The 69579-nt window shown below is 44.1% G+C and overlaps 6 protein-coding genes across 7 annotated transcripts in view; all 6 read right to left on the bottom strand.

Annotated features, from left to right (window-relative positions):
- Positions 1-1827: 1827 nt before the first annotated feature.
- LOC142473079 (keratin, type I cytoskeletal 42-like) lies at positions 1828-6688 on the bottom strand. Its single transcript, XM_075580239.1, has 8 exons — positions 6243-6688; positions 6072-6154; positions 5752-5908; positions 5199-5360; positions 4716-4841; positions 4114-4334; positions 3591-3625; positions 1828-2568 (listed from the first exon to the last, which is right to left on the bottom strand). The coding sequence occupies exons 1-8, from the start codon at positions 6645-6647 to the stop codon at positions 2507-2509; spliced, it is 1251 nt and encodes a 416-aa protein (XP_075436354.1). The 5' UTR covers positions 6648-6688; the 3' UTR covers positions 1828-2506.
- Positions 6689-10392: 3704 nt separating this feature from the next.
- LOC142473078 (keratin, type I cytoskeletal 19-like) lies at positions 10393-14969 on the bottom strand. The gene is made up of 8 exons (XM_075580238.1): positions 14511-14969; positions 14341-14423; positions 14013-14169; positions 13460-13621; positions 13027-13152; positions 12249-12469; positions 11716-11750; positions 10393-11143 (listed from the first exon to the last, which is right to left on the bottom strand). The coding sequence occupies exons 1-8, from the start codon at positions 14922-14924 to the stop codon at positions 11085-11087; spliced, it is 1257 nt and encodes a 418-aa protein (XP_075436353.1). The 5' UTR covers positions 14925-14969; the 3' UTR covers positions 10393-11084.
- A 5349-nt stretch (positions 14970-20318) lies between these two features.
- On the bottom strand, positions 20319-25598 carry LOC142473076 (keratin, type I cytoskeletal 42-like). The gene is made up of 8 exons (XM_075580237.1): positions 25083-25598; positions 24298-24380; positions 23438-23594; positions 22489-22650; positions 22127-22252; positions 21329-21549; positions 20824-20855; positions 20319-20479 (listed from the first exon to the last, which is right to left on the bottom strand). The coding sequence occupies exons 1-8, from the start codon at positions 25575-25577 to the stop codon at positions 20382-20384; spliced, it is 1374 nt and encodes a 457-aa protein (XP_075436352.1). The 5' UTR covers positions 25578-25598; the 3' UTR covers positions 20319-20381.
- A 6728-nt stretch (positions 25599-32326) lies between these two features.
- On the bottom strand, positions 32327-39423 carry LOC142473075 (keratin, type I cytoskeletal 19-like). The gene is made up of 8 exons (XM_075580236.1): positions 38826-39423; positions 37369-37451; positions 36490-36646; positions 35505-35666; positions 35033-35158; positions 34217-34437; positions 33238-33266; positions 32327-32974 (listed from the first exon to the last, which is right to left on the bottom strand). Exons 1-8 carry the CDS (start codon positions 39342-39344, stop codon positions 32880-32882), a joined length of 1392 nt encoding a protein of 463 aa, XP_075436351.1. The 5' UTR covers positions 39345-39423; the 3' UTR covers positions 32327-32879.
- Positions 39424-42466: 3043 nt separating this feature from the next.
- On the bottom strand, positions 42467-50365 carry LOC142473074 (keratin, type I cytoskeletal 19-like). The gene is made up of 8 exons (XM_075580235.1): positions 49804-50365; positions 47593-47675; positions 47303-47459; positions 46904-47065; positions 46706-46831; positions 45629-45849; positions 45061-45089; positions 42467-43170 (listed from the first exon to the last, which is right to left on the bottom strand). Exons 1-8 carry the CDS (start codon positions 50275-50277, stop codon positions 43091-43093), a joined length of 1332 nt encoding a protein of 443 aa, XP_075436350.1. The 5' UTR covers positions 50278-50365; the 3' UTR covers positions 42467-43090.
- Positions 50366-59838: 9473 nt separating this feature from the next.
- Positions 59839-69579, bottom strand: part of LOC142473073 (keratin, type I cytoskeletal 19-like) — a 10105-nt gene continuing 364 nt past the window's right edge. The window contains exons 1-8 of one of the 2 annotated variants that reach the window (XM_075580234.1): positions 69401-69579; positions 64992-65074; positions 63304-63460; positions 62458-62619; positions 61799-61924; positions 61146-61385; positions 60383-60408; positions 59839-60107 (exon numbers count right to left, since the gene is read on the bottom strand). The exon at positions 69401-69579 is cut by the window's right edge and continues 364 nt beyond it. In XM_075580234.1, coding sequence (XP_075436349.1) covers positions 61161-61385; positions 61799-61924; positions 62458-62619; positions 63304-63460; positions 64992-65074; positions 69401-69579 — 932 coding nt within the window. In that variant the 3' untranslated portion in view covers positions 59839-60107; positions 60383-60408; positions 61146-61160. The remainder of the gene's footprint in view (positions 60108-60382; positions 60409-61145; positions 61386-61798; positions 61925-62457; positions 62620-63303; positions 63461-64991; positions 65075-69400) is intronic. The other variant, XM_075580233.1, reaches the window with a different exon arrangement.

Below are 69579 nucleotides of genomic sequence, written 5' to 3'. Positions count from 1 at the left end.
CTAGCCTTGCTAGGTGCAGGGGGCTGCTTCAAGAAGGCTTTCCCGGTCTGCTTCTCATCCAGGCTATCAGAGTGCTGATCACACAGCAGAGCCCATGACATGTATCTCCAGCAGGTCACTGTAAAGATCCAAACTCCTTTACAGAATCTCTCAGTCTCTCAGATGCTCCTCTGAAGGAATCTCCACACTACTTCACAGAGTGTCTCTCAGTCTCTCAGATGGTCCTCTGAGGGAATCTCCACACTCCTTCCCAGAGTGTCTCTCAGTCTATCAGCTGCTCTCTTAAAGTAGATCTGATTCTCTGATCAGCAGCACCCCTTATATAGCCCTCTGTGGCTATCCGTTACATGGGAGGGGCTGCTGGACAGTGAGAGCATGAATTAGGTTGGTACCACAACAGCCAGAGGGCATGCTAAGAGCCCTTCCCCATCCCTGATTGTTCACTCTTTCTCACTCACCAAATGTCTGTAACACCTCCACACTCCCAGCCTTTGTTTCAATCCACATTCTTTAAAGGAACCTCAGCTGATTAAATCACAGACAAACAATCCATACAAATGTACCCATGCAAATTATATTAATGTCTGCGATCTTTGAAATTAGCACATAATCCAATTTACACTTTACTGGGCTTCCTCCCAGTTTTGTGATGCCAGCTAGCCCTACCGTCACAGACGTCATCTCCTGTACATACTAGGAGTTACATGTGTGTGTTCGGAGCACAGAGTGGCATGTAATGAGACTACACACTGCACGGGTAAAAGGTGCTAAGGGCAGATATCCATTTGTCACTCAAATTTAGGCAGTCGTACTTAGTCTCGTTGCGTCCATAATGAGCATCTGAATCTATTGATGTGGCTCACATGTGTCAGAGTATTAGAGGAGGGAAGTTATGAGTGCGGTTATATACCGAGGCAAATTTAAACGTCATTTGGTAGAAGTTTTTTTACTCTGTCATAAAACTGTCAATCTCGCAGCTGATTTACGACAGGGGTGGGCTTATGTTGTTTCAATGGGGGAACAATAGTACATAAACCTTAGCAAGGGATTATGCAAATCAGATTTCAACAGAGGTGTGTTTTGGACTAAACACGTGATTTTTCATTCTTAGTATGCCAGTGACCTCTCTGGGAGAAAACCTATGACATATGGTAATGTACTGTATAGCGATTTCTGTTTTATGTTTTATCCTATTATGTTAAGAACTTGTCCTGCATTTACTGTGATTGTATGTCCTTGTAATCCTTTTTCTGTAATCTAAGCACTTTACTTTTATATATATTAAAACATTTCATAAGTGATGCTTTGGGCTCTGAATGAACTTCTGTATGCTCTGGAGAGAGTATTTACATTTTTGGACATATTTTGCTGCAGATTTTTGTGTGTTAAGTGTATAGGTTTTTCAATAATAAACAAGGACCTGAGACCCTGGAAGATCTATTAATTAAATATCTTTGCATTTCTTGGGTGGTGGAAGCATTTAGATAGGATTGAAATTCAGTAAGGGGTTAATATTAAATCATTGACATTACCTGTGCAGAGGAGAAAGATGTGTTGGCTAGAGTAACCGAGTGTATTAACCTGGGTTGCATATCTAAGTCACGTGCTCACTTGTGTGCTGTTAGTGACATGTTGTATATTGGGAAATTGAGTTGAGATATTGTTCATTTGACCGACCTTTGCAAAGGTGAAAAGTGGGACAGCTTGTGAGCTGTATATTAACCTTTGTCCTGTATGCAGGTCACGTGCTCACAGGTGTGCTGTACGTATGTGACAGTTAGCATAACACTAAGAAACACATTAGACCGTTTAGTATTTTGCAATGAGACAAACAAAAGTTTTATTGTAGGAATGAGTAAAAAGATGCATTAAATGCGAGGTGAAATATTGTATGTACCATGTCAGAAAATAGGAAAGGTGATAGCTTGTGGGCACAGCCCAACTGCATTGTAACCAATAGCAGTGGCATGTATCAGTAGTACGTGATATTTTAAGACTACGGTTATAGTAAATAACACCCATTCTTGGTGTTTATTTTGGAAGAATATATCCCCCAGTGGGTAACATTGTCACTATTCACCTCGTTCTCTCTGTGGCTTTATCCTAATGGCCCTACTCATATTAAGCATATTTCCTGTATTGGTTTGCTTATATCTGTAAGGTGTCACAATGTTGTAAGATTTCAATGTAATCCTTAAAAAGCACGAGGAGCATCATTACAGGAAATGCTGAAACCTTTGCAAGCTGGGAAACTGCAGACCAAAAGGTGAGATACACCTGAGCTTAAAACCCCAAACCATTCTCTGTGCCCCATATCACCTACAGGTCTACTTTCCTACAGAACATATGCTAAGGATCTGAAAGACAGGTTAGCTTGGACTTCTCAAACACAGACACTAATGAATCATTAACTTCTGGAGAGTTCGGCAAAGAATTCCCTTCTCCATCGCCGTTTCTTCTCTGTAGTTTTACACCTTGATTTCTCCCCCAGAAGTATCAGATTTGTCTAACAGCTGGCTTTCTGGCCATGTTCTGTGCTCTGATGAGCGGAGTTGCTGTGGTGAGATCCTGGAAAGGAAAGACATACTGCATTCAAATCACAATGTACTTTGTGTTAGCATGTGGAAAATATAGTATCTGCTCATTGTAGCAGAACATTTTTTCATGTTTTTTGAATCCATTTTTTTAGAATCCATTTCTGTGAAACCAGTTTTGGAGAATGTTTAAGAGCAAAAAGTTTCCTAATCACAATGTCTCCTCCAAAGACCTAGCATCAGTTCCCAAATCAATGCATTGTACATTCTTCAGATATTTAATAAGGCCCAAGACCTCATCCAATATGGGTGAAGTCTCTTACCCATGGCACAGAAGCCCCTGAGTTACATTCAAATGAATTGGGTTCAGAGACTTTCCTGCCACGGAAAAGCAAAATAGTCAAACTGTTGAAATCACAATTTGTAGATAGTTAATAATAAAAGGTTTATCATTCAAGAATAAAAACGTTATCTCCAGGGTGAGAATTGCCTATAACTCCAAAAGAAAAAAATTCTCAGGTACTTGATTCATATTTAGCCCAATGAAATGATCTTCTTTCTAACACAATAGGGAAGTGCTCAGCGTGAAATGATGCTACTCAGAGATCTTCCTAAGACACTAAAGGGTTCATGTATTTAAATAGCTATGGGACAAAACTAGTGCAATACTGGTGCAGAATAAAAAAGCTCAATCTGAAAGTATTGAGAATTTTTATTTGGTAAATGTGGTTCTTTGTTCATGGCAGTTCCATATTTCTTCTTACACATCTATATTTATATTGTAGCTCAATTCCTTTCCTTGTCACTCCTTTTTATTCAGTTGAGATTTATGTACAGAATAGATGTTTTTATCTTGTCTATGAATGCAAAAAAGCTCATCTGAATATGTTTCACTTAAATTATTGGGCAACTTTAACATACGACTGTTATTGCAATGTTCTCTTTTCCCTCTTTTTGTCCCGTTTGGAAGTATCTCATATAGTACAGTTTTGAGTTTCATATAGTGATTTGAACATTTATGTGATGGTTTTATAGCTAATATCTCTTTGCACTTACCATGGCTGCCTCCTGAGGAATGGCACTGGGGAATGCTGTATAGAAAAACACAAGTTTATATAGTCAAGGTTGGTTTTTAGCACATGAGCTTGAAAAATTAAGCAATTGCAATCATACTGTTATTAATATTAATAAGTTTTCCTCAGTGATTTAATACCTTCGAGTGGTTATTTATTACCAAAAGCAAAGCAAAACCTATATATACTTTTGTAGTAATAAGCTTGTGTTAATTATATTAGTTTAAAGAATAAGGCACTTGACAAGGTAATTTTAAAAACGTATTTCCTGATGTGAGTCATGCTTTCCGAGTGTGGCCCAAATGGCCTCATGTAATAACTGTAATACTCTCTGGGTTACATAGGTACTGATACTGGAATACACTATAACCCCAAGTGTGTATGTGTGTATGTGAGTGTGTTTTTATATATATACTTCCCCATGCACTTTCATGGTGAAATAAGCCCCGTCCACAAATGTCTAATTCACTCCATAATTAAGGTCTATGGGACACTGTGTTACATACTGCATGTCCTGTCCATCCAGCAGGCGTTTGTATGTGGCAATCTCCATCTCCAGGTGTGTCTTCTGGTCCATGAGAACTCTGTACTCATAGTTCTGGTTCTCCAGATCAGATCGGATCTGGCCCAGCTGCCCTTCCACGTTGTTGATCATGCCCTGTAACTGGCTGAGCTGGGAGCTATAACCGGCCTGTGTCTCTGCCAAGCTGCCTTCCAGGGCTGATTTCTGCAAGAGAGGAACATACTGGCAATAAGAGATTGTGCAATTGGTGGAAATCCTTATTTAACTCAGTAGCATAGTCCTGTACTGATTACTAAATACAGCAGTATAGGCAATGCTGAGAAAAGGGAAATAGTAGATGATAAATATATATAATTCAGGGAGAATAGGAGAGTCTGTGTGTTAAGCAGTAAATATGTGTATACCACTGAGAGTACATGTAGGCTTCAAGGGGATTTTATATAATGCAGTGTATATCTGTATGCCATAATAATACTGTATATGCTTCTTATTCCAAACCAATGTGTGTAGTTATCCAGTGTTCTTTGCATAGACCTAAACAGTGATACCACACAATAATGGAAGAATATGAGTGCTAACACATACCATGCTCAGCTGGCTCTGAAGCTCAATCTCCAGGCTCTGCGCACAGCGCTTCAACTCGGTGACTTCACTTTGGACTGACACCAGCTGCTCAGAACCGGACGCCACCTGACGATTCAGTTCCTCACTCTGCAAGAACATAGAAATAGAAAAGAGATTTATGGAATAATATCTGACATACAGTAGTTGCACTGTGAGTTAGGTCACTTATATATTTAGAAATGTGGCCACACAAATACCACACCTTTTATTTAATCTTAATTGTAAATGTCAGGTTTCCATAGAGTTGTTGATTCCAACTCTGCTTCTTATACCTGTACTCGTGTAGTAAACATACAGTAGATAAGTCACCATATCTTATTCTGCCTCAGGTACCACGTTAGATTGTAAGACATACGATGAATGATGAGTGTGACGGTTTTAGAGAACATTCATCGTTATCTGATATGAGCTGTTGAAATAGTAGAATGAAAGGGATGCGTTTACCCTTTGAAGGAACATGCTCTCAACCTCCCTCATGTTCCTCTCCATCATGTTTTCATATTGCTCTCGGATCTCAGACAAGGCTCCGTTCAAATCTGCAGATGGAGCAGCGTTCACTTCCACGTTGACTCTGGCGCCCAGCTGAGCGCGGAGAGAGTTCACCTCCTGCAAGGGCACAAGATGAAGATGAGAAACAGGAGGGGCAGCAATGTGCCATTATGGGGGCTATATATCAAGCTGCGCAGAAGAATATTTCTTTATTATGTAGGTGGAAGTAGTTTCAATTTCATGTTGTACGTCAATGTATTTTTTAAGTGAATAATTTGGGGAGTGATTACAGTATATGAGGATGTATTACAATTGATTTCTTCCAATTCAAAACGCCAGGCCTGCATTTGGGTTAACCACAGTATCACAGAGATATGCTTCAAATGTAGAATGAGACATTTTCTTTTACATCAGGCTGGCAAAAACTATTCTTGCCCCGTTCAAATACAGAAATATTAATGGTTTCATACCTAACCCCATCCTCTTGCGTTCCATTCTATTACATTACCTCTTCATGGTTACTCCTCATTTGCTGCAGTTCATCCTGGAGGCCTTGAACTTGCATCTCCAGGTCACACCTCTCCATGTTCAGCCCTTCCAGGACTCTGCGCAGACCATTCGCATCGGCCTCAACATTGTTCCTCATACTGACCTCCGTCTCATACCTTTTGAGTTAGCAGGAAAATGACATTAAAGGCTACACAGTCCAGGAAACACAAACCATTAAACGTGTCTACCTTGTACATCCTTGTGAAGATTTAGATGTACTCCTCTTATCTTATTCATCCATTCTTTCAATTATGTCTCCATAATATTCATGACACTTACTTATTTCTGAAGTCATCTATAGCCAGTCGGGCATTGTCTATCTGCAGAACAATCCCTGCATTCTCCACAGTGGCTGCAGCGATCTAAAAAACATACCAGGCACTGAATACATATTCGTCTTTTAGTCAGTGCAACATTGATTTAATTTCCAAAAAATGAACTTGAATATACCTGACACTGGAGCTCCTGAATAACACTGTAGTACTGACTGAAGTCAGGGGATGAGCTGGGGGCATTGTTTGCATACCACTCACAGATCTGTCTCTCCAGCTGGGCATTTTCCTGCTCCAGTGAGTTCACTCTCTCCAGGTAAGATGAAAGTCGGTCATTCAGAAGCTGCATGGTTTCCTTCTCATTGATGCCGAACAGGCCATCATTCTTAGAACCACCGTTACCCCCAAAGCTGCTAAAGTGGCTTCCAAGACTAGAGCCACCATGTACACTTCCATAGCCACATCCATGACCGAAAGAAGAGTGTTTGGAGCTGGAAATTCCTTTACCTCCATGATGGGATCCTCCATGATGGGACATGTGGGAGCCACCATGATGGGCTTTATGGGGTTTGCAGTGGCTCATAGTGATGCTAAAGTTGGATCCAAATGGAAGGACACTGCAGCTTGATCAGCAAGTGAAGTGTAAGTGCTCCCTATCCAAAGGTCTCCTTTTATAGAAAGTATGGGTGGGAGGGGTTGTTGAATTATTTCGACATTACACTTTTTCCAAGTCTAGACAATTTGGAAGATTCTTCAGAAATCAAAGACTATCTGGGCGGCTAAGGGACACAACTGTTTACCATTTTGTTACAATGATGCACAACAGAGGGGATAATTTACCTCATAATTGTACAAAAGTGCATGTCTACATCAAAGAAGAAGTAAAACGCGCTATGAATAAACACCTGCATAAAGCACTTAATTATTTAATTCAAAGGATGTTTATTAATGTGTTTGAAAGTAATGTGTTTCTGGAGAACGGAGGATTCTGATGACAACGTGGGTGGGAGACGGGGGATGCATGGTACAAAGCCAAATACCACTTGGATCCTGATTTAGTCGTTTGCTTTGTGGAAACTAGTTAAACCTATTTTGGAAAATATTGACAGTTACTTTTCTTAGACTAAACGAGAAAGAAACCCAATATGGGCACTCGACCACCGATATGAATGATTGGTGATAATGTTACAAACAATTTTAATTACAATATCGTATATTAAAATATTGGGTATTGAAACTAGAATTGACGCACGAAGATCATAGTGGGAGCACTGTGATAGGTGCTACTGATCTAGAAAAATACATAGGATAGACGGATATCAGTGTTTCCCACGTCTATCTATGCACAAAAATAAGATGATGAGACCCACTGTGTAGGGACTCAAACGTGGGGTAAATGGTGAACCATATAAGAAAATGTAGGTTGGGGCTTCCATAAATGGTACAGACAGCAAACTGTGGTGAGTAAACTGTGATGTAGCAGTACTAAGTGTACTATATCCTAGTAATCAAAGGGTTAAAAGCCCCTGATGAAACAATGGTGTATATATAGCACACTGTGCAGTGAAATTCCTGTGGAACCACCAGTAGAACACTACAGTATATCATCTCCATGGTTCAGAAGCCACAGGTAATACTTCTCACGGCGCTGTACCGGTCCCCAGTGATCGGCGCCTTGATATTCAGATAGGAACACAGAAGGTCTCAGCTCAATATGATTAATACAATTATCACCCCCCCACAAATACAATTCCCACCCACGCAAATACAAATTCCCACTCCCTCCACAAATACAATATCCCTTTCCACAAACTTCAATTACCCCCCAACACACACACAAATACAATTACAACCCACCTACACACACACACACACACACAATAACCCCCTCTTATGATAATATCATGAAATATTATGTTTTTTTTATCCTTCGGGTGCTTTAAAGGTTAACGAAGGTACGGTTTGGGTTTAATAATACAATATATTGGGTTTATGACAGGTGAAGACTTTTTCCGGGTCTGTGTAGGTCTTCAAAGAGTATTTCATTGGGGGGGGGGGCCTGTCACGCATGGCCCACTCAAGGTGACATATGTGGTGTGTAGAAGGTCATAAACGCTAACCAGAGATGATGCTGTCATGCTCAAAGAAATCTAAACATTTGTGAATAATTACTGGTGGATGCCAGAGAGAGGTGACACACAGGGTATGCTTTCATTGAAGGACTTTATTAAAAATGAGAATATCATGTGATTCACGGGAGACCAGTTTTTTTACCCCAAAATCACTGGGATCACTAGCACCAGACAGGACAAAGTTGTTGAATAAAATGGGGTTTATTCTGGCGCGCCAGCAGACAGAAAAAAGATATTCAAAACAAGATACAATACTAACTAGGGGCCTGGGGAGTAGACTAGCCTCGCTAGGTGCAGGGGCTGCTTGAAGAAGGCTTGCCCTGTCCTCTTCTCGTCCAGGATATCAGAGGGTTGATCACAAAGCAGAGCCCCTGACATGTATCTCCAGCTGGTCACTGTAAAAATCCAAACTCCTTTACAGAGTGTCTCTCTGTCTCTCAGATAGTCCTCTGAGGGAATCTCCACACTCCTTTCCTGAGTGTCTCTCAGTCTCTCAGATGGTCCTCTGAGGGAATATCCACACTCCTTCCCAGAGTGTCTCTCAGTCTCTTAGATGTTCCTCTGAGGGAATATCCACACTCCTTCCCAGAGTGTCTCTCAGTCTCTCAGATGGTCCTCTGAGGGAATATCCACACTCCTTCCCAGAGTGTCTCTCAGATGCTCTCTGAAGGTAGATTTGATTCTCTGATCAGCAGCACCCCTTACATAGCCCTCTGTGGCTATCCGTTACATGGGAGGGGCTGCTGGACAATCAGAGCATGGATTAGATTGGTATCACAACAGCCAGAGGACGTGCTAAGAGCCCTTCCCCATCCCTGATTGTTCACTTTCTCACTCACCAAATGTCTGTAACACCTCCACGCTCCCAGCCTTTGTTTCAATCCACATTCTTTGCAGGAAACTCGGCTGATTAAATCACAGACAAACAATCCATACAAATGTACCCATGCAAATCACATTAAAGTCTGCTATCTTAGAAATGAGCACATAATCCAATTTACACTTTACTGGGCTTCCTCCCAGTTTTGTGATGCCAGCTAGCCCTCTTGTCACAGACGTCATCTACTGTATATACTAGGAGTTACATGTGTGTGTTCGGAGCACAGAGTGGCATGTAATATGACTAAACACTGCATGGGTAAGAGGTGCTAAGGGCAGATATCCATTTGTCACTCAAATTTAGGAAGTCATACTTAGTCTCGTTGTGTCCATCATGAGCACCTTAATTTATTGATGTGGCTCACATGTGTCAGAGTATTAGAGGAGGGAAGTTATGAGTGCAGTTATATACCAAGGCAAATTTAAACGTCATTTGGTAGGAGTTTTTTTACTCTGTCATAAAACTGTCAATCTCGCAGCTGATTTGCGACAGGGGTGGGCTTATGTTGTTTCAACGGGGAACAATAGTACATAAACCCTAGCAAAAGGATTATGCAAATCAGATTTCAACAGAGATGTGTTTTGGACTAAACACGTGATTTTTCATTCTTAGTATGCCAGTGACCTCTCTGGGAGAAAACCTATGACATATGGTAATGTACTGTATAGCGATTTCTGTTTTATGTTTTATCCTATTATTTTAAGAACCTGTCCTGCATTTACTGTGATTGTATGTCCTTGTAATCCTTTTTCTGTAATCTAAGCACTTAACTTTTATATATATTAAAACATTTAATAAGTGATGCTTTGGGCTCTGAATGAACTTTTGCATGCTCTGGAGAGAGTATTTACATTTTTGGACATATTTTTCTGCAGATTTTTGTGTGTTAAGTGTATAGTTTTTTCAATAATAAACAAGGGCTTGAAACCCGGGAAGATCTATTAATTATATTTTTTTGCATTTCTTGGGTGGTGGAAGCATTTAGATATGATTGCAATTCAGTAAGGGGTTAATATTAAATCATTGATTGTATCTGTGCAGAGGAGAAAGGTGTGTTGGCTAGAGTAACCGAGTGTATTAACCCGGGTTGCATATCTAAGTCACGTGCTCACTTGTGTGCTGTTCGTGACAGGTGGTATATTGGGATGGATTGAGGAAAGATATTGTTTATTTGACGGACCTTTGCAAAGCTGAAAAGTGGGACAGCTTGCGACCTGTGTATTAACCCTTTTCCTGTATGCAGGTCACGTGCTCACAGGTGTGCTGTACGTATGTGACAGTTAGCATAACACTAAGAAACACATTAGACCGTATAGTATTTTGCAATGAGACAAACAAAAGTTTTATTGAAGGAATGAGTAAAAAGATGCATTACATGCGAGGTGAAATACTGTATGTACCACGTCACAAAATAGGAAAGGGGAAAGCTTGTGGGCACAGCCCATCCGCATTGTATCCAATAGCAGTGGCATGTATCAGTATTACGTGATATTTTAAGGCTTCTGTTATAGTTACAACACCCATTCTTGGTGTTTATTTTGGAAGAATATATCCCCCAGTGGGTAACATTGTCACTATTCACCTCGTTCTCTCTGTGGCTTTATCCTAATGGCCCTACTCATATTAAGCATATTTCCTGTATTGGTTTGCTTATATCTGTAAGGAGTCACAATGTTGTAAGATTTAAATGCAATCCTTAAAAAGCACGAGGAGCATCATTACAGGAAATGCTGAAACCTTTACAAGCTGGGAAACTGCAGACCAGAAGGTGAGATACACCTGACCTTAAAACCCCAAACCATTCTCTGTGCCCCATATCACCTACAGGTCTACTTTCCTACAGAACATATGCTAAGGATCAGAAAGACAGATTAGCTTGGACTTCTCAAACACAGACACTAATGAATCATTAACTTCTGGAGAGTTCGGCAAAGAATTCCGTTCTCCATCGCCGTTTCTTCTCTGTAGTTTTATGCCTTGATTTCTCCCCCCGAAGTATCAGATTTGTCTAACAACTGGCTTTCTGGCCATGTTCTGTGCTACGATGAACTAAATTGCTCTGGGCTTCTGGAAAGGAAAGACATACTGCATTCAATCACAATGTACTTTCTGTCAGCATGTGTGAAATATTGTATACTACATCATTCTTGGGAGTCCTTACAAAGTGTTCCCTGTGGATCAGTCCTGGTGCAATTAGCTTTGATAATTGCACAACCTAAATATTCACACACCAAAATAAATGCAATTACTTTCCTCCTGCTTAAATCCTGGTGTGCCTTGGCCTTTTCTCAGAGATAAATAAATATAAAATTTGTTCATTGAAGCAAAAAACTTTTTCACGTTTTTGTGACCAAAATCTATTTGTGGCAAACCAGTTTCCAGAACTTTTAAGAGCTTAAAGTTTCTCAGAAATTACGCATTTTCACCATAAGTTTGCAGTTTCACTAAAGTGATTGGCTCATCTGATTATGTTTCACATAACTCATTGGGCAACTTTAACATACGACTGTTATTGCATTGTTCTCTTTTCCCTCTTTTTGTTCCGTTTGGAAGTGTCTCATATAGAACAGTTTGGAGTTTCATGTAGTGATTTGAATATTTCTGTGATGGTTTTATAGCTAATCTCTCTTTGCACTTACCATGGCTGCCTCCTGAGGAATGGCATTGGGGAATGCTGTATAGAAAAACACAAGGTTATATAGTGAAGGTTGGTTTTTAGCACATAAACTTGAAAAATAAGCAATTGCAATCATACTGTTATTAATATTAATGAGTTTTCCTGAGTGATTTAATACCTTCAAGTGGTTATTTATTACCAAAAGCAAAGCAAAACCTATATATACTTTTTAGTAATAAGTTTGTGTTAATTATATTAGTTTAAAGAATTAGGCACTTAACAAGGTTATTTTAAAAGCGTATTTCATGATGTGAGTCATGCTTTCCGAGTGTGGCCCAAATGGCCTCATGTAATAACTGTAATACTCTCTGGGTTACATAGGTACTGATACTGGAATACACTCTAACCCTTAATGTATGTATGTTTGTGTGTGTGGTTTTGGAATATCCTTTCCTATACTGTACACTACCCCGTGCACTTTCATGGTGAAATAAGCCCAGTCCTCATGTCTCATTCATTCCATAATTAAGGTCTATGGGACACTGTGTTACATACTGCATGTCCTGTCCATCCAGCAGGCGTTTGTATGTGGCAATCTCCATCTCCAGATGTGTCTTCTGGTCCATGAGAACTCTGTACTCATAGTTCTGGTTCTCCAGATCAGATCGGATCTGGCCCAGCTGCCCTTCCACGTTGTTGATCATGCCCTGTAACTGGCTGAGCTGGGAGCTATAACCGGCCTGTGTCTCTGCCAAGCTGCCTTCCAGGGCTGATTTCTGCAAGAGAGGAACATACTGCAATAAGAGATTGTGCAATTGGGGGAAATGCTTATTTAACACAGTAGCACAGTCCTGTACTGATTACTAAATACAGCAGTATAGGCAATGCTGGAGAAAGGGAAATAGTAGATGATAAATATGTATGATTCATGGAGAGTAGCAGAGTCTGTGTGTTAAGCAGTAAATATGTGTATACCACTGAGAGTACATGTAGGCTTCAAGGGGGATTTTATATAATGCAGTGTACATTATATCTCTACCTACCACACTGTGAGTAGGCATTCTATATGAGCCAAGACACATATGTATGAGTCACAACCTTGTAAAGACACCTACAGTACATTTAGATGTTATATATTTTTTTCTTTCTCTTTTTGATACATCCCCCATGCTCCCCCTGGATTTTGAAGACCGTTACAGTATACCTGTATGCCATAATAACATTGCATCAGCTTCTTATTCCAAACCAATGTGTGTACTTATCCAGTGTTCTTTGCATAGACCTAAACAGTGATACCGCACACTAATGGAGGAATATGAGTGCTAACACATACCATGCTCAGCTGGCTCTGAAGCTCAATCTCCAGGCTCTGCGCACAGCGCTTCAACTCGGTGACCTCACTTTGGACTGACTGTAGCTGCTCAGAACCGGACGCCACCTGCTGATTCAGTTCCTCACTCTGCAAGAATATAGTAATAGAAAAGAGACCTTAAGGACTAATATCTTTATTATCTTTATTGGCCTAATACATTTCATTTAATCTTAATAGTAAATTTGGAATGTCCATAGAATTATGGGTTCCAACTTTGCTTCTTATACCTGAATTCATGTAGTACATAGATAAGTCACCATATCTTATTCTGCCTCAGGTACCACGTTCAATTGTAAGATACTGTATGCAAGCAACTTTGCGTTAGATTTTTTTTACACAGGATTAATTGACTGATATGAGCTGTTGAAATAGTAGAATGAAAGGGATGTGTTACCCTTTGAAGGAACATGCTCTCAACCTCCCTCATGTTCCTCTCCATCATGTTTTCATATTGCTCTCGGATCTCAGACAAGGCTCCGTTCAAATCCGCAGATGGAGCAGCGTTCACTTCCACGTTGACTCTGGCGCCCAGCTGAGCGCGCAGAGAGTTCACCTCCTGCAAGGGCACAAGATGAAGATGAGGATCAGGAGGAGCAGCAATGTCCCATTATGGGGGCTATATATCAAGCTGCACAGAAGAATATTTCTTTATTATGTAGGTGGAAGTAGTTTCAATTTCATGTTGTACGTCAATGTATTTTTTAAGTGAATAATTTGGGGAGTGATTACAGTATATGAGGATGTATTACAATTGATTTCTTCCAATTCAAAATGCCAGGCCTGCATTTGGGCTAACCCCAGTATCACAGAGATATGCTTCAAATGTAGGATGAGACATTTTCTTTTACATCAGGCTGGCAAAAACTATTCTTGCCCCGCACAAATACAGAAATATTAATGGTTTCATACCTAACCCCATCATCTTGAGTTCCATTCTATTACATTACCTCTTCATGGTTACTCCTCATTTGCTGAAGTTCATCCTGGAGGCCTTGAACTTGCATCTCCAGGTCACACCTCTCCATGTTCAGCCCTTCCAGGACTCTGCGCAGACCATTCGCATCCGCCTCAACATTGTTCCTCATACTGACCTCCGTCTCATACCTTGTGAGACAGCAAGAACAAGACATTAAGGGCTACACAGTCCAGGAAACACAAACCATTAAACGTGTCTACCTTGTACATCTTTGTGGAGATTTAGATGTACTCCTCTTATCTGATCTTCTTATTCATCCCTTCTTTCACTTATTTCTCCATAATATTCATGACACTTACTTGTTTCTGAAGTCATCTATAGCCAGTCGGGCATTGTCTATCTGCAGAACAATCCCTGCATTCCCCACAGTGGCTGCAGCGATCTAAAAACATATAAGGCAGTGAATTCATATTCGTCTTTTAGTCAGTGCAACATTGATTTCATTTCCAAAGAATGAACTTGAATGTACCTGGCACTGGAGCTCCTGAATAACACTGTAGTACTGACTGAAGTCAGGGGATGAGCTGGGGGCATTGTTTGCATACCACTCACAGATCTTTCTCTCCAGCTGGGCATTTTCCTGCTCCAGTGAGTTCACTCTCTCCAGGTAAGATGAAAGTCGGTCATTCAGAAGCTGCATGGTTTCCTTCTCATTGATGCCGAACAGGCCATCATTCTTAGAACCACCGTTACCCCCAAAGCTGCTAAAGTGGCTTCCATGACTAGAGCCACCATGTACACTTCCATAGCCACATCCATGACCGAAAGAAGAGTGTTTGGAGCTGGAAATTCCTTTACCTCCGTATCCTCCATGATGGGATCCTCCATGATGGGACATGTGGGAGCCACCATGATGGGCTTTATGGGGTTTGCAGTGGCTCATAGTGATGCTAAAGTTGAATCCAAATGGAAGGACACTGCAGCTTGATCAGCAAGTGAAGTGTAAGTGCTCCCTATCCAAAGGTCTCCTTTTATAGAAAGTATGGGTGGGAGGGGTTGTTGAATTATATCGACATTACACTTTTTCCAAGTCTAGACAATTTGTGAGATTCTTCAGAAATCAAAGACAAGTCTGGGCGGCTAAGGGACACAACAGTTTACCATTTTGTTACAATGCTGCACAACAGAGGGGATAATTTACCCCACCCATAATGGTACAAAAGTGCATGTCTACATCAAAGAAGAAGTAAAACACGCTGTGAATAAACACCGGTATAAAGCACTTAATTATTTAATTCATAGGATGTTTATTAATGTGTTTGAAAGTAATGTGTTACTCGAGAACGGAGGATTCTGATGACAATGTGGGTGGGAGACGGGGGATGCATGGTACAAAGCCAAATACCACTTGGATCCTGATTTAGTCGTTTGCTCTGTGGAAACTAGTTAAACCTATTTTGGAAAATATCGACAGTTACTTTTCTTTCAATGATTTAATTTATTGTGAGTCAAAATATATTGCACTACAATGTGAAAATAATATAACATAACTCGTAAGGTGAAGAGCAAAGTGAGAACTAAACATGCTTTAATTGTACTGTTCTACATATATAATCTGTAAGGTTAGGATACTATTGGATTCTTTTCTTTTTTCAAAATTCTTTTTTGTTATTTGTATAGATGTGTATGGGTACAGAAGTTAAAAAGGGAATGACACAGGGGGGAGGGAAGGGGACAAAATATACTTGAAATTATACAGTATATCATCCTTATCTCAGGTACCGCCATTTCCAATACATCCATATCTTAACTAGGATTAGACAGTTATCAGTTATATGTGTCCAGCAATAATTTGCCCTGAAACAGGCGTCAGAGCGAGCTGTTTTGGAAGAACTACTGCACCGACACACTTTATTCGAGCAAATACCCAGTATGTACCTGGCAGATACCTGGAATGCGCCGCTCCTCACCTCTGACAAGCCCCGTTGCGTTTGCCTTTCCAGCCTGGGTTCATGACTGGCTGACGGGCGGCTGATCTGTTAAATGATAATGATTAGGATTTAATAGGCTGCAATGCTTCGCGTGTCTACCAGATGGCATAAATTCATGAATTGTAATGCAGTATATATATATATATACTGTGCAGTATTGCAGCCAGCGGGAATAAAATGCTTCAATCCCTGCTTGGAAAATACCTCAATGCACTCGGGCAGAAAACAGTCACAAACCTCAATACACCCGGGTATACCCGAATTCGTGGGACTAGCCGAGCTCGAATAAAGTGTGTCGCCAGTGTAGTCAGCTAATTCCTGCTTGGAGGGACAGCCATTAGGGAAAGCTGTTATGTATGGGAACATATTCTCCTACATTTATACATAGATTTATTTAGTTTTTCTATTTCCAAAACATGTCTCACTTTGTCTGTAAATATGGGCGATGGAGATGGAAGGGCCCTTTCCCACTGTAGCGCTATGGAGCAACGTGCTGCTGTTAACGGGTGATCGATGAATGTATTGGTCTTATAGGGAATTTCTTGGAATTGGCTTTCCATTGACCGTTATCTAAGGACCAGCCGATAAATGAACCCCGATGAAAACCAAAAAGAGAGCGCAAAAGAAAGACGCTATCAATTCAACAGAACAATCACTTTATATCAAATGTAAACAATATAAAAACTTACAAAGCGCCGATATCCACAGGCTGGGCAAGTGGCAACATCGTCATCTACGTGACGTCACGGCGCCATGCCGCGTCACGTTGCCATGATAACGGGGACATCACGTGACGTCTGGGCGCCATACGGCCTTATTTTTGTTAAATAAATCATGACACGGTGTAATATGTCATGTGTTGTTGTTCATCTGAGGTTGCATTTACCTAATTGTAAGACCGGCTAAGGAACAGATGATTGTTATTATGTCCTGATATGTCAAACCATGGAATTCAAAGAGGGTGTACTTTCTTTTTCACACAACTCTATATCCATGTCCTTTAAAAACATGTTCAATGTATTTTTTCTCATATAACACTTGGAGACACACATTATTCTTTGCTGTATGCCATCTTTTTTTGGAGGACCAACTTCTATTATTGTTTTCATTAATACATTTATGGGATCTTTTCCACTGTTCAATTCACAAGTAACCGTTTAGTACGTGCTGTCTTACATGGACAGTGGAGACTCCATACGCCCTCTCGATAAACAACTACTATGGCACAAAAGATGAGATAAACATGGCCGCAGCTGTGTTATATATACATACAGGAGGTCCACCCATTCTCACCATATAGTTCTCCGTAGAGTTCATGATCCATCCTATCGTGACTTGCTACCTTTCACATCAGCCGTCCACCTAGTCCACCAAACCCTAGCTTTGTGCATGCTTGCTGCCCTTGGCCAGACATGTCCCTATAATATCATCCAAGAGCACCCATGGGCCCCCCAAACCTTGAGCCTGCTTAACTGGTGACAATCACCCCTGGATCCTCCAGACCACCCTGCCAAAGTCAAGGCCATTTAACCCCTTAAACTGGCCTTGACTCACCCCACAAAAATTGACCGCCATCTCTGAACCTCCTGCCCAACCTAAATTTAGTATATCCCAATTTCCGAACGGTGCACCCCATCGCGTCTAAATAACCCAGTAAGATCCCATTCTAACTCCCAACCGAAGAAAAAACCTTTACCAACCATAAACTTTTCCATTGACCTATTCAATTTTCTGCAACATTTTTCAATTCTTTTCATACTCTTGACTCACACCCCCGCAACCCCTCCCAATGTAACCTCTGCACCCTTTTAGACCAAACTGATATCAAACCCCCAAACCCTCACCAACCTACTAGATGGAGTTGTCCCCAAATCATTCAACCCTTTCCGGCCTTTGCTTACCCCTTGCTAGCTCCAAAACCAGAGGCGACGCTCCTTCCTTGCACAAACCGCAGCCCTGAGGACAGTAAGTCTTACAACATCCGTGTGTGGCTGCAAGTTGAAGAATAGCTATAATATGCTGTGGGAATTAAAATATTGCTTAATCCAGCGGTGCGCAAACTGGGGGGGAGGGCGCGCCTCCCAGGTGGGGTGAGACTTTTTTGGGGGAGGCGCGAGCCGTAGCATCGTTTGACACCCGTTACCGTGGAGACGCGGCGTCAAATGACGCGGTGGGTCACGTGACGTCACATGACCCCCCCGTCATTTAACGCCGCAGGGGGTGGGGGGGGCTCGCCACAGCGGGAGAGCAGGCAAAGGGGGGGCGCAGCCCAAGAAGTTGGCGCACCCCTGGGTAAATCCATACCCAGATCCTCTGCTTCCTTTTAATTAAATGTATAGCTTTGAGATCCTTTTAGCCCCGTTGGTCATTAGGAAAGTAATAATTTTGCATGCACATATACCTTTTTAGGGGATCAATAGCTAAACATTCTTCGCACGCCATTTGATATCAAGTATATTACCGACTACATAATTAAACCGAATCTCCCACTGCTTGAGACACAGCATTTTTATTGAATAAACAATTAAAAAGGTTTAATGTACAGTATATAAAGTATAACATAGTGCATATGGAAATACAACATCTTAAAAATAGGTCATTATACATGAGTGACAGTGCAGTGTGATAATAGTGTTTAATAAGTTATTGTGTTGCATTTTAGTGTTATATACATTCAGTGGCAGGCAGTGTTCCTGCTTATGTTGTTCACCTTGATTGTGTTTCATTGTGTTGGGTTGCATGTTAATTTTTTTCCTCATGTGCACGTTGGGACTTTGTGTTCCATAAGCCCAGTGTTTTTTTAGCAGGGGTCCCTAGGAGCCCTTGGGTTCCCCCGGGTGTCCCTTAAGGTTTCCCTGCAATTTTTAGATCACTTGAAAATTGTACCAAATACAGAAGAATTTACAATGCATCTGATCTCAGACGCGCTATTAGAGAGGGTTGGGGTTCCTTACAATGCATCTGATCTCAGACACGCTATTAGAGAGGGTTGGGGTTCCTTACAATGCATCTGATCTCAGACGCGCTATTAGAGAGGGTTGGGGTTCCTTACAATCCATCTTATCTCAGACGCGCTATTAGAGAGGGTTGGGGTTCCTTACAATGCATCGGATCTCAGACGCGCTATTAGAGAGGGTTGGGGTGCCTTACAATGCATATGATCTCAGACGCGCTATTAGAAAGGGTCGGGGTTCCTTACAATGCATCTGATCTCAGACGCGCTATTAGAGAGGGTTGGGGTTCCTTACAATGCATCTGATCTCAGACGCGCTATTAGAGAGGGTTGGGGTTCCTTACAATGCATCTGATCTCAGACATGCTATTAGAGAGGGTCGGGGTTCCTTACAATGCATCTGATCACAGACGCGCTATTAGAGAGGGTTGGGGTGCCTTACAATGCATATGATCTCAGACGCGCTATTAGAGAGGGTCGGGGTTCCTTACAACGCATCTGATCTCAGACGCACTATTAGAGAGGGTTGGGGTTCCTTACAATGCATCTGATCTCAGACACGCTATTAGAGAGGGTTGGGGTTCCTTACAATGCATCTGATCTCAGACGCGCTATTAGAGAGGGTTGGGGTTCCTTACAATCCATCTTATCTCAGACGCGCTATTAGAGAGGGTTGGGGTTCCTTACAATGCATCGGATCTCAGACGCGCTATTAGAGAGGGTTGGGGTGCCTTACAATGCATATGATCTCAGACGCGCTATTAGAAAGGGTCGGGGTTCCTTACAATGCATCTGATCTCAGACGCGCTATTAGAGAGGGTTGGGGTTCCTTACAATGCATCTGATCTCAGATGCGCTATTAGAGAGGGTTGGGGTTCCTTACAATGCATCTGATCTCAGACATGCTATTAGAGAGGGTCGGGGTTCCTTACAATGCATCTGATCACAGACGCGCTATTAGAGAGGGTTGGGGTGCCTTACAATGCATATGATCTCAGACGCGCTATTAGAGAGGGTTGGGGTTCCTTACAATGCATCTGATGTCAGACGCGTTATTAGAGAGGGTTGGGGTTCCTAACAATGCATCTGATCTCAGACGTGCTATTAGAGAGGACAAAAAAGGAAAATTAAATAACACACTGCGCTCGACTAATAAGGGAAAGAGTGGTGATAGTATACCCACACCTAACTGTGATAATGAAATATATATGTGATAACAATCCCCACCCAATGTCTTGGGACAAGGGGATGGCAGCCTGGAATCGTGACTTGCTAAGTGATATAGAACAAGAGAATTATGACCTGGCGCAACAATCACACAGTGCAAATATACAGAATTGTACACAATACATTATTTTTGGGGAATTAACTGAATAATTCCAGTTCTCCGTTGATCGTTATTTTCCTTTCTGGGAGGCGTCATATCTTTCACATGGTCCAGTATTGACCAGCGGCTCTAACACTTGAGTTGGTGAATTTGCTCCCGAGTTGACACGACTTTTCCATTCTCAAACTCTTCAGTGATCGAGACGATTCTCAAGCCACCGGGAGATCCTAGGGGAAGGGGGAATTGACACCACAATGCAGTCCATGTCCATGATGTCCTGCGCAATTCTTAAGCAAGTGGGGCAACTGTAGTGCACGATGGGGATTATTTAGTAAACTGTGATTGTGCCAGTTGGGGCACAGCCACACAGAAACTCCCATTGGCTCGAACTGGCGTTTCCAGTGCAATGAATACCACCCTAATGAGATCATATGCCATGGGTTTAGCAAGAACCATGACAAATTATTCTGGTTTCCCACTTGGTGGTACAGCTGACCCTTTAAAGGGTTTAGCATTCAGTAGCAGAGACCTTAATCCCTACATGGCTTTGTAAGATCCTTTTTTCACTTACCTTTGCCTTTTGACGATTGAGACTTTGGGATGCTGTAGAGAAAGACAAAAGATTAAATATGTTTAGAAATCCGTCTATTATATTAAGATGTAGGAATGAGAACTTATATCAAGACAATTGAATGAGAATATATTGTAAGATTTAGAATTTCATATGTAGGCCAAAAGAGTTGAGTTGCAGTTAAGATTTAATACATGACAGATGTTGGAGGTTGGCCTACAGTAGCTATCACACTGCAAGGCCCAGTCTGAATCCTAACATAACGGGATAGTGTTTAGTGTTTAGTGCGAAGGAGGGAGAAGGAGTGGCTCAGTGAGTAAAGACACTGACTGGCACTGAGAGTTTGAAGCAGGGGAGCCTGGTTCAATTCCCGGTGTCGGCTCCTTGTGACCTTGGGCAAGTCACTTTATCTCCTATAAATGAGTACTTGTTTAATGGCTTTCACTAGGAATTCTGTTACACAATCACATGAGACATGAGACATGAGACATTCTGTTTTACATACTGGGTGTCTTCTCCTTCCAGCAGGCGTCTGTATGTGGCGATCTCCATCTCCAAACGTGTTTTCACATCCATCAGTATCTTGTACTCGTGGTTCTGGCGCTCCAGGTCCGATCGGATCTGGGCGAGCTGAGCTTCCACATTGTCGATCAGACCTTGTAACTGGGAAAGCTGGGAACCGTACGTGTCCTGTGTCTCTGCCAAAGTGCGTTCCAGGGCTGATTTCTGTAATCAAAGTAACAAAACGGGTGGGTGATACCTCTATAGAATATATTATACAGTCAGTTATATATTTCTTATTCATTTAGTTGTACGTGGATTAAGATCGAAGTATAAGGCTGGTCAAATATACGTAACCTAATTCCCGGCACACATACAAGGGTAACATAGGCCAGGGTAACTTGCATATATCCATATAAGGCAACGCCCCCACTGGGAGGCACAAACAAGATAAGGCCCTCTGTGGGGCCGGCCCCAGTCGGTGTGCACGCACATGATCAAGCGCGAGTGGCGCGCCTTCATTTTGAGAAGTCAAGAAATTTGACTTCTGGCGTGGCGGCCGAACGATGGCCACGACGTCACGGCGGGGGTTCAGCCAATGAGGGAGAACCAGCCCCGTGACGTCATGGCCGGGCCTCCCCGTCGCTTAAGATCCTCAGTCTTCAGATCGCTCGGCTGAAGGCCACGAATGCTGCCGGGCGCCCGTTGCTCGTACCCGCGCGTTCACTGGGGCCGGAGCCGTAGTCTCATTTCACTCCATAGGCAAGAGGTCGGACTTGTTTACTTAGATTGAAAAACGTACGGTGCTAAGTTGGGCTTGCAGCTCGATCTCCAAGGTCTGGATTGTATGTCGCAGCTCAATGATCTCGGTTTTCACTGACTGTATCTGTTCAGGGCCAGAAACCCCCTGACAATTCAGTTCTTCGCTCTGTGTGGGTGAGAAGAGAGAGAGAGACAGTGAAACAACAATCATGGAAGAATATCTCAAACCGGCAATAAGCAGTCCCTTTCGTTGTTGTGTGTTTGAGAGGGTATGATTAAACCATATAATTATAACATTATTATTGGTATCTGGAGTCTTCAAGAGACATATAGGGTACAACACAATACTCAATAGTGCAATTCTTTAAGGTTTCATATAGGCAATGAAAGATTTCACTGTACCTGCTTGATGAAGCGGTTCTCAACCTCCCTTATGTTCTTTGCCATCAAATTCTCATATTCATCTCGGATCTCAGACAAGACCTTATTGAGGTCCACGGCGGGAGCAGCATCAACTTCCACAGTTACTCTGGCACCCAGCTGAGCACGTAGACAGTTCACCTCCTGCAGGGGCACAGAAGAAGGATCATGGTTATGGAATAGGAGTGGGAAGAGTGTGGTCTAGATGTTCGTCTTAGACACAGAAGGATTAAGGATTTGTTCCTTGCTCAGCCATGTAGATCTTACATTCTGCATGACCTCAGCGCAATCATTTTCCTACCTACGATTGAACTAAAATAATTTCATTGTTGTCTTATTTTCAAACCCCGTCCCCCCGTCTTTGGAGACTGCCCCATAGACAAACAATGTTAAACAACTCAAGATGTTGCTGTGTACGTAAAGTGTTTTGAAATGACACCTCCATTACACCTGCCATAGTATCACAACAATCCTGATTTATTGTAGATAGAATCCAAAGTGTCTGCTTCTCAAAATGATAACACACTCAGATAGGGATGATTTGGCCCACATCGTTTCTCCATTGTCCTACTGCAACTCAGTGAATCCCAAGCCGTACTAGATTAAGACTTTTATTAAGTTCTTTCTAAACTTGCAGTGTTTATGTAGGCGTTTGCCAAGCCGTACCCATTATTTGGCTGTGTTTCCCCTCAACACTTTTGCTGATTCACGTATTTAGTACTCTTTCAAGGAGGAGTCATTTTCTCAATGAACGCCTGTCAAATTCATGCCTTCACCAGCTCTAGACCAGGACACGCTCCGTGGGACACCAGGGAAGTCAAATTACCTGTACTTTCAGAGCTTGCGTAAGTTTGTTTGTTCTCTATACATTTGGGACATCGATATAAGCAGCTCTTCCTTCTTCCCTATCCCCTCTAGCCCTACACATTACCTCTTCATGTTTCTTCTTCAGGTGGAGGAGCTCTTCGTGGAGGTTTTCAAGGTGGAGCTCCAAGTCACATTTCTCAAGGGTCAACCCGTCAAGGACTCTGCGTAGCCCGTTCACATCGGCCTCCACGTTGTTACGTAGGCTCAGCTCCATGTTATACCTTGGGAAAGGGGAAAGATGCAACGAGTGAAGAGCAGACAGTCTCAGAAACACTTATAATGAAGCGCATGTTAACAATATGATTTCTCAGCGCTTTTAAGGGATCTCTTTCTGCCTCTAAGAGTAGGAAAAGGGAGATGTCTATTATTTAATAACCCTTGGAGGACCTTTGAATAAAGTGTCAATAGTACTATATAAACCAGTGTTATATGACACTGGGAAGGCTATTGTGTAAGGGGGTAGCGAGTTGAGTCCAAGCCGACAATCTGATTAGATAAGCACAGCTGATCCTTACATGATATTGCTGTGTTCTGCTTTCTAGGGATATATGTGCTTATAAATATCTAGCTATTTGGCACTGTGTTACAAACACGTGGATTCTCTTCCAAAAGCAATTTACAATGTTTAGGAAAGTGATGACATGTGACAGATTCACGTTATGGCTCAATTAAGGATTTAACTATTTATTTTTTCTAATGTCTCGTTTTTTTCTTTCTTTTTTGTATGTATGGTATGTCTTTATTTATACAGCGCCATTAATGTACACAGCGCTTCACAGCAGTAATACACGTGACATAATCATACAAATAACAAATAATGCAACTAACACATAATGGGAAGAAGGGATTCAGACATAAAAGTAACATTAGGAAAAGGGGGCCCTGCGCCGAAGAGCTTACAATCTAATGGATCATCAGGCTTACTTGTTTTGGAAGTCATCTGCTGCTAGACGGGCATTGTCTGTCTGCAGAACAATCCTGGCATTGTCCACAGTGGCTGCCGCGATCTGTAAAGGACGGAAGATTGTGAAACACGGGTCTGGATATCTACGCATCCTTTAGAAAGAGATAACCAAATATTACAAACGTAATTAAGTGTTTCCCTAAATGCTATGTGATACATTGGAAAGTACATATCACCCCCTACCACATGCAGGACTTATCATCTGAGATCTGACTCCAAAAGACTGTTCATGGTCCCAAGGCTCAGCAAAGTATCCGGCCGCTCCTCCTTCTCTTACCGTGCACCCCACAACTGGAACAATCTACCGGAGACTCTCACAGCCGCCACCAGGCTAAGTTCTTTCATAACTAAAGCCGTCTCACATTCTGGTCCGTAACTGTTACATACGCCTATAATACGCTGTATATTATCTTTAACTGTGTATGCAATGTTTTGGATATAACGTATAACCCTGCTCACTTAATGTAACTTTGTATTTTGAACCAAGTATTTGTTATCGTACCTCTAGGCTTAGGACATACTTAAAAACGAGAGGTAACTCTCAGTGTATTACTTTCTGGTCAAATATTGTATTAAATAAATAAATATATTAGCTACGGTTTTCAAATAAACCGAGGGGGAAAAAATCGACATAGTATTCCCATATTTCTACTTAAGTATGTGCCACTATTGGAGACAGGCTATGGGCCTTAATCATCCAATTGGTCTGAACCTGTTTTACTATCTTCTTATGTTTTGTTTTTACCTTGTGCTGGAGCTCCTCAACGGTCCGGAAGTAGTTGCTGAAGTCAGGGAATGTGTTGGGAGTATTTATGTCGTACAACTGTTTAATCTTTTTCTCCAGCTCGGTGTTTTCGTGCTCCAGTGAGCGCACCTTCTCCAGATAGGATGCCAGACGGTCGTTCAGCTGCTTCATGGTTTCCTTTCCATTGACACCGAACAGGCCATCCTTTTTCCAACCACCATGGCCCCCAAAGCTGCTTAAGTCACACCCATACCCACCATGTGCACTTCCAAAGCAAAACCCATGGCCTAAAGAAGAGTGCTGGGAAATTCCTTTGTATCCTGATCCTCCATGAGCACCGAGTGCAGCACAGGCACCTCCATGGTGGACTCTATTAGAGCATCCATGGTGGGCTGAAGAGACGTGGCTGGAGATCTTGGGAGAATGGCCACCAGCATGACACATTCCCTTGAGAGATCCAGCGGAAAAATGAGTCTTCTTGACACTGTGGCTCATATTGGCAGTGACACGTGGTTACACGGTAGCTTGGTCAGCAAAAGAAGTGCAAGTGTTCAATATCCAAGGATCCACTTTTATAAGACCTAGTGTGGGTGTTGCAGAAAAGCGAGTGTTTTTATGTGAATTTTACAGGCGTCTCAGCCCATGCCAACTTTTTTTTTATTTAGCTTCCTCAAAGTGAGTTTTTACAATGAAAGGCATTTTGTGGGATATCTTTTTTTTTATAAGTTTTTGGTGATGCTGAGCATCAGAGAGAAGCTTTCGCCACACCCTGACAGTGTTACCCAAACATCTTTTGGATCAAAAGGACAGTTCATCATGGCCAGTGATAACACTCGTGACAAAGCTCTAAACCATTTCTGTGGACTGCACTTATGGGAAAAGTGACATCTTGTAGAGAGTGATTTATGACCAGGACATCTTTGCCATTAAGGCTGCAGGTAAGCATGCGTCCATCCATTCAATAGCGATTACCACAAAACAGCACCAGAATTATCAAGGATTCCCATTGGGATCTTGTCTTTGATGAATATGACACTGTTTTCTGCATTACTTTTTGAAGACTTGGATAAGAGAACTTTAAATGATTTATTCATTGAGTTATCGAATGTCTCACAGCGAAGAAGACATCATATATAATATTATATGGTAGCAAATCATTGATGGGACAATAAGAATTGGTGCAACTGAAATGCAGTCCTCGTCTACATAACTGACTATGGTTACAACAAATTGTTTCATACAGGTAAAGTATATAAAACAAGCACACCTCACTCACACGCTAAGCTTTGTAAATAGTTTTGCAGTTACCTTTGGTGTCTTAGCAGCATATTATTTGTAACCCCAATAAAAATAATAATAACGTTTAAAGCGCCGCAAGATCTGCCAATTACATTTAGTTGGATGGTTTCTCTAATCAAGGGGAATGTTTAGACAAGAAAGGAATATTACGGGACAATGTTCTTACAGTTAGGCGTGAACTTGAAAAAGTCAAATCGGCTGGGAAGTGGTTAACAGTGCCGGGAGGTGCTCTACAGCAGAAGACTGCTTAGTAAGCATGGGCTGTAGCTGTCCTGTTGCTGGTTAACGTTGGTATCAGGTAGTACTGATCCATTTCTGTATGGGAGCTTTAAGTCAAGATGCCCCTATTTACATCATGTCACTGCCGCATCGAACAACATTATGGAAGTCTCCCAAGGTGCCAAGCTGGGGTGGCCAAGGAGGGAGACCTAGAGCCAGAATTGTCAAAGAATGGACATCGCAAGTCAAACTTTGTCTTGCTTTTGATAAACCTGCTGCAGTTTGACCCCAGTTTGCCGTTATGTGGAGATCTGCTAGATAGGTTGCCACGATCTTTGAGGGGCTCGGTCAGAGGGAGGATGTCTTTTTGACATGTCACACATTGAACGCATGTTCCTCAGGCCGAACAGGTTAGTACTGGCTATCAGATATGATGGTAAAAAAAAGAGAGGAAAAACCCGGCAACACCATTATTTATTCCTGTATAGCGCTGGCAGTGCACACAGTGCTGTACATAGATTTTGTGCAGGCGCGAGTCCCTGTAATGTAGAGCTTACAATCTATTTAGTGGTGTCCAAGGTCTCAAGGTGCTTCAAACTCAGTGGCCTTGTTTATCAGTCAGTGCCCTTGTTTATCAGTCAGTGCCCTTGTTTATCAGTCAGTACCCTTGTTTATCAGTCAGTGCCCTTGTTTATCAGAGTCAGTGCCCATGTTTATCAGTCAGTGCCCTTGTTTATCAGTCAGTGCCCTTGTTTATCAGAGTCAGTGCCCTTGTTTATCAGAGTCAGTGCCCTTGTTTATCAGTCAGTGCCCATGTTTATCAGTCAGTGCCCTTGTTTATCAGTCAGTGCCCTTGTTTATCAATCAGTGCCCTTGTTTATCAGTCAGTGCCCTTGTTTATCAGAGTCAGTGCCCTTGTTTATCAGTCAGTGCCCTTGTTTATCAGTCAGTGCCCTTGTTTATAAGAATCAGTGCCCTTGTTTATCAGTCAGTGCCCTTGTTTATCAGTCAGTGCCCTTGTTTATCAGAATCAGTGCCCTTGTTTATCAGTCAGTACCCTTGTTTATCAGAATCAGTGCCCTTGTTTATCAGTCAGTGCCTTGTTTATCAGTCAGTGCCCTTGTTTATCAGTAAGTGCCCTTGTTTATCAGTCAGTGCCCTTGTTTATCAGTCAGTGGTCTTGTTTATCAGTCAGTGCCCTTGTTTATCACAGTCAGTGCCCTTGTTTATCAGTCAGTGGCCTTGTATCAGTCAGTGCCCTTGTTTATCAGAGTCAGTGCCCTTGTTTATCAGTCAGTGCCCTTGTTTATCAGAGTCAGTGCCCTTGTTTATCAGTGAGTTCCCTTGTTTATCAGTCAGTTCCCTTGTTTATCAGAGTCACTACCCTTGTTTATCAGTCAGTGCCCTTGTTTATCAGTCAGTGCCCTTGTTTATCAGAGTCAGTGCCCTTGTTTATCAGAGTCAGTGCCCTTGTTTATCAGAGTCAGTGCCCTTGTTTATCAGAGTCAGTGCCCTTGTTTATCAGTCAGTGCCCTTGTTTATCAGAGTCAGTGCCCTTGTTTATCAGAGTCAGTGCCCTTGTTTATCAGTCAGTGCCCTTGTTTATCAGTCAGTGCCCTTGTTTATCAGTCAGTTCCCTTGTTTATCAGTCAGTGCCCTTGTTTATCAGTCAGTTCCCTTGTTTATCAGAGTCAGTGCCCTTGTTTATCAGTCAGTGCCCTTGTTTATCAGTCAGTGTCCTTGTTTATCAGTCAGTGCCCTTGTTTATCAGAGTCAGTGCCCTTGTTTATCAGTGAGTTCCCTTGTTTATCAGTCAGTTCCCTTGTTTATCAGAGTCAGTGCCCTTGTTTATCAGTCAGTGCCCTTGTTTATCAGTCAGTGCCCTTGTTTATCAGTCAGTTCCCTTGTTTATCAGTCAGTGCCCTTGTTTATCAGTCAGTTCCCTTGTTTATCAGAGTCAGTGCCCTGGTTTATCAGAGTCAGTGCCCTTGTTTATCAGTCAGTGCCCTTGTTTATCAGAGTCAGTGCCCTTGTTTATCAGTCAGTGCCCTTGTTTATCAGAGTCAGTGCCCTTGTTTATCAGTCAGTGCCCTTGTTTATCAGTCAGTGCCGTTGTTTATCAGAGTCAGTGCCCTTGTTTATCAGTCAGTGCCCTTGTTTATCAGAGTCAGTGCCCTTGTTTATCAGTCAGTGTCCTTGTTTATCAGAGTCAGTGCCCTTGTTTATCAAAGTCAGTACCCTTGTTTATCAGTCAATGCCCTTGTTTATCAGTCAGTGCCCTTGTTTATCAGTCACTGCCCTTGTTTATCAGTCAGTGCCCTTGTTTATCAGTCAGTGCCCTTGTTTATCAGTCAGTGCCCTTGTTTATCAGTCAGTGCCCTTGTTTATCAGAGTCAGTGCCCTTGTTTATCAGTCAGTGCCCTTGTTTATCAGTCAGTGCCCTTGTTTATCAGTCAGTGCCCTTGTTTATCAGTCAGTGCCCTTGTTTATCAGAGTCAGTGCCATTGTTTATCAGAGTCAGTGCCCTTGTTTATCAGAGTCAGTGCCCTTGTTTATCAGTCAGTGCCCTTGTTTATCAGAGTCAGTGCCCTTGTTTATCAGAGTCAGTGCCCTTGTTTATCAGTCAGTGCCCTTGTTTATCAGTCAGTGCCCTTGTTTATCAGTCAGTTCCCTTGTTTATCAGTCAGTGCCCTTGTTTATCAGTCAGTTCCCTTGTTTATCAGAGTCAGTGCCCTTGTTTATCAGTCAGTGCCCTTGTTTATCAGTCAGTGCCCTTGTTTATCAGTCAGTGCCCTTGTTTATCAGTCAGTGCCCTTGTTTATCAGAGTCAGGGCCCTTGTTTATCAGTCAGTTCCCTTGTTTATCAGTCAGTTCCCTTGTTTATCAGAGTCAGTGCCCTTGTTTATCAGTCAGTTCCCTTGTTTATCAGTCAGTGCCCTTGTTTATCAGTCAGTTCCCTTGTTTATCAGAGTCAGTGCCCTGGTTTTTCAGAGTCAGTGCCCTTGTTTATCAGTCAGTGCCCTTGTTTATCAGAGTCAGTGCCCTTGTTTATCAGAGTCAGTGCCCTTGTTTATCAGTCAGTGCCCTTGTTTATCAGTCAGTGCCGTTGTTTATCAGAGTCAGTGCCCTTGTTTATCAGTCAGTGCCCTTGTTTATCATAGTCAGTGCCCTTGTTTATCAGAGTCAGTGCCCTTGTTTATCAGTCAGTGCCCTTGTTTATCAGTCAGTGCCCTTGTTTATCAGTCAGTGCCCTTGTTTATCAGTCAGTGCCCTTGTTTATCAGAGTCAGTGCCCTTGTTTATCAGAGTCAGTGCCCTTGTTTATCAGTCAGTGCCCTTGTTTATCAGTCAGTGCCCTTGTTTATCAGTCAGTGCCCTTGTTTATCAGTCAGTGCCCTTGTTTATCAGTCAGTGCCCTTGTTTATCAGAGTCAGTGCCCTTGTTTATCAATCAGTGCCCATGTTTATAAGTCAGTGCCCTTGTTTATCAGTCAGTGCCCTTGTTTATCAGTCAGTTCCCTGGTTTATCAGAGTCAGTGCCCTTGTTTATCAGTCAGTGCCCATGTTTATCAGTCAGTGCCCTTCTTTACAGTCAGTGGCCTTGTTTATCAGTCAGTGCCCTTGTTTATCAGTCAGTGCCCTTGTTTATCAGTCAGTGCCCTTGTTTATCAGAGTCAGTGCCCTTGTTTATCAATCAGTGCCCATGTTTATAAGTCAGTGCCCTTGTTTATCAGTCAGTGCCCTTGTTTATCAGTTAGTTCCCTGGTTTATCAGAGTCAGTGCCCTTGTTTATCAGTCAGTGCCCATGTTTATCAGTCAGTGCCCTTCTTTACAGTCAGTGCCCTTGTTTATCAGTCAGTGCCCTTGTTTATCAGTCAGTGCCCTTGTTTATCAGAGTCAGTGCCCTTGTTTGTCAGTCAGTGCCCTTGTTTATCTGTCAGTGCCCTTGTTTATCAGCGTCAGTGCCCTTGTTTATCAGTCAGTGCCCTTGTTTATCAGTCAGTGCCCTTGTTTATCAGAGTCAGTGCCCTTGTTTATCAGTCAGTGCCCTTGTTTATCAGAGTCAGTGCCCTTGTTTATCAGTCAGTGCCCATGTTTATCAGTCAGTGCCCTTGTTTATCAGTCAGTGCCCTTGTTTATCAGTCAGTGGCCTTGTTTATCAGTCAGTGCCCTTGTTTATCAGTCAGTGCCCTTGTTTATCAGTCAGTACCCTTGTTTATCAGTCAGTGCCCTTGTTTATCAGTCAGTGCCCTTGTTTATCAGTCAGTGCCCTTGTTTATCAGTCAGTGCCCTTGTTTATCAGTCAGTGCCCTTGTTTATCAGAGTCAGTGCCCTTGTTTATCAGTCAATGCCCTTGTTTATCAGTCAGTGCCCTTGTTTATCAGAGTCAGTGCCCTTGTTTATCAGTCAGTGCCCTTGTTTATCAGTCAGTGCCCTTGTTTATCAGAGTCAGTGCCCTTGTTTATCAGAGTCAGTGCCCTTGTTTATCAGTCAGTGCCCTTGTTTATCAGTCAGTGCCCTTGTTTATCAGAGTCAGTGCCCTTGTTTATCAGAGTCAGTGCCCTTGTTTATCAGAGTCAGTGCCCTTGTTTATCAGAGTCAGTGTCTTGTTTATCAGAGTCAGTGCCCTTGTTTATCAGTCAGTGCTCTTGTTTATCAGTCAGTGCCCTTGTTTATCAGTCAGTGCTCTTGTTTATCAGTCAGTGCCCTTGTTTATCAGAGTCAGTGCCCTTGTTTATCAGTCAGTGCCCTTGTTTATCAGTCAATGCCCTTGTTTATCAGAGTCAGTGCCCTTGTTTATCAGTCAGTGCCCTTGTTTATCAGTAAGTGCCCTTGTTTATCAGAGTCAGTGCCCTTGTTTATCAGTCAGTGCCCTTGTTTATCAGTCAGTGCCCTTGTTTATCAATCAGTGGCCTTGTTTATCAGTCAGTGCCCTTGTTTATCAGTCAGTGCCCTTGTTTATCAGTCAGTGCCCTTGTTTATCAGAGTCAGTGCCCTTGTTTATCAGAGTCAGTGCCCTTGTTTATCAGAGTCAGTGCCCTTGTTTATCAGTCTGATAGAGAACTGATAGAGTATTTAGCCCCTACATATGGATACAGTACTTGGCTACTTGTCTTTGGCAAACTGTGTCAGCGAACATACGTCATACAGCTGTGCTATATCCATGAATCTTTATCATCTAGTTGTTAAGCATCAATACAGCTACTGTATGTTCTACATGTACCTGCAGTGTAAATGTGTTGTGTTAAATAGTTGCTTTGATATGAGTCCCTTCTTTTAAGAATGAGCCAGAAAAGATTATTACTTATCGTGTTCAGCCCTAAGCTTTATCATCATCACATAATTCAACTGGCGTTTTTTTTTTTTTTACTTTAGAGAAACATTGATGCCAAATCTTTTTGGAACGCTTAAAATAGCGTGGGACTTTATAATTAAGATAATCCCATTCTTGCAAAAGTAAAACATAAGATTTCAATCTCTATTAGATCTAACAAATTTGTTTGGCAATGTGTTGTACATGAGTTTTTGACTTTCTGTAAATCAGATCTCCAAGAGCTGAACGTCTGGATGTAGACCACAGCTCCAGCTTGCAACGTCCCAAAAGGACTACTGTAGCTCAGAACTTGACTGAAGGGAGAGGTCCAGCGATGCTCCCAATTATCTGGATCCCGTTTCCCTGATCTGGATTAAGACCCACCAATACAATAACATAAACAAAACTACAAGATTTGATTTGCACAACCCATAAGACCTTTTATTGGATAACTCAGACCATGCATTCTCCTTCAAGAGACCAGAAGGGTCAGATTGCTGGCAAGTAGTACATGTTTCTAACACCGGGATCTAGCCATGTTTCTTCTGGGACATTGATATATATTGCTCTCACCGTAGGGGTTATTCATTAGAGTGCAATAGAGCCAATCGGCCACTACCGCATACAAACTCCTATTCAGGTCGACGGAGGGGTTCTGTTCAGTACTGCCTAATCAGCACTATAGCACTTAAATAAATAACCCTCTATGCTTTGATGTTTTGTTTCTTAAAGCACTTTGGCTGCTTGGTGGACCTGATATAAGAGCACTAGCGGGTTTCTGCTCTAAAGGGCATCAATGCCAATAGGCACTACCCCACAGAGACTCCTATTCAAGTCAACGAGATTTTCCATGGGCATCAACGCACTTTAGAGCATTACCACCTAAGTGACACGGTCCCTAAAAAGGGGGAATCTTCTGCTCCTCAGCCAGGTAATGGAGAACAGGTCTTTGGTTGATAGTGAGGTCCTAATACTTCTTGAAATTGGTGGAGGAAACCACTTTTCCGCCAATTTCCTCCTTTATGATGGCTTGTACCTTGGTTGTAGTAGTGGTGCTCGACCCTGAGCGGAGAGAGTTAGACATATATATATATTATTCCTCTTGTTACGTATCAGCGCTTCTTATTTGAGCTACTTCCAAGTATACAAATGACAATTTCCCAGGCTGGCGAGCCTTGAAGTGCTGAGCTGACTGTACAAACCGCTGGTTTAACCAGCATTATTATAACGTCCCATGCTCACACAACGGCAAACAAGTCCCCCTTAAAAAAAAACGATTGGCCCCACGGCTGCTCTAGTTTTTATTGGGATGTAACGTTCCTTACCTGATTTTGCACCACCTCCGACAGCAATTCTGCAAAACAAGGATCGGTGCGTTAATAGTTTGCGAATGTTGAAACCGGGACTATCTCACAGTCATGAAAAAAAGACCCATTAAATGCCAATTGAACCCATGGGAGGTCCTTCTGGACGCCTTTGCGTAACCGATCCTTCATAAAAAAAATTGGGCACGCACTTTTAAATCACACCCAGAGTCATTTTAGTAAGGGATCTCTACCTGCCAAAATCATAAGTTGAGCAACCGTTTTTTTTTTTTATTTCGCCAACAACTATTATTATTATTAACATCTAAATAGTAAAAAATAAATAAAAGCATGTCGTTACACATTCAATCCTCCAAAGTCTTGGGCATGCCTTTCCCTTTGTGTACTGTGTGCGTCTGTAATGGCACCAGGCTTTCTCTATTTACTTCTGCCAAGAGTCTACTTGTATTTCCTATTTCACCATTTTCTTTATGAGTAGGATTTAATTTTATCTTAAGCGTGATAAAGTTAGATTTGAATAATTTACTTGGGCAGGATATGTGAGTGCTGTATGGGTCCTCTTGTTACATTCCTTTGCTATTGTCTGATTTCATGTTCGTGGCACTTATTGGATTCTAATTCCATGTATTGTACTGTCTCTTTTGGTAAGCATCGCCGCTATAAAAAGAAACATATACATCCATGTATACTGTATATGTATAGATGCTACCCCTCTCTCCCACCTCTTCCGCCATGTAAATCTCTGTAAACACTAATACCGAGCTCACAACGGTGGTGGTCATACCCTCCGTTTGGCTATTGCTGTGGATTTGAGGGTAGTGGTACAACACATGAGACGAGGCCTTCTGTAAGTCTGTTTGTGAGGCCTACTTAAATCTAAGTTTTAAAAAAAATGAGACCTTGAATGAATCGATTACATGGAGATACTTTCCCTCATTATATATTGCTCAAGAGAGGGGGCATTCAGTGTAGGACTCACTTGCTGCCCTCTCCATCCAGAAGCTGTTGGTACATGGCGATCTCCTGCTCCAGGCGGCTCTTCATGTCCAGCAGAGTCCTGTACTCCTGGCTCTGGCGCTCCATATCCGAACGGAGTTCTGTCAGCTGAGCCTCGATATTGCCGATAATGGATTGGATGTGGCAGAGCTGTGCAGAGTAGCGGCCCTCTGTCTCCGCTAGCGAGGATTCCAGGCCTCCTTTCTAGATATATCCCCCCCCCCCCCAAATTACAATGAGTTACGGTTGCAAATGGATCCAGTGCAATGTTGTTTGTAAGTTTTAATGTAGGCCTGGGTTTTTTATGCTAAACATTTATAGTTTTAGTTTGTTGGCTTTCTTGGAGTGTTTTAAATGACACCTGTTATGTTTCATACACTGATTGGGATTTTAATAAGGAGTGCAGGTCACTGTATTGTTAGTGAGTGACTCGCACTTTAAAAAAAAAAACAATGTCACCTTATGTAGTGGAGTTAGTCTCCTGCGTAATCAGGCACATTGTTAGCGATTTAACTATGATGTTGTCCACTGAATAATCTAATATACAGTTATTGATTTGTGGGACAGCCGTGACCCACACACTCCTCATAGAGTAGTGTGCACAGCATACAGTATTAGTCTTCTTTTTTGGGGGGGGAATTGACTTCATGAACCAAACTCTTGGCTCTATGAAATGACAAGGTTTTCAGACTATATGTGCCCAATATTATATCACCCTGCTTAATAAAGTCAGGATGCCTGTATAACGGAGACATTATTCTTCTACAAGATGGCGCTGCTCTGTTTTGAAACCACTTACAGCACTCAGATGGGACTGCAGCTCAATCTCCAGACCCTGCAGGGTGCGTCTCAGATCCGTGATTTCAGTCTTGGTGGTCTGTACCTGTTGGGTGTTGGAGACCACTTCTTTCTGCAGACTATCACTCTGAAACGGTGAGAGACAACAGAAGATAGGCGTAAACGCTTCCGAAAGAGAAGTCCACCATTCGTTATTGTTACCAACTTCAATATGGTTGTAAAAATGAGTGCCAACTGCCGAGGTTGTGCTGCATTTACTATCGCTTCAATAGATTTATGCAGAGATTGAACTTGTCTATAGGGTGTTATAGCGGAGAATATTGTTTATTAGCTACTGAAATGTTCCTGTTATAATACCGTTCAGTTTCATTCACTAAAGTGTGGTAGCTGCTGTCATGTAGGATATATAGGGTAATAGCTAAGGGAAACTCTTAATGAGCATGGAGGTCAATGTCTTGATGATGGAGCCCCACCTGGCTGACAAACCAAGCCTCGGCTTCCCTTCTGTTCTTCTCGGCGATGTGCTCGTACTGCTCCCTGAGATCATTCAGTATCTTGGATAAGTCCACTCCCGGGGCGGCATCTAACTCCACATTCACCGTGCCGGCAGCATGCGTATTGCTCTCACTGACTTCCTATCCCGGAACAGAAAAAGATGGGAGAGATTTAGCACAAACATAAAAAAAGACTTATTAATCAAAATAATAATAACGCATGTATGGAGACGCAAGGGGTCTTGCAAAGGTTAGGGACTAGTTTCCACTGGGACGTGAAAGATAATAATAATAATTGTTCTTGTATAGCGCTGCTAGTTTTACGTATAGTAGCGCTTTACAGAGACATTTTCGCAGGCACAGGTCCCTGCCCTGCAGAGCTTACAATCTATGTTTTTTGGTGCCTGAGGCAGAGGAAGATAAAGTGACTCGCCCAAGGTCACAAGGAGCCGACACTGGGAATTGTAGCTGGTTCCCCTGCCTCAAACTCAGTGCCAGAGTCAGTGTCTTTACTCAAGGAGCCGCTCCCACTCCAGAGGTCACTAACTGCGAACCAAAGCCATGATCTCACTACGTGTCATTATTTTATGATTCCGTTCGTTTGGAAGATAAAAATGATACGTTAATGGATGTGAAATGGTTTTCTCCAGATTGTAGGGTTGTTGCTTAAGACGTTGAAATGATCAGTATTTGTGGACCTCACATCGCATAGCAGTGTTTATATTACTAGTCTAATAAAAAGGTGTGAATATGGAAAGGTATCTTCTTCATTGAACATTATACACATCTACATTAGGACATGTACCTACTGTTACACCATGCCCTCAACTATATACTGCTTCTGCTTTAATGTGGGGTGGAATGTTAATGTGACATAATGATATTAATAATGACTCTATACTTATATTAACGTGGTGCATGGGTTTTCCCATCTCCAGGTTTCCGGAGGCTGTATATACCATACCTCCTCGTGGTTCTTCTTGAGGTAAAGCAGCTCTTCCTTGAGGCCTTCAATCTGGAGCTCCAGGTCGGACCTGGACATGGTCAACTCATCCAGGACACGGCGGAGACCATTGATATCAGCTTCAACGCTCTGGCGCAGGGACAGCTCATTCTCGTACCTGCGGAAAGGTTAGGAAATCAGTAGGTTAATATTGTCTTATATTAGCACATGTTTTTTCCATACTTATAAGACTATTAAAGCCACAGGTGACCCGAGCTGGTCCACCTTACCCCATTGAAAATGCTGCACTGTATAATTATACTAAGCATCAAAATCCCTTCCAATACAATATATAACTCGCCAACATATCGACTTTCTTTGTACGTTGTAACGATTTTGGGTGGTGTCCACCCTCTGTCTTGTGACCCACAGTAATAACTAACAGATAAGATTCTCCATTGGTGTTAGAAGGTGTCATTACTGGAAAACTCCCAATGTTGTTCTCATAGAACTCGATTATCTGTTGTAAGCAGAAGAGACTTCGTGGGACTAGTATTGTGTAGTCATGCCGTGTAACGTTTTATACTGTTACGTGATTATTTACAAGGAGGCAGGGCCCCAAACATAAAATTAAAAGAACTCTATCTATACAGGCATTCTTCTCCCCCTGAAGAAGGTCCCCCTTTGGACATTCTTCTCCTCCTGAAGAAGGTCCCCCTGGGGATATTCTTCTTCTCCGGAAGAAGGTCCCCCTGGGGACCGAAATGCCGGGCATATGTGTGCATTTTGGACCCAATAAACCACTTTTATGTGATTATCTGTTGGATCTGTAGGGATCCTCACGGACTTTATCTGTAGGCATATATCTATACTACCCAAAGAAAGGAGAAATAAACTCACTTGATTCTGAAGTCATCCGCGGCCAGTCTTGCATTGTCAACCTCCAGAATTATTTTGGAGTTGTCGACGGTAGCAGCAAAGATCTGGGGAAGCAGCATGAATAAGCATTTACAGGCGCAAAGCCTAGACTTCTACATTCAAGAAGTACAAAGCGACTGGATATAAAACGATTAGTTGGGGGGTGAATGGGGCGTTCGGGGCAGATCACTCGATGCTGCTTTAAATACAGTATTCCATCCGCATATACACAATTACATTATATATGTTGCCACTGTGTGCTGGTAAAATGTATCTTTGTAATCCCAGTTACAATAACATATTATCAGCCCATTTTTGTGCTATATTTAGTACCCGGGGCTGCATGGGCTTTGTTTGAGCATCCAAATGGTTCTTTCTGTAGTAGTGTGGATGGGAAAACTCATGTACTATAATATATAGTATGCATAATTGTGTGTGTGTGTGTGTGTGTGTGTGTGTGTGTGTGTCTGTGTGCGTGTGTGTGTTTTTGTGTGTGTGTGTGTGTGTGCGTGTGTGTTTGTGTGCGTGTGCGTGTCTTTGTGTGTGTGTATCTGTGTGTGTGTGTGTGCGTGTGTGTGTGTGTGTGCGTGCGTGTGTGTGTGTGTGTGCGTGTGTGTGTGTGCGTGTGTGTGTCTGTGTGTGTCTGTGTGTGTGTTTGTGTGTGTGTTTTATCAGAGCCAATGTGTTACACTGAAAAGACTCCCAGTTGCTTTACAATGCAAATTCTTTCCTGTTCTGTTCACACACATTGTTTAAGCATATCACTAGGAGACACATACCAGCTTTGTGACTTTCCAAAGACCTTATATACATTTTAAGCAGTGAAATACTTTTGCCAAACATTAATAGCCCTTCTTTGCTCCGTAGCGTTATGCTGACAGGTTGCAGCATGCCACTCACATGTACAGTAAGCACCCTGCATTAAGCAGTTAGGTACTCCTGGTCCGTGCACTGGGATGTGGAAAGAGAAGAATTGAATAAGACCTCATAATTATCAAGATATTGTACTGTTGTCCTTTAAAAAAATATAAATCTCTGATTTCATACAGTCACATAAAATAAAGATGTCGGACCCCAACCCTTGCTTAATAAAAACACTGTTTGCATCCTCAATGCACAGAATACATTCACCCTGCAGTTAGTATGACATGTAAATAAGTATTGCGGTCATGAAATTCACCTCGGTGCTGGCTGCATGTATTTGCAAACTGCTACTTTCTAAAAAGTGGTATGAAGAAAACAGATATGTATTACCATGGCTAAGGATTAGGAATGCCGGTTTTTGTCATGTCCCATTGGCCACACTGTGAGGGTGACCATTGAAAACCTGTATTGTGTTATTATTCCCTGGCATATTTTAGATTGGGGTATACTGTGATATGTTAAGGTGACATTGCAAAGGAGGAAGTTTAACCATGGGTGCTATTAGCAGTCCTTACCTTATCGCGTAGCTCTTCAATGGTGGTGTAGTAATGGGCGTAGTTCTGCTCACGGACGGTGACTGACCCTTGTTTCACGTACCATTCTCGGATCTTGATTTCCAGGTCGTTGTTGGCTTCCTCCAAGGACCGCACCTTGTCCAGGTAATTGGACAGGCGGTCGTTTAGGTTCTGCATGGTGTATTTTTCGTTGCCAGAGAGCAGTCCATCTCCGCCACCTGAAACGAAGCTGTTGCCTCCACCACCACCACCGCCATAGGCTGCCCCACCACCATATCCACCCCCGCCAAAGGCAGCCCCACCACCATATCCACCACCGCCAAAGGCTGCCCCCCCACCATATCCACCACCATATCCAGAGGAGAAGCCACCTCCTGATGATGATACCATCTTAGAACTGGACATGGACCTGGCAGATCCTCCATATCCACCCTGGACACTGGCTGCTCTGAAGACTCCCCCAGATAGCCGAGAGGAGACACCACCACCCCCTCCGCTCTGACTGAAGCTGTAACTCATGGTGAAAGGGAAAGGTTTGGAGAGCAATGGAACCTATGCAGATTGACCCAGAAATTAGGAGTGCAAGAACCTTGGGCTAACAAACCTCTTTTTATATTGTCCACGGAGGGTGTGACTTTTTAAGAGGGTCATGCTTTGAGAAAAGTCCCCCACCCCTAAGAAAAAAGCCACGTCTCCAACCCATCTCTCATTGGTCACTTAGAAATATCCAAGTACTATTTTTTTTAGCAGAAAGAATCACTCAGAGCTGCTTTTTGCCCCAGGTTATAGTCAGGAAAAGAGAGAAAAAAATTCTCCTCCTTCTGTATGTGTTTCAGACACATTCCAGGGAACCATTAAGCCGCATTCTGTGATAACATTCACTTTTTGAATTTGAAACCTTTTAGATACCTACTTATAACTGTTACCTGCGAAATCCTCCCCATTGTTCCTTTATCTTCTGAGAACGAGCAGGGTTATTCATTGACCAAGGTGTCACTTCATTTCTACACAACGGAACGGGATTGTATTGGAAAAGGAGAAACTCGGACACGTTTGGTTGAGAGGGGAGTCTGATGACCCCCCTGCAAGATATTGATTTATTTACTATAATCCCCTGCCATCCGTTCACTAGAATAGTACCAAATGACCGCTAATGTTGGGGTACCAGGCGAAACGCGGCTTTTTGTTTTCACAAAACGTTTCGCTGCAAATCCCCAAGCTTCCCAAAACAAATGAGCTGGGCGTTGAAATTTAACGCGCAAGGTCACTTGGTCCTTTTAGTGCATTGCCATTTGCGCTCAGTTCTGCCAGTAACTGGCAACATTCTGGCCATTCTGTCAAAAGGCTGGTGCAATTCTGAGCAATGTGAACATATTTGACGAAAAATGCATAATTGAAGGGGTAAAATGCTCCCCAAAACGCGCTCAGCAAACTTGCCCATCTTTGCTTTTCACCAGCAGTCCAGTCATAGTGTTTGGAGAACAGAGACAGCCTCCTGGTCCAGGGATAGGAAGATGGACGTCAGATAAGGACGGATCCCTTACCCAGTCTGACCCTGCTAGAGTACGCCAATGTGAGATACTGGAGCTTCCAGGCAAGTGACCCCCTAAATGAGGCTCAATAACGTACAATTTACTATATGCCCAGATCATGGTCTGAATTAAATGCAGTAGGTGCATTTATTATGTACAGTATTTTTTATACACACACACACACACACACACACACACACACACACACACACACACACACACACACACACACACACACACACACACACACACACACACACACACACACACACACACACACACATACACACATACACACACACATACAATACACACACACACACACACACATACACACACACAATAGAAATGAAATTAAATCCCCCCCTTAAGCAGCTGATCATTATCAGATCTATTAATCTCCAAGCTTCTTAAATTATCTGATGCCCCCTGGCAGAAATACTGTAGGTACAGCTGAGTTTAATAGGTACGGGACACAGAAACAGGTACAGCAGCTGCATTGATACAGTTAGAGAGGATGTATTTAGATACCCTTGTATTAGTTTGGAACTGAATAATGGATTTACATTATTGCTTTCACTGTAAGAGTTCCCTCAGATGCAAAAGGGCTACATCATCGCATCTCATACAGTATGTGCTTTAGGCTGCGTGCATACAGCCTTCGCCCCCCGCGCATAGAGGCGTGCGCGTCCGTGACGTCACCCACGTGAAGCGGGTGCGTTTTTTGGATACGCTAGGCGCGCCGTCGGAAGGGCGTGTCTGTGACATCATGGAGCCGCGGGCGAACCGCTCACGTGACCTGCCGGTCGCGCCGAGAAACCAGTTTCAACTGATCCCTTGCGCAGCGCGCGCCCCCTCCTGCTGTCGCGCCGGCGCGGTCTACGGGCGCGATCAATGCCTTAAGGCAATGTGATTGCGCCGCGCGCGGACGCCTCCGCGGGCGTCTTCGGCAGCATGGACGGCGCCTTAGAAAGAATAGGGGGTGGGATTCAACAGGATGCAAAGTAAACAGGGTTTCTTTAGTAAGGGAGGGGATTGTTAATTGAAAATATATATTTCAAATCCTAAATTGGCCAAACTCCAAGGCCCCTGAATACAAGGTGAAGCAGCCAGCTCCTTCCCAGGGAAGCTTTCCTCCCCATTCAGCGTTTCCCTGAGGAGGACCGGGCAGCTTCCCAGCATATTCAATAGGGCCCCCAATATTCTGCACCGACGCAGCAGTGAATTGGTTACAAGGCGCGTCACTGTCGGACTTGTATAAGAAGGAATGCAGGTTTCTACCCTCGGGTTATAACGTATCTTATTTCAGCTTTGCTGCAAGTTCCTTCTTCCCCCGAATGTCCGACAGGCAATGGTGGCAGATCACATTTTTTTGTTCTAGAAATGCTCATCTGTCAAGATGAGCCGGGATATAACCCCTTGTGGGGCATGTCACTTGTCATGCTGTTGCATTGAAATTGACCGCAGGGTATTCCAGCAAAGAGGCCTTCTCGAATCGATCTTATCAGCCCCACTGCGGCATGGAAAGCCCGGGGGTTGTTGCCGGGAGAGGTATCTCGACGTTCTCTTGCACACGGTCAGATGTAATCCTCTGGGAAATGTGTTCATTGTCCAATAACACACGCTGTCAAATTCTTGTGTACAGTACATAGCGTACCTGCATCTTTATGACATTGACATATGACACATGACACATGTTGTTGAGGCATCAATGGTTACCTGTCTCCTTTGTGAAAACTCGTGTAAGAGGAAAGAACAAAGAAGGTGACAAAGAAAAGAGAGAAGCAGTGTAATCTGTGACAATGAGAAGGGGACACAGACACGGGAACAGTGACAGACAGTGTGGGCACCCCTACTCTTTCACTGCCAGAACCCCCAATACTTTGCGGGACTCTGTGGTTCTGAGTGGTAGAAACGGCCCTAACATCTGTCCCCGTCTCCCTCTCTGAACCCCATCCCCGGCGTTTACAGCGCACCCTTTCATTGTAGAAGACGACAGTCTCCCCGGAGAGAAGATTTGGTTCTGAGGGATAGAACCAAATCATAAATGATATGTCTCTACTTCGTTTGCATTGGAACTCAAGAGGAAACACCCGCAAAAGCCGTCACTTGTGTCAAACAATCTTTATTAGGGATTTAAATGGTCGCTACCGGCGTGTTCCTTGTTACGTTTCACCCCGTTCACACCTGACATTTATTTCACAGAGCAATACAGGATTTTTTTTTATTACCCTGATGTTTATACAGTACCTTTAAATTGGGGATTATCTAACAGAAACATTTCAAGGTTTGGCCTTCGCATAAATCACAACAGCCGTCACCAGAAGCTATCTTTGCCTTGTACCGTTTTTTTTTTTAGTATAATTGCTTATTTTTGGAATCATCTCATTGCCAGGTAGGTAGAAGCCCTAATTTATACTCGGCTTAGCATTGATCCGCAGAACAGGTCTCAAACTCAGTTCCCCAAGGGCCACACACAGGCAAGCTTTTATGGCTATCCCTGCTTCAGCGCGGGTGGCTCAATCAGTGACTCAGTCAAAGACATCTCTGTTGAAGCAAGGACTGATTGAGCCATCTGTGCTGAAGCAGGGACTGATTGAGCCACCAGTGTTGAAGCAAGGGCTGATTGGGCCACCTGTGCTGAAGCAGGGATATCCGTAAAACCTGGCCTCTTGGTGGCCCTTGAGGACTGAGTTTGAGACCCCTGATCTGCTAGGTCAAGAAGGTCCAGTTCTACTTCTCAGAAGAAGACACCTCTCCTTTCACGACGGTGTGGACCTTGGTGGTGGTGGTGGTGCTGGTTACACTGGAACCTGGGAGGGAGAAGAAGAAAGAGAGACTGTTTATTGCTGGTTCATGCCACGGAACCAGGAAGTGACCAGGACTATTTCACTTAACTAACCCCCCTCCGCCATTTTCTCTTCTTGCCGGGAGACCATGGAACAGAGGGTTGGGCCGACTCCAACCTTCCAGGGCCACCAACAGGGTCAGGTTTCCAGGATACCCCTGCTTCAGCGCAGGCGGATCAGTCATTCTGACAGCCGCCTGCGCTGAAGCAGGGATATCCTGAAAGCGTGACCCGTTTGGTGGCCCTTGAGGACCGGGGTTGGCCCAACCCCTGCAGTAGGCTCTACTTGGTGTACTGCTCTTCTCCCCTTTTTGGGCTCCCATATTCATTCATAGACAGTATGTTCCTATACCATCTCTGCTGGGACACGTTCCCTTGCACCCACTACTCTTTCACTGCAGACCTGTTTTCACACAGTACCCCTGTGCATTCCATCCTCCTGCTTCAGCGCAGGGCCCTTGCTCTGATTTCCTTTGGGATAACGTTTCCCTTCCTCGTTGCCAGCGTCCCTGCGTTTCAATGTCTCCACCTCCTTTACCCCTTTAGGTTTCATGTTGATGTTCTTTTGTCTTTCCTGATATTTTTGTTTTACCCCTTCCCCCCCCCGCCCCCCCACTTCCCACACCCTGTCCCCTTAATCTCATTGTCTATGCTTATATGCGCTGCGTATCCCACGGTAACGGTGTAAAACCTTGGAGATCAGTTATACGCCACACTCCGCATTAACTACAGCATTATACTTCTCTCCTTTAAGGCCCTACGTTCCTCTACCCCCCCTCTTACGTCTCATTTCCAATCTGCAGCTGCACCCCTTCTGCTAAACCAGGGGGGCTCAATACCGCCCCCCCCCAACAGCTCAGGTCTAGAGGATATCCCTGCTTCAGCACAGGTGGCTCAATCCTCTGATTGAGGCTCAGTCAAAGACTGAGTGTGGTTGTCTTTTACTAAGCATCTGATAGAGCCACCTGTGCTGAAGCAGGGACTGATTGCACCACCTGTGCTGGAGCAGGGACTGATTGCACCACATGTGCTGGAGCAGGGACTGATTGCACCACCTGTGCTGGAGCAGGAATACCCTTTAAATCTAATGTGTTGGGGGGGGTCTTGAGGACTGGAGTTGAGCCCCCTGTGCTAAAGGCTGGTTCATCTCTGCTCCATTCATCTCTACGGCACTCCCACATCTGAAACCTTTTTCACTTTGTTCTCCTTGCCTCTGAATCTCCCTCCCCTCAAACATCCGCCAATCCCCTTCCCTCCCCGTCTTCAGGTCCCACCTAAAGTCTCACCTTCCCAGCGAACAACAAGAGGGCAATTTACCCTTGCAGCTATTCCTCACACTCCTGACGCACCGACGGGACCCATCTAATATATTCTATGCTGTCCTTGTTATATCCCCCAAGTCTCACGATTCCGTTTCGATTGTAAGCTCTGCAGGGTAGGGACGCCCTCATTCCCACTATTTGACTTCCTTTTTAACGCACGTGTGAAACGTATATTATACATGTTGGCGATATATAAATAAACACTAGACATACAGTCGCTGAACAATACAGAATGTAGTGTAACCCACATCAGCATTGCCAGCCGCAGGTTCAGAGAGGAGCTGCTTAGCTCAGACTCACCCGCAATTTTTAGCAACCCCTTTTCATTATTCACCTTAGACTCAAGCAACCCAAAATCCAACCTGTAGATTACCTGTACTCCATAACATTTCCATAGCTGTGCTATTCAGTAGCAGTTTGTTTGACTGCAAACCCATGTGTTATTTACCCCCCACACCATAGCATGTACAGTACACGGATGACCCTTTCTCTCTAATACACTGAAGGGGATGTCAGTTCATGAATACACTTACTTCCACTTTCCTTGCTCGATCCACCAGTGCTGCAAAATAAAGCATGGTCAAATGAGACCTTCAAGTACTGCACAGACGGTCCCTATATTACCGCTCAGTAGGGTATAGACAGTGAAGAAAAGCCTAGACTGGTTGAGCGGAGCTGACGCTTTTACTGGTCCCCAATGTTTAATGTCCATTACCAGCTTGGTGCCAGGGTTACAGATCATGCAAAATGCTGGCATTTGCATCGACAGAATTTGCATCTCTACTTAAACATTGGCTGTTGATTTCATATACAATCAAAGTAATGTTCCAAATGCCCGGAAGTGACTCTAGACGCATATATATATATATTTACATATTATTCGTGAAAAGTACTCAGGTATTTTGAGTATTTGATGCACATCTGTTTGCGTTGAGATTTACTCAGGCCTGGAGATTTCTGCAGCGGAGGAAGGAGGATAAGGTCAAAGCCCACACAATCAGAATGTATTATATAATACTATGTGTCCCTTCTACTTCCCATTCATTCCACGGGTTCCATTTTGTCAGCACTCCCCACAGTGCAAGCTGGTGGGTCACTCACCTGACGTCGTGCTCATCCAGTAGCTTGCGGTACGTGGAAATCTCTGCCTCTAAGTGAGCCTTGATGTCTAGAAGGGTCTTATACTCCACGTTCTGGTGCTCCTGGTCAGATCGGAGATCCCCCAGCTGGGCCTCCATGCTGCCAATAGTATGCTGGATGTGGGATAGCTGGGCAGAGTAACGGGACTCTGTATCCGAGTGAGAGGCTTCCAGTCCGGCTTTCTGAAGAGGAACAGGAGATCAACGGTCGCTGCCTATTTGCAGCAGGAAAATGTGCATCTGTATCTATTTATCCTATGTTTTCCCTTTCCTTATTCACGGTTCATATACTCCGTTTATTGTATATTTAGCAGGTTGCTCCGGTTATGCCGCTATTTCAACCGTGACCATAAAGTCTTGTGTACACTTGGTTAAACCTTTTGCTGCCAGAAGGGCTGGCATGTATATTGTACGTCCCGTCTACCAACAAAAGACCTACAAATGAGTTTGCATTCCATTGGATTTACAAGGGATTGATTACAATTTATGGAGGGAGGGAGGAAGCCCATACCTGCCACAGGCAAACTATTTTGTTTCAATACACAAATGTACTAAAACAGGCTCCAGTTCGTGGTTTCTCAAATGTTCTTCTGTGTTTTCAGAAGGTTTTGCTACCATGATATGCACCCTTCTATACCCGTGGCCTTACAGAAAAGCCTCTACGTGCTTATTTTCCTGCAATCCACTGATCTAGGTTAGGCCTCTTATAACTACAGTACAGAAGTGGCCAACTGCAGTCCTCAAGGGTCACCAGTGGGTCCGATTTTAAGGATATCCCTGCTTCAGCACAGGTGGCTAAATCCTTCACTGAGCCACCTGTGCTGAAGCAGGGATATCCTTAAAAAGGGGACTTGTTGGTGAACCTCGGGAACTGGAGTTGGCCACTTCGGGTCTAGTAATTCTAAATCAGTTATTCTAACACATATTGTGGTGTTGCATCGCACACACACACAAATATGGTTTGCGGGGACTAAACTGTGGACAGGTAATGTGGTTTTTTTAGACATCTGTGCAGGGGATCACCTGTCAATGGACTCACCATGCTGTACTGGGATTGCAGCTCAATCTCAAAGCTCTGCAGACTGTGTCTCAGGTCCGTGATCTCGGTCTTGCTGGTCTTCACCTGTTCTGTGTTAGTCACAACCTCTTTCTGCAGGCTTTCACTCTGGAAAGGTAATGACGGTCAGACACCGGACTGCAGCCAAGTAGCACAACAGACTTTTCAGAGGTACCATACCTGGGTCACAAACCAAGTCTCTAGTTCACGTCTGTTCCTCTCAACGATGTACTCGTATTGCTCCCTGATTTCAGCCAGGATCTTGGACATATCAACCCCGGGAACTGCGTCCATCTCCACACTGACTTTGCCGCTCATCTGCTGGCCCTTCTCACTCATCTCCTACAAGGGTGGTGAGGAACAAATGATGTCACAAAAATATTAGCCTTGTATCTAACGGTCAATCTCATGATCCTTGTTCCCCTCCTTATTCCCCATATCTCCATTGTCTATAAGTCTCCACTGGAAACCAATTGGATATAATGGTGTTAATACAGTTTGGAAAAAAACATCCTTGTCCCCTTAGTGTGCGGTCTGTGTATTTGCATAATCTGCTTCTTACCACCCAGCAGCACCTACCTCTATGTGGTTCTTCTTGAGATAAGCCAGCTCTTCCTTCAGGTTCTCAATCTGCATTTCCAGGTCAGATCTGGAGAGGGTTAGCTCGTCCAGCACTTTACGTAGGCCATGGATATCGGCTTCGACACTCATCCGGAGAGACGACTCATTCTCATACCTGATAAACAAAGGGAGAGGATGTTTGGGCAGGGTTGCTGGGGAAGGAAATGGATACAGCGCCTGGAGGCCATGAACCCAACTTCAGATGTCTCCTAAAGTGCTGGCTTGGGGATTCAGAATAAAGAACTCACTTGAGTTTAAAGTCATCAGCTGCCAATCGTGCATTATCAACCGCCAACAGGACGTGGTTGTTGTCAATGGTGGCATTGAGGATCTGTAGAATAAAAGCAAGAGAATCCATTGTAGGCATATTAGTGATACCCATTGAAAACAACAAGAGTTGGGTGACCTACAGAAAGATGTCACTGACATGATTACCATACCATCACCCAACTCCTGCACTGGCTTCTTGAAAGGTACATTTTGAAAGAGTAGCATTGCGGTTATGGTTCTAGTTTTGAAGTGGGAGCCGGACCTGAGTGCAATCTTGATTAGATTGTTGGAGGCTGACGCTATTTTTACATTAGGGGAGATTCACTTCAAGTCAATGGCACTTCACGCGGAATCGATGTCCGATACCCCCTTCTCGGAGCCTAGAGAATCCTGAACGATGTGTCCATGTATTTCATCGGTGCTTACCTTTTAGTTTATGTTTTATTTCCTTTGTCAATCAACGTATGTCATGTAATATAACACCAAGTACAGCTTTCAAACTATGTATTAATATACAGACCATGAATGGTATCTACTAATAACGAAATCACTGTCACATGTATTTAATTATCGTAGCTCAGCACTGGCAGTCCTATGGAAGAAGACTTAATTGCTACACTGCATCTCTCAGGTATATGGCAGCTTGCGAGTTAAGATCAACTTACCTAAAAACTGCCCCATAAAAGTACTCGGGTGGAATATGTTATTATGGTACAGCTTTCAAACTATGTATTGATATACAGGCCATGAATGGTATCTACTAATAACGAAACGGGTGGAATATGTTATTATGCATTTACTATATTATATAGGATTCTCGGTTATGTAAAACTTTACAAAAAATAAATACACACATTTTATAAAAGGTGAAAAACTGGATTACGAGATGACATATTAATCTCTTGTTGCCTACTATATCATTTTAGATGACCTTAGAGACCTTTCTTATCACTTGGAGGTGCAATAAGGCATTTTTTGAGTTAGGTTACCCTCAAACAATATTTACTGGGTGAAATTATTTCCTCCCATACCTAGACAAGTTAGAAGTGAAACTACAAATGATATTTGATATTGGAATCATATCTGTTTTTAATACTCTTATGCAAAGGTCCAGGGTGAGCTGCAATACACTGATAAATGATGTAAAAAGCAATACCGTCACATAAAGAGAAGTGGTAGAAATGTTTTTGCAAAATCCAATACATTCCCTTTGATATTTATACTGTATACACACACAAATACGAGTCCATTAAATATAACCCGGCTATGCTATACTGTGTGGTGGAACTTTGCAACTGTGAAATTCACCAGAATGGTTGTGCTTGTGTGTATTCAATCCGCTTCTCGTGCTTGTGCAGAGGAAAATATGTCTATGGTATGATCCGGCCTTCCTGCCTCTCTCCCGTCTTGATTACTGCAACCTCCTGCTGTCCGGCCTTCCTGCCTCTCACCTGTCTCCCCTACAATCTATCCTAAATGCTGCTGCCAGAATCACTCTACTCTTTCCTAGATCTGTCTCAGCGTCTCCCCTTATGAAATCCCTCTCCTGGCTTCCGATCAAATCCCGCATCTCACACTCCATTCTTCTCCTCACTTTTAAAGCTTTACACTCTTCTGCCCCTCCTTACTTCTCAGCCCTAATTTCTCGTTATGCACCAACCAGAGTCTTGCGTTCTTCTCAAGGATGTCTTCTCTCTACCCCCTTTGTATCTAAAGCTCTCTCCCGCCTTAAACCTTTTTCACTGACTGCCCGCACCTCTGGAATGCCCTTCCCCTCAGTACCCGACTAGCACCCTCTCTATCCACCTTTAAGACCCACCTTAAGACACACTTGCTTAAAGAAGCATATGAATAGCACTGTGGCTATTCTGAAAACATGATACACAAAGCTTGGCCCCCTGCAGACGCACTTACCAGAACTCCCTCCTACTGTCTCTGTACCTTCTCCCTACCTACCAATTAGACTGTAAGCTCCTCGGGGCAGGGACTCCTCTTCCTTAATGTTACTTTTATGTCTAAAGCACTTATTCCCATGACCTGTTATTTATATTATCTGTTATTTATCATGTATTACTACTGTGAAGCGCTAGGTACATTAATGGCACTATATAAATAAAGACATACAATACAATATATATCAAAAGCATATGCAGGAGAAAGTGTATCATAGTGCTGTGTATATTTCATACCTTCTCACGTAGCTCATCAATTGTAGTGTAGAAGAGTGCATAGTTAGTCTCACGCACAGCAACCGACCCTTGCTTCTCATACCACTCATGAATCTTGTGCTCAAGGTCAGTGTTGGCTTCCTCCAAGGACCGCACCTTGTCCAGGTAATTGGACAGACGATCGTTCAGGTTCTGCATGGTGTACTTTCCGTTGCCGGAGAGCAACCCATCTCCGCTACCGGAAGCACCGCTGGTGCTAAAGCCAGACCCTCCAGAGCCACCATGGGATGCCCCACCACCAAATAAAGAGAAGGAGCCTCCAGAGGAGAAGCTACTTCCCATCCCTGAGGACAACATCCTAGAACTGGTTTGGGAAATGCCTGAGTCCCCATGATCCCCATGGACACTAGGTGCTCTATATATCCCCCCAGATAGCCGAGAGGAGACGCTACTGCCCACTCTGGAAGAGCTGCTCTGAGCAAAGTTGTAATTCATGGTGACACTGAAGAGATGGAGTGCAGACTGGAAAGTCACCTACTCGACTTCGTCCTAAGAGTGCCCGTGTCCTAAGTTCACCCAGGCTCTTTTTATGCTGTCCCCAGCTGGTGTTGCCAGGGTGATGTTCTGTAGTTGTTTGATGTCCCCTCCTACATGGAGAGGTGCCAACGTGGTACCTTTCCAAACTTTACTTTCAGCAGATTCCGTCGTAGCAGATGCATATCACGGTTTCTTTCTCCTGTTTTCTCTCTTCACAAAGGGGATCAGTCGGAACGAGCAGTTCTGTGCTTCAGGCTATCATTCTGACACCAGATTCACCTTTCACTGCCTCCCAGCGTGTAGAAAAATAAATATGACATGCGACTTACCTTGTGCACATAAATGAAAACTGTAAGAAGCAGAGGGAGTTAAAACAGAGCGATTTTAGGACTGCAGAGATATTTGCTTGTATGCTCAAAAAAAAAAATTTGGGGGTGCGGGGGGGGGGGGGGGATTTTTTACGACGAAGTGGAAAGAAAACACCAGCAAAATGTACATTTTAAGTTGATTTTCTATATTTTCTCCAAAAGTATTATGAAGAAGCAGCACATCTTTCTAAGGAGAAAGAAAAAAACCGACCACCATAAGTAAGTCTTAAGAATAAAGACCACCTGCACCCAGTAAATAGCCTGCTTAATGAATATGGTCCTATATGAATTCAATCATGCAATAGAGTAGGGATGTGTCTCTTCCACAAAATGAAAGGCCCCCATCCCTGGGGAGATGTATAACGCACAGGGTATGGTTTGGGTCGTCTATATTTTTTTCGCGCTTTGGGCTTGGTTTTGCCGGAAATGTTTTTGGGAGATTTTATAACAAAAACAACAACAAAAAAAATCTAATTTGTGCAAACTTTTTCACAGTCTGAACATTTCCAATAGCTCACAAATTTCTAAAAAAAAAAAAAGAAAATCCAACTTTGACCAGTTTATTAAAAATAATAATCATCTGATTTCTCGTATTTTGCCTCAGATATAGCTTGGATTCAAACGTTTGACTCAAACTTCCGAACAATCTTGCGAAGTTTGGATTTCAAACCTACGGACAGACCCACCTTCATTAATCGACAAAACTCCGTTCCTCCAACCTAACTAACCGCCATTTGTTTTACAGGATTGGAACCAATGGGTTCCCCAGTAGATAAGCCCCCCTAAAGGGACCGCACTGAGCACCACATAACAAAATAGTTGGACGTAACTGTCTGGCTCTCTTCTGTTTTGCTCAATTTGTGCTGTAGAGTCGACCACTGTCTACCAGTGGCTATCTTTGCTGCATTGGACTTTTTTGTTGTTGACGCTTGTAAGTGCGTTTTTATTCTTTGTGCCAAGTAAAAGAAAACTTGCTATACTATGAGGTGTGCGCTTCTCTCTTGTTGAGGGACCAGGGAAGAGGAGCATTCTGGGAGTACTGGGCCTGGGGAGGAGGGTATCAGGGGGTATTGGGTCTGGGGGTGGGAGTTTTAGGGGGTAATTGGCCTTGGGAGGGGGGTATTTGGGAGTCCTGGGCCTGGGGAGGAAGGATATATGTCATATTATTGGCTATATATATATGTTTTGAGTCTGCCACATAGGCTTTTGAGCGCCCTGAGCTAAGGCTTGTCTACTTATACTGGGGACTTATTATTATATGGTATACACCTGTAAGGGGTCCCTCCATTTGCCCCTTAGTTCCTCCAACTCAAGCCTTGGAGACTAGTTTATTTTATATGACTATTCATTCATTTAGCAGTCAGCTGTTTAGTAAGACTGACATTTTGAAGACATGTTGTAAGGCTTAGCGTGATGTTAACCTAGGTTAATGCCAAGACATTGGTGGATCTGGGCTTCTGTTGCTAATTTAGTTTCATGGGTGCATGGTTATAAAGCAGACTACCCACCCTGAGGACTATCACAATGTCTAAACTAACTGAAGTCTTAATAGAAAAAGACTTGGAAGCTGAGAGTTTGATGTCTTAAACACTGCAATGCAACAACCATAGAGACCTTTCATGGTGCTGCAATAAATGGTAACACGGTGTATATATATACTCTTCAGATATTTATCAGTATACAGCTTATCTTCGTAGTTAGAACATGTTTGGAAAATAGTCCCGTAAGCTGTTCTCGGTAACTGTGATTTAACGTACAATGCATTTTGACCCCATTGATTAGCATTTTTAAGCTAGATAGGGGTCCTGTCAATAGACTACAACAATAGGATTAACTGTTGCCCAAGGCAAAATCCAAGGCTAAAGCCTTCTGTCATGGAGAGGTTGAAGAGTCAACACAAGCTGATAACCTCTTGTTGATACAACAAATACTTGGTAATAAGATCCCTGTGGTCTTACTATGAGTCAGTGCGGGCTACAAGCATCAGTGTTTAAAGTGCTGTACAAATCTTCCTAAATAGGGCAGGATCCATGTCACTTAGGCTTGTCCTCAGTTTGTTCAGAAGCTTCCCCGGCCTCACAAGTATCTTGAGCTGTACGGTAGAGGAACACAACCGTCCAGAATATCTGAAGCAGAACAATGTAGATTTGGGTATTTTTGAAGAACTCTCATATTGGACCATTTAAAGTCCCCATAAGCTGCTATGCTTTGGAATAACGTGCCCCTGATGTTATACAAAGCTTAGGATTGTCGGTGTTCTGCGCTAGAGACGTGTGCAAAAGTGTCTCACAAATACTGGTGGTAAATTTTCAGTACATTACACCAGGGGTTTCTCAAGCCCAGTCCTCAAGAACCTCCCCCCCAAACAGGTCAGGTTTTAAAGATAACCCTGATTCAGCACAGGTAGCTCAGTTGAAGATTGAGCCAGTGATTGAGCCCCCTGTGCTAAAGCAAGGACTGATTGAGCCTCCTGTGCTGAAGCAGGGATATCCTTAAAACCTGACCTGTTGTGGGGTCTCCAGGACTGGAGTTGAGGACCCCTGCTATACTATTAGGGACCATTTAGTCCAACATATAGCAGGTTCTGGTGTCTCCAAATGGACCGATATGAGAGTCCTGGACTCCTGGGGCAAATGTTACCGTTCACCTTTCCCTGCACTCCTTCCACTTGTGACAATAGAGACATTGTCCCTGAAGGAAATGTTCGTAGCTATCTGCAGTGGCCACCTCTGCACACACCCAGCTTTGAACCAGCACAGGTTACAGTGAAGAGAGAAGGCTTTGTGTTAGAGCTTAGAGGTTTGGCCCAGCTCCTTATCACGTGTGATGAGTCAGCCCTTTGTGCAGGAAGATTCCAAGCCAGGGGGTCAGGGGTTAAAATGCCTCTTCACAGTAGAGACACTGTAATGTCAAGGTAAGTACCCACCAAGAGAAGATAGACAGGTCCGGGCAGCTCCACACGGAGAAGCAAAAGCCATCCTTCTCAGGAATTTTAAGCTCCCTTAACCACTGTTCTGCCAGGAGGACTTGCAATGAATTTCATTGGGGTTAAAGGCCACAACCTGTACTACTCAGCCGAGAACTAGGTTTATTTATAAGCGTTGGTCCCACTCGCCATGTTGCTGTGGAACTGATCTACATTAAGCATGCCAGCCATGCAGCTACGAGAACAGCCCCAGACACGCGCACATACCATACTTAAGAAGAATATGGCACGGGCGCTCAACTCCAGTAATCAAGACCCCCCACCCCACAACAGGTCAGGGTCGCAGCATATCCCTGCTTCAGCACAGGTGGTGCAATCTTTGACTGAGCCACTCATGCTGAGGCAGGGGTATCCTGAAACCCTGATCTGGCGGGGGGGGGGGGGAAGGGTTTGAGGACGGGAGTTGAGAACCTCTGGAATAAGGGTTTTGTACATGGAATATTGTACAGCATTAATAATAATGATCAGTGTTCGACAAACCTATACATTTGCTCGCCCCGAGCGAGTGGATTTAACCCCCGGGCGAGTAAATATTGGCCCAAGCAGCACACGTTTGGTACTAGGTGGCGAGTAGATTTTTTTGTGTGGCGAGTAGATTTTTGGGTGATTTGTCGACCACTGATAATGATAATAACTTTATTTCATATAGCGCTTTTCTCCGGATGGGACTCAGAGCGCGTCACAATGACAATATATAGCGCGCGGGACGCAGCACATAGGAATGTTGCAGACACAGGTCCCTGCCCCGCAGAGCTTACAATCTATGTTTTTGGTGGCGGAGGCACAGGGAGATGATGGGACTTGTCCAAGGTGCTGACACCAGGAATGTCCCCGGGTTCCCCTGCTTCACACTCAGTGTCATTGTTATCAGCCCAGTGTCTCTACTCACCGAGTCGCTCCTTTTCTTCCATCGTACTAGCACCACCAGTAACTGCTCCGCAGAGCTTACAGTCTTATTTTGGTGCCGGAGTAAGAAAAAGTGACTGGCCCAGTGTCATTAAGATCTGGCATTGGGATTCAAACTGGAGTCTCCCATGTCAAAGGCAGTAGAGGGGGCTCGGGGGGGGGGCAGGGGATATACCTCTAAATTACTCCTACAGCATTACTACTCTGTGTAACTACAGTTACTACTGTGTGTAACTCTCCCAGCATATCACAGTTACATAGTTACATACATATCCAATATCACGTCCAGTTTAATTCTTGGGATGTGTTACTTTGATAAATGTAGCGTGTATTAGGCTGTGGCCAGGCAGGGAGCGAGCGCGCTGGCACTCATGCGCAGCGACGTCACGCTCCCTGCTCGGCCGGGATATTTGTGGACGGCCAGGTGCGGGAGTGGGTGACGGCGATTCGGGGGGGGCGTGGCCACGATGTCACGGAGCTGGTTCGCCCTCATTGGGCGAACTGCTCACGTGACGCGCTTGCGGACGACAAATTCAAATTTGCTTGCTCTGCAAGCAGCTAAGCGCCGAGCAGGTGCTCGCTCACGCTGGCCACACACATTGCCTCGTTGTGTTTGAGAGCGGCCAGCTCAGCACCACCCTGGCCGAGGCCTTAGATACAAACCTCCATTTTGGTTCATTGATGGAGAGTAGAGGGGACATGAAGGCCGCCATCTTTAAAGTGGCCTATCTGAAATGCATTGCATGGGACATCCCGAGAATCTGCTCTTTTACTTGTGTGGTTTATTTATTTAAGTCGCTGACAAGACGTGTCGGCAAAGAGGGGGGCGGAGCTACGTATCGGCGGTGGGGTTGAACCAGGATATGGAAGTTTACGGGTTTGGATAAGATGGGGGAGGGAGTGAACGGATGGTGCTCAGTGTAAACGTTTGTAAAACGCCCGTTGGCTCAAAGCATCCTTCAAACAATACGGTATTTATCGTGTGATGAGAGATAGGCCTGCAAAAAACAGGAGGACAGAGAGGCCAAGCCCTTAAAGCAGCAAAGCATGTGAAATCTTGTATGTTTAAAATAAAACATCAGTGCTGTACTATTAGATAATAGTGACCGTTTTCTTTTTTTGTTTGTTTTTATTCAACTCTTAATAAAATTTTAATGAGTTTTAAAGCAGCAGTCCTAGCTGCCATTTTTTTTAAGTTGTATTTTTGTCCCCCTTTAATATGCGCATCAATACAATCCACACAATGATCAGTAATTAGCTAAGTTGCCGATCGATCCGTTCTCCTGTGATCGATCGTCGAAGATTCGGCTCGGGGGGTTCACTAAATGGCCGTCAGTGAAGCAGAAGAGGACCAAAGATGCAAAGTTCTGTGGGGGAGATCATGTGACCAGGCAGTCACCAGATACAATTGGTGTCCTGCTAGAGAGAGAGCAGGGCTCAAAAAGGGGCGTGCCCGAGCCTGTTTCAGAAGAGGAAGGGGATGTGACTTTGTAAATGGTTGCTATAAAAACAAAGAATGCTTTTATAATACATTAATACATTAAAAATGTCTTTCGGGGGTTTAAATAAAAAAATAACGCTACAAGTATTTTCTCATAGTACAGAAGTGATTTATTTTTTAAAAAAACACACACGTAGGATATTGCCTGGTCTGCAGCTTTGAAGTATAAGGCCTGGGACATAGTATGTTTAAGCGCGCTGAGGCGCGCTCCTGCTCTGCCTCGCCTGCTGAAAATGGGGCTTTTCCCTGTCCTTGCAGGCGAGGCAGTGAGCGCGCTCTGGGGGCGGGGGCGGAGCGGAGGCGTGCCAGGAGGCGGAGTGGGAGGCGGGGCTAGACCCCCGCTCCCATGGGAGCGGTCACGTGACCGCTCCTCCGCTTCCCCGAGCGGCAAATTTCAAATCTGCCTGTCTCGGCAAAGTTTCTCAGCCTCCGCACGCATCAGCGCGCATGCGGAGGGAGAAACTATAGCCGCGCTGATGACAGATGCAGGGGCTTTGTGCATCTGCTCAGCGCGGCTCAGCCCGCTTCAGCGAGCTTAAAACTCACTATGTCCCAGGCCTCAGGCCGCATCCATACTCCGCGTGGCACGAACAAAAGTCCGTACCTCTATGAGGCAGGTCATAGAGCGTGCGATGAAGCGCTACGGTGCGGGCGATTTCCGAGCAGACAAATTATTTTGATTTTGCCGCGAGCAGGCCGGGTCACGTAAGCGGTTCAGCCAATGAGGGCGAACCGCTCACGTGATGTCACTGCTACGCCTCAACGTCGCGCACGTCATATGGGGCAATAGGAGGAGTTAAAGGGAGCAGTTATATGGGGTAATAGGAGTTATAGGGAGGGGTTATATGGGGTAATAGGAGGAGTTATAGGGAGGGGTTATATGGGGTAATAGGAGAAGTTATAGGGAGGGGTTATATGGGGTAATAGGAGGAGTTATAGGGAGTGGTTATATGGGGCAATAGGAAGTTATAGGGAGCAGTTATATGGGGTAATAGGAGTTATAGGGAGGGGTTATATGGGGTAATAGGAGAAGTTATAGGGAGGGGTTATATGGGGTAATAGGAGAAGTTATAGGGAGGGGTTATATGGGGTAATAGGAGGAGTTATAGGGAGGGGTTATATGGGGTAATAGGAGGAGTTATAGGGAGGGGTTATATGGGGTAATAGGAGAAGTTATAGGGAGGGGTTATATGGGGTAATAGGAGGAGTTATAGGGAGTGGTTATATGGGGCAATAGGAAGTTATAGGGAGCAGTTATATGGGGTAATAGGAGTTATAGGGAGGGGTTACATGGGGTAATAGGAGAAGTTATAGGGAGGGGTTATATGGGGTAATAGGAGAAGTTATAGGGAGGGGTTATATGGGGTAATAGGAGGAGTTATAGGGAGGGGTTATATGGGGCAAAAGGAGGAGTTATAGGGAGGGGTTATATGGGGTAATAGGAGGAGTTATAGGGAAGGGTTATATGGGGTAATAGGAGGAGTTATAGGGAGCAGTTATATGAGGTAATAGGAGGAGTTATACGCTGATGTTATATGGGGTAATAGGAGGAGTTATAGGGAGGGGTTATATGGGATAATAGGAGGAGTTATAGGGAGCGGTTATATGGGGTAATAGGAGGAGTTATAGGGAGCGGGTATATGGGGTAATAGGAGGAGTTATAGGGAGGGTTTTTATGGGGTAATAGGAGGAGTTATATGCAGAGGTTTTATGGGGTAATAGGAGGAGTTATAGGGAGGGGTTATATGGGGTAATTGGAGGATTTATAGGGAGGAGGTATATGGGGTAATAGGAGTAGTTATAGGGAGGGGTTATATGGGGTAATAGGAGGAGTTATAGGGAGCGGTTATATGGGGTAATAGGAGGAGTTATAGGGAGGGGTTTTATGGGGTAATAGGAGGAGTTATATGCAGAGGTTTTATGGGGTAATAGGAGGAGTTATATGCAGGAGTTATATGGGACAATAGGAGGGGTTATACAGAGAAAATGTGGAATTACAGACAAGGGGGCTTATGCAGAGAGGTACGGTAAGGTATAATTAGGCAGGTTTGCGCCAAAACTGTCCGCTTTCAAACAGATAAACTCTTACAAACTTACAGAGAAACTCTTACAAACAGGAGTGTTACGGAGTCCCGCAGCATAATACTGACCCTACCAGCCGAGAGAAGCAAAGAGCTCGAGATAAATCCACTCTTTGTTGTATGTAGGAGTGGCCGGGTGGGAGGAGATGCAGCACTGGCTTCATGGTCATGGGTTCAAATCCTGCCTTGGGCAGGGAGTTCTTGGACCAGCCTCAACCCCCCTGTTCCTCCATTTGGGATTGGTTTATGATAACACCAATCACACCTCCCACATTCAAACGTGGACCCTCTCTCAAAACAATTACCGTGTTAGTTAGTCTCACTGATTGGGAGCCGCTGACGTTCATTGGAAGGCAGCCTCGCACACGGGACCATATTCAATTTACAGTAACGAGAGTCACTGACATCTGTTCTCACCATTAGGACACGGCACATATGTGTCTATTATTCATTTTCCAACCCAACTGGATATATTTTCACTTGGCATTTACTTTGTACCTGAATCCCACCCTTCGTTGGTACATCCGCCAATGTTTTTTGTTGTTGTGGATCTCTATCAAATTCAAGCTTTATAAAAAAATGTAAAAATAAAATGCTTTATAATACACCTGTAATCATTGGGGTTTGATAACTGCTGTTGCATTCTGTCCAGAGCCTCAAACCTTTGATTATCCTGTAATAAAAGCCACACAACCCAACTCAGCTTTGAGCATGTACATCAATGTGCTTAATTAACGATTATATTGTAAAGTCTGCCCTTGTACACTACTGGCTAACTCATGCTATGCATTGCAGGATGTTTTTATTGGCCTTTATGGGAAATAATGCTGTTTTTAGGAGTCTTTAATACTTCGGAAGCTAAGAATGTTATCCATATTGTCCACATATTGAGCATTCATGTCTACATAATTATTATATATTGCAGGTGGCAGATTAGCTATGAAGAAGCTGCGGAGCGAAACTTTGGGCAGGTTGCGTGCTCCGTTCAAACGTAAGCAAAAAAACGCCTTCCTATTTCCCTGCATATTGTCACCACTATTATTGGTGAGGGGAGCCATTTCTTTCAATGTAATGTCCTATTGTGGGACCTTGGCGCTTCCTACTGTTGTAACGGTGTGTGCTCCGTTTAATTCTCCATTTCAACAAGGTAGCAATTTAGGTTATTCGTACAGTTGAGAGGTAATAAGTTGCTAAGAGATTTCTAAGGGGGCAATCCCACTGAGTTTTAATATACTGAGCATCCTGTGAATTCTATAGCAGGCTTTATCCCACCTCCCCAGCAGTGCAAGATTTTTGCAACACTTTCCTGTGTGAGATCATTTGTTGACAGTCTTCCCAGCAGTTTGAGCTGCGAGCTGTAACAATAGATAATGTCACCTTAGTAATGCCCCCCTGCAGATCCCCCATCGCCACAGAGCTCACCTCCCTCACAACCTCCTTGGGCTCTCTTATCAGGGGTGCAAGGGATATCAACGGGGGGGGGGGGTGAGGGATGGGGGAGGGCGCAGCAGGAGGCCTAATGTCAGGGCTCTCCCCTTACCGCAACAGATCCTTGATAGTCGTGCGTGGCACTCCACTGGAGGACTCAAACGTGGACTAGGATACTGTTTCCAAATGGGACATTTGAGCTCTCAGTGCATCCCCTTCTCCCTGTCAATAACTCTGTAAACAGGACTGTTTTGTATGCATGACCCAAAAAAGAGGCTATTTATTAGACAGCTGAAGCGACAGGTTAAAAGCTCAAGACTGCGCAAGCAAACTTCTAAAGCGGCAGCAATCTCCAGGGACCTGGGCAGTCAGGCCCACAATGGTGGTTCCCCGCTGGCAGTGGGAAGGTTATCAGATCCCGGTGACGTGGTCCTTTAAGATGCGATCAGAGGAGAGGGTCTTACAGGCAGCTGTCTAATTTCCAGGAGAGAGGTTTCATTTCCCACCGCTTTTAGGAACTAGGAAAAAAAAAAAAAAAACATTAGTGTTTTTACTCCATTTATTTAAAGCCATGTATTGCCGTTACCCACGGCAGTGACAGGGTTAAAGGGGGCGTATAGCATTATTTCCGTAAATAAATCCTAATTAAAGAATTGTTGGGTTTTAATTGGATATTGTGCCGTATGATTCCTGTGTGTTATATTGTAAGCTGTAAAGTGCAATCTTTATTTTATTTTCATATTTATTTACATTGACTTGAATAGTAATAATTTAAATTGTAATGTGTCCTTACCATCTTTGGAAGGTCCTCCGGAAGACCTGCGGGAGGAAATCACAGAAAGGGTTGAGGCCTAGCATTGGCAGAGTGTGTGCAGCTATAAAAGACACTTCCTTTCCACAGACCCATGTGTAAAACCCAGGTTTCGTTGGAAGTTAAAGGCTGTGGTAGCCATGTAGGGGAGTAAGGGTTTGACTCCAGGCTCACAGTCTGTACTGTATCAGCAGACTAACTAATCACAGCCAGTAACACCCCAGCTATTCCTCAGCCTGACGCTGGCAGATTTCAGACACTACCATCCCTTCTCTAGCACTCTGTTGTCCTTGCTGTGTGTGTGTATATTATATATACATATACACACGCACGGAGCCTAACGTATACCATGGTGGAATTGGAAAGAGAAAGGCCCAAACTATTTCAGTCGAGAAACTGCTTACAGATGTTTTTCATCATCTCCCCTACATACACACAAATAAGCAGTATTTATGTATAATTGATAGTCTAATTTGTGCTGAGGTTCTCCAGCTTAGGAGCACAGAAGGATTTGAGTTGCTATCTACAAAATCACTGGCAGGAGATATGTCTCTTCTGGCTTTGTCACCACGTCGCCCTGCAGTTGGAAGGACAGAACTGGTGGGACTATTTTTCCCATCTGTCATGCCTACCTCACTCATCGGAATACAGTGGCAAAGAGCCCCATTAAAATCTCTCTCGTTTAACCCCAACACCTCACTCTTGGCCTAGAAGTCGGGAGGTTCTAGTTCTACGTCTCATTTACTTTGCTACTTTCTGCTCACTGGGAATCGTGTCCTTCCAGCAGTTGACGGTAGGTGGCAATCTCCTTCTCCAGGCGGGTCTTGATGTCCATGAGCATCCTGTACTCATGGTTCTGACGTTCCATGTCGGATCGGAGGTCTCCCAGTTGTGACTCCAAATTGCCTATCATTTGCTGGATCTGGCTCAGTTGGGCACCATAACGGCATTCTGTCTCTCCAAGGGTGCCTTCCAGGGATGATTTCTACAAATAGAGAGAAACATTTCACGCCGATGCACCGACTCTCCCACGCCCTTGGTCCTTCTATCATGTATGAAACAGCAGTTCCCTACTAACTTTCTTCATGCCATTTATTATATATATCCCGTCCCCTCTCTTTCCTCTTTTTCTAGCTCAAGAGGTCTATTCTATTCAACCTGTACATGTGCTGAGCGTGCTGTAGAATGGATCGAACGCCTTGTAAAGAATGACTTTTCAAGAGCCTGTGATTGCTACGCAGAATGAGCTGCAACCATGAATATTTTATTCTGTGGTTGAGCTTTTTCTTGTTCACTTTGTCATAACGAACAGCCATTCCGTACAGTTTCCTGGCAATCAGAAGCTTCTGGCCAAAGCAAGGGCTCCCCATGAACCAAGATGACTATGAAGATACCAACCATGCTGAGCTGTGACTGCAGTTCTATCTCCAGCCCTTGCAGGGTACGTCTTAGGTCCGTGATCTCGGTCCTGCTTGACTGGATCTGTACCGTGTGTGTTTGCACTTCCTTGTTCAACTCCTCAGACTAGGACAAAAAAAAAAGAAGACAAAGTTGTACACAACACCACAGCTACACGGAATTTTACCTACCTGGAGGAATCTACATTGTCTCGACAAGAACCCAGGAGTAGTGGCAACGTCGGAGTTGCAGTCAAGTGAAAGCACTCGCAACGGGTTATGTGGCGTTTGTTATATGTGGCATTACAGAGAATTTGGCCTACCGATGCATTGTGGGAACAGTTGCAGCCACCATAACAGTTTAACCCTCATCATGACCCCCTGATGATGCTGATAAATCGAACTAAGTTTCAACCCATTTGAACTCCTGGCGATAAAAATGAGAGAGAGAGAGACGATCCAAGAAGGGCATGACAGAAGCGTACTTAACCCCACGCTCCTTGTGTCACTGAGGGTGTTCATAATACCGTGAAGGAAAGAATATTGGGATGATCCACCCGACGCAGCAATTATTGTGATGGGGGTTTATAAAGCAGCTGATAAAGACAGTTCTCAACAGAAGCCTTGTTTTTTCCAATGAGCGCCTGAACATCTCATTACCTTGGTGAAGAACCAGGCCTCTGCATCTTTGCGGTTCTTCTCTGCCATGACCTCGTACTGGTCTCTCATGTCGGTGAGAATCCTAGACAGATCCACGCCCGGAGCAGCGTCTACTTCAACGCTAACTTGCCCACCAGTCTGTCCCCGCAAAGACAGAAGTTCCTGGATGGGGAGGCAACAAGACAAAACGTTTTTAAACACTGAAGCTCTATCTGTTGCTGTAGGCATCCAGATCATGGTCTCCGACTCACTCACGATGCTTACAGGGCAACCCTGCCTACAGCTGATATTTGTAGGGCTCTGTCTGTACGCTTCATTTGAACCCCTCCGTCTCCAGAACTCTTCTCACCTCTAGTTGTCCTTTCATTAACTAAAGCCTATTCCTCATATACAAACAATAACATTATATATTGCAGAAAGGAGCGCAGCCTTTGCTGATTTTTACTTAATGGACAGAACTCCTATATCAGTCTTTTCACCCGGATTACATTGTTAAGCAAACTTGGTGCACGCAATATCTGCCGTTGGCACTTTTTTTCTTAGTAGGTTTGATCAAAGTTCACTTCTGGGACCGCTAAAATGGTTTGTATCTTGCCAATCATTTTCCAATCGGGGGTCTATTAATAAAAGTTTCCCAAGGTTGGTGCAACACCCCCCTTCACACACACCCCCCACCTCCCCAACGTGCATCAGTTTTAAGACAGGCCAATGGCACGACCCTTTTTAAATTGCAAAAATAGGTAAAACATCTGCTTGGGTCTATTAGCTCACGCCATCTCCTGATGCGTTTCGTGGTCTCTGAGGGGCATCCGTTTTATTAAAGAAAAATTGCTTCCCCAATGTTACCTCCTCATGGTTCTTCTTCAGATAAGCCAGCTCCTCCTTCAAGTTCTCGATCTGCATCTCTAGGTCAGTTCTGGCCAGGGTCAGCTCATCCAGGACTCTCCGCAGGCCATTGATGTCAGCCTCCACGCTCTGGCGAAGAGCCAGCTCATTCTCGTACCTCAGAGAAGCAGAACAGACCAAATACTTTAGTATTGCTGTTTGGGAGACACAGAATTCCCTTCACCCTTAAACTTCCCAGTTGACCAATTCTCCTCTAATACACTGGTGCGATCCAGTAGTGTTCCACTGCCGAACTTAAACCAGGTGGTCATGACTATGTTCTCCCCACCCCTCATCCTACCAAATATCCAGCGCTGTACATAATGATTCTCTGCCCCGAAGAGTTGCCTATCCGATTTGAATAATAATGGTAACTAGCCCAAGGCCACAAGAAGAAGCTGACACCAGGTTCATCTACTTCAAAGGCCTTCAACTAATCAACATTGCCCCATTTTTGGGTATCGGTGGCACAATTCCATGTCATTGTAGCCACAGTCAATGAGTGAGAAGGTAGCACAGCTGCTCCTGGAATAAATTATTGGAGTATTTCTATTTTGTGACCCACAAACACGAACCCACAATTCCCTGCTGCTAACCAAAAGTGTAATGCTCCTATACACATACATATGCATTATATATGTGCATGCAATGTCTTGTACATAATGTATAACCCTGCTCACTTAATGTAACTATGTATTTGCCATCATAACTCTGTGCCCAGGACATACTTGAAAACGAGGCCTCAATGTATTACTTCCTGGTAAAATATTTTATATAAGGGAATACAGATTAAAGTATACATTTCTAATTCCCCTCCAAATACCAATAAAGAAAATATTACGGTAACCCCTTTTCTTTGGCTTACAAACAGGCCTAGATCACTGTAGGAGATAATGCAGCAATCCAGGAGGCTTGCCAAAAACACAACATACAACAATAGCCTGGTTGCCTAGCTAGCCTGTGCATACAGTATTAATGATGTGAGCTGTAAGAGAGCTGTTCTTTCACCTAATACCATTGAAGGACTCCTGCATGATTTGGACACGAGATAGAATGTACTGGAGCTCTCCTGTTTAGACTCAACCATAAACATTACGGGCTGATCTGAAACCATTTACCCAACAAGTCGTGTTCCGAGCATGTTCTCTTCCAGTGGAAGAGGAGTGTTTAAAGGGCATGTTTTCGGGTTCTTTTGTGCGGTTGATGGAAAGTTTACAGAGGCTTCGCACTGTCAACGCGGGACCTGTAAATGCCGCGACCCCCAGAAAAGTCTCACGCCCCCCTCCCGTTTGCGCACCGCTGAGTTAATGAACAAAATATAAGATGGATAGGTCAGCCTTGGAAATCAGATGCATCAAACAATCACAAAGATACCAAGGAACATAAGTAACATTATAGTCTGTTTGACACACACACACACCCCACAGCACAGGGGAGGCCAACTCCAGTCCTCAAGGGCCATTAACAGACCAGGTTTTAAGGATATCCCTGCTTCAGCACAGGTGGCTGTCAGTCATTCTGACTGAGCCACTGATTGAGCCACCTGTACTGAAGCAGGGATATCCCTAATACTAGGCCTCTTGGTGGCCCTTGAGGACAGGAGATGGCCACCCCTTCGATGGAGAGCCCTGGTTCGTTTTCATACTCACTTGGTCCTGAAGTCATCAGCAGCCAGCCTGGCATTGTCCACTTGCAGGACGACCTTGGAATTATCAATGGTGGCAGCAAGGATCTGGAAGGGGCGAGAAGGCCACGTTTACTCCCACAAACCAATAAGGCTAAACCAAGAGGATTTAAAAAAAACCCCGGGTGGGACCTCTCAATTCAGCTCCATCGTTCCCACCGGCAGGCCGCTCCTTCCCCTCGCCTTCTATAAACAGCCGATTTTCTGCGGGTGGTAATAACTTGTAATTGACAGCATAACATAAACAACACCATAATTGCTGTGGTTTGCGGCTATGCCACGCCTTTGTTTGATACTGTATAAAGAGGACAGGCACAAGCAGAAATAAGAGGAATGCTACCTCGTACTGTGGACACTGAGACCAAATGATTGTTTACGGGTTGATAGTGGGAGGGGGAAAGGGGGGGGGGGTGCTCCTTCATTGGGCAATAAGGTGGACCATTTAACCCCTTCCGAGCTAGAGGAACTATAGGCATAGCAAAGTCAACTGGCCGCGTTGAAGGGGTTAATTTCCTGCTATTCAATGGAAACGTATCAGATGTAGGGCACAAACTATTATCTGAACCAAATTTGATATATCTCATATATTTTGTATAACTATGCAATTTCAGGAGTTACAAATGTGCTTGTTGCTGCATAAAATACAAATTAATAGCTGAGTTACTATGTGGCTGAAACTATACTCTTCTATCATCCTGTCTCATTCTGGCTCCTAGAGATTAGAAGGGGATCTATATATGAAGGCAATTTTGGAATAAATTCTGGGGTGTTTTTAACTGTACCTATGTATCAAAGCATGTTGCTCTAATAATGCCCCCTCTGCCCCAGCTTGCACCTTGGGGAGAGTCAGTAGGAGGAGTTGGGGGGAGTTACATGGTGCACAGATTATAATGAGATGTATCACATTCTGCGTCTCTGCCCCAGTTTGCACCTTGGGGAGAGTCAGTAGGAGGAGTTGGGGGGAGTTACATGGTGCACAGATTATAATGAGATGTATCACATTCTGCGTCTCTGCCCCAGTTTGCACCTTGGGGAGAGTCAGTAGGAGGCGTTGGGGGGAGTTACATGGGGCACAGATTATAATGAGATGTATCACATTCTGCGTCTCTGCCCCAGCTTGCACCTTGGGGAGAGTCAATAGGAGGAGTTGGGGGGGAGTTACATGGTGCACAGATTATAATGAGATGTATCACATTCTGCGTCTCTGCCCCAGTTTGCACCTTGGGGAGAGTCAGTAGGAGGCGTTGGGGGGAGTTACATGGGGCACAGATTATAATGAGATGTATCACATTCTGCGTCTCTGCCCCAGCATGCACCTTGGGGAGAGTCAGTAGGAGGAGTTGGGGGAGTTACTTGGGGCACAGATTATAATGAGATGTATCACATTCTGCGTCTCTGCCCGAGCTTGCACCTTGGGGAGAGTCAGTAGGAGGAGTTGGGGGAGTTACATGGGGCACAGATTATAATGAGATGTATCACATTCTGCGTCTCTGCCCCAGCTTGCACCTTGGGGAGAGTCAGTAGGAGGAGTTGGGGGGAGTTACATGGTGCACAGATTATAATGAGATGTATCACATTCTGCGTCTCTGCCCCAGCATGCACCTTGGGGAGAGTCAGTAGGAGGAGTTGGGGGAGGAGTTACATGGTGCACAGATTTTAATGAGATGTATCACATTCTGCGTCTCTGCCCCAGCTTGCACCTTGGGGAGAGTCAGTAGGAGGAGTTGGGGGGGAGTTACATGGGGCACAGATTATAATGAGATGTATCACATTCTGCGTCTCTGTCCCAGCTTGCACCTTGGGGAGAGTCAGTAGGAGGAGTTGGGGGAGTTACATGGTGCACAGATTATAATGAGATGTATCACATTCTGCGTCTCTGTCCCAGCATGCACCTTGGGGAGTCAGTAGGAGGAGTTGGGGAGGAGTTACATGGTGCACAGATTATAATGAGATGTATCACATTCTGCTTCTCTGTCCCAGCATGCACCTTGGGGAGAGTCAGTAAGAGGAGTTGGGGGAGTTACACGGTGCACAGATTATAATGAGATGCATCGCATTCTGCGTCTCTGCCCCAGCTTGCACCTTGGGGAGAGTCAGTAGGAGGAGTTGGGGGGGAGGAGTTACATGGTGCACAGATTTTAATGAGATGTATCACATTCTGCGTCTCTGCCCCAGCTTGCACCTTGGGGAGAGTCAGTAGGAGGAGTTGGGGGAGTTACATGGTGCAAAGATTATAATGAGATGTATCACATTCTGCGTCTCTGTCCCAGCATGCACCTTGGGGAGTCAGTAGGAGGAGTTGGGGAGGAGTTACATGGTGCACAGATTATAATGAGGTGTATCACATTCTGCGTCTCTGTCCCAGCTTGCACCTTGGGGAGAGTCAGTAGGAGGAGTTGGGGGGAGTTACATGGGGCACAGATTATAATGAGGTGTATCACATTCTGCGTCTCTGTCCCAGCTTGCACCTTGGGGAGAGTCAGTAGGAGGAGTTGAGAGAGTTACATGGTGCACAGATTATAATGAGATGTATCACATTCTGCGTCTCTGCCCCAGCTTGCACCTTGGGGAGAGTCAGTAGGAGGAGTTGGGGGGAGTTACATGGTGCACAGATTATAATGAGATGTATCACATTCTGCGTCTCTGCCCCAGCATGCACCTTGGGGAGAGTCAGTAGGAGGAGTTGGGGGAGGAGTTACATGGTGCACAGATTTTAATGAGATGTATCACATTCTGCGTCTCTGCCCCAGCTTGCACCTTGGGGAGAGTCAGTAGGAGGAGTTGGGGGAGTTACATGGTGCACAGATTATAATGAGATGTATCACATTCTGCGTCTCTGTCCCAGCATGCACCTTGGGGAGTCAGTAGGAGGAGTTGGGGAGGAGTTACATGGTGCACAGATTATAATGAGATGTATCACATTCTACGTCTCTGTCCCAGCATGCACCTTGGGGAGAGTCAGTAAGAGGAGTTGGGGGAGTTACACGGTGCACAGATTATAATGAGATGCATCACATTCTGCGTCTCTGTCCCAGCTTGCACCTTGGGAGAGTCAGTAGGAGGAGTTAGGGGGGAGTTACATGGTGCACAGATTATAATGAGATGTATCACATTCTGCGTCTCTGTCCCAGCATGCACCTTGGGGAGAGTCAGTAGGAGGAGTTGGGGAGGAGTTACACGGTGCACAGATTATAATGAGATGTATCATATTCTGCGTCTCTGCCCCAGCGTGCACCTTGGGGAGAGTCAGTAGGAGGAGTTGGGGGGAGTTACACGGGGCACAGATTATAATGAGATGTATCACATTCTGCGTCTCTCTTCCTCATTTGCCTTTTCACCTAATACTGAAGTACTCTTTCATGTTCTAACATTCTGCATCAGGTGTATGAAACAGTTCTGACAGACGCACAGTATAGCAGTGCGTCTAAACACATGTTTCTCCACGTTGATACAAAGACCCCGAATGTGGGTACAATTTGAAACTGAACAAACATGTATGTTTGCGTGAGAGTCTCTTTTATATTACAACCCTTTCAGATACTGAACTCTGAAACCTGATCCTATGCAAACAGACAAAGCACAGACAGCTAATCCCACGCAAAGCCTCCAAAAAAAGGGAGCTTGTGGCAGTCGGAGGTTCTGTTATGTGAATTTTCTCCCTAAGAGCGCTCATATAACTTCTTACTCTGCAAGGACCCAGCGCTGGAAGAGCGCAGTGATAGAGTGCGTGCGAGTCGCAAGCGTTTAGAGACGGGCTCGTGTGTGGGGGGGGGGGGGGTGTAACTCCAGTCCTCCAGGGCCACCAACAGGCCAGGTTTTCAGGATATCCCTGTTTCGGCACAGGTGGCTCAATCTGTGGCTCAGTCAAAGACTGATTGAGCCACCTGTGCTGAAGCTGGGACCGATTGAGCCACCTGTGCTGAAGATGGGACCGATTGAGCCACCTGTGCTGAAGCTGGGACCGTTTGAGCCACCTGTGCTGAAGCTGGGATATCCTGAAAACCTGACCTGTTGGTGGCCCTTGAGGACTGGAGTTGACCCACCCCTGCTGTAGGAAGAGACACTAACGTGGAAATGGACAGGTACCGGGGTACAGGAGCTTAGAAGAAGAGGGGCAGGGATGGGGCAGTGACAGAAGGGTATATATACAGTGTCGTCACATGAGGATGGTAGTTACCCCTCTCAGCACTGGGTTCCCTAATGCAACACTGTCCTTTCTGGCACTGGAGCGGGTTAGTAGATGTTACGGTGACATGTCCCTAATGTTATAAATAGTTGTTTTGGGGTTTGTCAGTATACTGTAACCCACCGCCCTTCGCTTCATCCAAAGTGCTGCAGTAGGTTTATACAAGATGGGCGATTGTGCCAGCTCACCTTGTCTCTCAGGTCTTCGATCACCTTGTAGTAGTGGCTGTAGTCCCGGGTGGGGCTGGGTCCCTGCTTCTCGTACCACTCCCGGATCTTCACCTCTAGGCTCGCGTTGGCCGACTCCAAGGAGCGCACCTTGTCCAGGTACGAGGCCAGACGGTCATTCAGGTTCTGCATGGTCTCCT

This window comes from Ascaphus truei, chromosome 23, assembly GCF_040206685.1.
Source record: "Ascaphus truei isolate aAscTru1 chromosome 23, aAscTru1.hap1, whole genome shotgun sequence".
NCBI classification, from domain to species: domain Eukaryota; kingdom Metazoa; phylum Chordata; class Amphibia; order Anura; family Ascaphidae; genus Ascaphus; species Ascaphus truei.
Note: the sequence above shows the minus strand (reverse complement) of the source record. Positions and strands in the feature narration are given on the sequence as shown.

Bases quoted from the DNA above. Each gene is read 5' to 3' on its own strand.
- LOC142473079 (XM_075580239.1), bottom strand. From the start codon at position 6,647: ATGAGCCACTGCAAACCCCATAAAGCCCATCATGGTGGCTCCCACATG. The intron at 6,155-6,242 runs GTATATTCAAGT...TATGTTTTTTAG, and splicing joins TTCAGGAGCTCCAGTGTCAG to ATCGCTGCAGCCACTGTGGA. The intron at 4,335-4,715 runs GTATGTGTTAGC...CCTCTCTTGCAG, and splicing joins TTCAGAGCCAGCTGAGCATG to AAATCAGCCCTGGAAGGCAG.
- LOC142473078 (XM_075580238.1), bottom strand. From the start codon at position 14,924: ATGAGCCACTGCAAACCCCATAAAGCCCATCATGGTGGCTCCCACATG. The intron at 14,424-14,510 runs GTACATTCAAGT...ATATGTTTTTAG, and splicing joins TTCAGGAGCTCCAGTGCCAG to ATCGCTGCAGCCACTGTGGG. The intron at 13,622-14,012 runs GTAATGTAATAG...GTGCCCTTGCAG, and splicing joins TGAGGAGTAACCATGAAGAG to GAGGTGAACTCTCTGCGCGC.
- LOC142473076 (XM_075580237.1), bottom strand. From the start codon at position 25,577: ATGAGCCACAGTGTCAAGAAGACTCATTTTTCCGCTGGATCTCTCAAG. The intron at 23,595-24,297 runs GTAAGCCTGATG...CCCTTTCCCAAG, and splicing joins GCAGATGACTTCCAAAACAA to GTATAACATGGAGCTGAGCC. The intron at 21,550-22,126 runs GTACGTTTTTCA...CTTTGATTACAG, and splicing joins TGCAAGCCCAACTTAGCACC to AAATCAGCCCTGGAACGCAC.
- LOC142473075 (XM_075580236.1), bottom strand. From the start codon at position 39,344: ATGAGTTACAGCTTCAGTCAGAGCGGAGGGGGTGGTGGTGTCTCCTCT. The intron at 36,647-37,368 runs GTGAGTTTATTT...ACCTTTCCGCAG, and splicing joins GCGGATGACTTCAGAATCAA to GTACGAGAATGAGCTGTCCC. The intron at 35,159-35,504 runs GTGGGGCTCCAT...TCACCGTTTCAG, and splicing joins AGGCTTGGTTTGTCAGCCAG to AGTGATAGTCTGCAGAAAGA.
- LOC142473074 (XM_075580235.1), bottom strand. From the start codon at position 50,277: ATGAATTACAACTTTGCTCAGAGCAGCTCTTCCAGAGTGGGCAGTAGC. The intron at 47,676-49,803 runs GTATGAAATATA...TTTATTCTACAG, and splicing joins TTGATGAGCTACGTGAGAAG to ATCCTCAATGCCACCATTGA. The intron at 47,066-47,302 runs GTAGGTGCTGCT...CCACCCTTGTAG, and splicing joins TCAAGAAGAACCACATAGAG to GAGATGAGTGAGAAGGGCCA.